The sequence below is a fragment of the Oenanthe melanoleuca genome, chromosome 3 (assembly GCF_029582105.1).
Source record: "Oenanthe melanoleuca isolate GR-GAL-2019-014 chromosome 3, OMel1.0, whole genome shotgun sequence".
NCBI classification, from domain to species: domain Eukaryota; kingdom Metazoa; phylum Chordata; class Aves; order Passeriformes; family Muscicapidae; genus Oenanthe; species Oenanthe melanoleuca.
Genome location: NC_079336.1, coordinates 108,292,149 through 108,364,237, shown reverse-complemented (window position 1 = coordinate 108,364,237; position 72,089 = coordinate 108,292,149). Strand labels below are relative to the sequence as shown.

The following is a 72,089-nucleotide window of genomic DNA, read 5'->3' as shown; positions in this document are numbered from 1 at the left end:
ATTGTGGGAAAGGCTTGTGTGCTTAGCTTTGTACTCCTCCTTCCCACCTCCTTGCCTGAATCAACCTGAGGCTGGCCACGCACAAAATAATCCCCTTTCCTGAAAGAGATTAGAGCCATAATGCCCCACTTCCATTTCCTAGATAAATGTTTTATCTACCTCATGTGTGTGCCTACCTGGAAGCAGGGTAGCATCTTGCTCTTGCTCTGTCATAAGGCTGCAGGATCACTCACAATCTGCACTGCACTGCCATAATCCCCCATTTCATTCCTCTCAATACCAAGCCTTGATTTTCATCGCATGAGTCAAGATGTGCAAGAAAAGTTGGTCCAAGCCCTTCAAGGGACCCATATGGGACCTCTGCAACTTCATTTTTTTTCTTATTTCTCTTTTTTTTTTCCATAATTCAATAAGAAATATGACTTTCCTCCTCCACAGCAGTGCAATTAGCACTTTGAATACAGTTACATATTTAAACCCCTTTGCATCTTTTCCCAGAATTTCTTAAACTTATTTGTTCATCTAAATATATGAACAAAGCTTTTCCTCCCTTGCCTTGAATGGATGCAGACACTCCTTAAGTTAAAAGAAAAAATGACATTGGGGTGCTATCACTACTTGAGAGAAGCCAGAGGAATGAAATTAAAGCCATCACAATCATGTGTAAATTCACACATTAGTGGGAAGGAAAATTGAAGGTTCATGACTGAAAGATGGAGTTCTTCTCTTCTTAAAACATGCACCTGAGTAATTTGATGGATCACAAGGATCCTTGTCTCTGATACAAAGAAGTAAGAGATGCTCTTTTGCTGGTGATGTAAAATAGAAGACACAGCAAGCCTGTTGAGGATGCATCCTTTGTTAGCCATCTAAATAGTTGCACTTGCTTAAGTACAAATTCTGGCTAAACTGCTTCTCAACCAAAGAACTACAGGGACAGATAGTGCTTCCATTAGAACTTGAAAGGATTAAGAAAACCAGTCACACTTTAAAATGCCAGTGCCCATGTGAAAAACATAATTTAGGGTGTGGAATGTAGGTTTCTCTTTGTATATAAGTGGGCTCAACTACTCTTTATGTCTGTAGTTTTGTTCACTTGTACACACAGAGCCTGCAGATGATTTGTTTTGATAATGTATTCCCAGCTCTGTTCTCTTTCGCCTGCAAGAAGTTTCATCTGATGACAACTAGACTTCTAAAAAAATTCACCTTTTTAAAATCAAAAGAGAATAGAGAAGCATTTTATTAATAGGAAAATCTCGTTTTGACATCGGTAGAAGGAAGGGGAAAGTAGGTGTCATAAGCAGATCATGTATTTGCTTTCCTAAAGGTTCAACAGGTCTCAGTGGTCAGGCCTGAAAATTTGCGATGTGCCTCCAAAACCTGGTAGTACCCAGACATCAGCATGCACAAAAATCCACCCATCATGCCAACACATGCTTTCCTAGCTCAGAATAACCTCCTTCCCTGAAGGGCCATGTGCATAAAGTGCCAGTACATAACAGCTCTTGTAACTGAATTTTAAACTGAAAATAACATCTTAGATTGGAAGTGCTGACACAGGCTTAGTGACAGCAGTGCCAATTTAACAGTTGTATGCATTATAGAGTGTTCTTGCAACATTCCTCATCTGAAAGACAATCTGTGCATGGTATAGATTAGTCTGGTTGAAAAAAAAAAAAATTGTGGGGAGAGAAAACCCCAACCGTGGTCTTGGCTGGCAAACTCTGTCAACCAATGCAATCTGTGCTCCTGATGTTTACTGCTTGAAGCTAAATAGGATATTTAGCCAAATTTCAATTCATGCTACAAATAAAGCTCAATTTGTATATGTGCATATGTGTGTGTGAGAGAGATGATTGCTCATTTAAATGACGACTTTATATATGATAATTACAGTCATTAATGAAGACACAGTTACTTTACCATAGATTAAAAGGATAAAAGAAGATCGCCCAAGAATCATGTTCTGATAAAGAGTCAATAAGAAAATTAGTGCAAATGCTATCTGGAAAATTGTTCTTAAATAATGCCCTAAAGGTTAAAGGAACAATGGGTTTAAATTCACTGGAAGAAATTTGAAAAGCACACTAGAGGTCACTGTTGCTACTTGAGCAAGAGCTTTTTCTGCTACCTTTTCATTTAAGACATTAAAGCTCAAATATTTCAGCAGGGAACAGAAGTAGTTCTGTTTTTATATATTTCAAAGTATGTACATTTTGATATCCTAAAAAATAATCAATATATTGGTACAGAATGGATGGTTGAGCTATGATTGTGGAAACAGCATGTACTTTACTTATGAAGAACTTGGAGCCATAGGACAACACAGTTCTATTTTGTGCAGCATCTTTCATACAAATAGCATTCCCCAACACTTTATAGCTTGTAGCATTAAATAATATAGCTTTAAATTGCAGAGATAAATAATCAGTGGGAGAGAAGTTAAATGTTATGGGCAAGGGACAAAAGAAATGTTAGATATTTGAAAGCTGTGAGAAGGCATAAATTGCAAATTGGAGACAAAGATAAATGAGGAAGCCAAACAAATAAGTTTGTGATGCAGGAGAAAATACTTCAGTCTTCACAAATTATTCATGAGATGGGTATTAAAGGGGAAGCAATAGTTTTATATCATAAATATAATCCTATGCCTGGTTGTATTTATAAAGGAGAGTGTATGTGTGTGTGTGTGTGTGTGTGTGTGTGTGTGTGTTTGAGCAAATTGGGTGTCTGAGTGTGTATATATATATATATATATATGCAGAAGAAATCCATCTGAATACCCAAGGGTGTAGATACTCACTATAAATGCTGGACTAGACCATGGCATGTTGCATTTGTTACAGCCTTCAGCAATTAAAATGACTGGATTTAGCGTAACATTTTTGCCCATTGATATGGAGAATAAAATCATACACTTCATATAATAGGAATATTATCATAGACTTCAAAAGCAGAAGGTGAAATGCTCCTGCAAAATGCAGTTTTTTTCTCTGAGGTCTTGGTTGTCTCATGAATGCCATTAAATTTCAGGAGACAGTTTCTCTAAAAACTCAAGGAGTTAAACTTGATAGAAAAGAGTGCTAGTGAGTGAGAAGGCAGGTGCACTGAATATTTTCAGAGAACATTGTTCTGTGTTTGGTCTTCAAGCTCTAATTATCATCTCATCTTTCAGAGCTGCCACTGAATTGGATGTGGGTTTATGGGGTTGCCCAGTGATGGTTGCTGTTTCTTACAACTCCTTACCTGCTAACGTCATTGGGATCAGAATTTCCAGCTCCTGGGGAACACTGATACTTTTCCAGCTTTCCCTCAGTCTTTTTGAAACCATGTGGATTTTTCCTCTGAAGATCCATTGCCCTCTGTAAATAAGAAGCTCAAGGGTTATTATCCCATACCTGTCAATTTCACCATTTTTCGTGATAAAGCATTTCCTTTGCAGTTTATCCGTGGTCCCTTTTTTCTGTATGTCTGGGATTGACAGGAATCTGGCAGCTCACTCAGCTACTGCACTGGCTGGCTGCAGGCTGTCTGGACAGTTGGCCTCTGCCACAGACACACATATTGTTTCTGTAGCTCTTGCCTGTTGGTGGTCTGGCATTATTTGATTCCAGGGGTCTTCAAACATCAGCAGCTCAAGATTATCCCAAAATACAGTACTGAACTACAGAATTGGGAAAGTAGCAGAAAGATTTTATCTATATATATTCTGTATGTATACAATATCAATTTATGGATTTAATAAAAGTCAGGGCCATGTTAAAGCCTTAGGCTGTTCATTTTTTCCCCCCAGACTTGTAGTATTATTTTTTTTCTGAGCTACTTTCTTATAGAGTTAGGCACGGCCTAACATGTGACACTACCCACAGACCTGTAAGATGTTATATTTAAACATCCAAAGCTGTCCCTGATACCCAGGTAGCTTTATTAAAACGTGAAAGATTTTTAGGGTGAAGAATAGCAGTTGCTAAGGGATGATGGACCAATATGGTCAGTTTTCCACAATGATATTTGTGTGGCTATAATTTTCCTCTTGGCCCTCTTTGGACTGAGAAATTGTCTCCCTTCTAGACAAAGTAATACTAATGAGGGAAATGGGTGGAAAACTGGAGAAGTCACCCAAGCCTGTATGAAAGAGCTGAGATGTTCAAACTTGGATGCACAGTCCGAGTCAGCTTTGAGAAATCTTATTCTGAGAGAGTTGCACAACCATTTTGTGGAAACTCAGCTTCAGTAGCTTCTTGCAGCTGTGAGTTTAAACTGGATGTGGCCTGACAGCTCTGTTCAAGGAGAAGAGGGAATGAATAACTTTAAAAGACTGGCAGAAAAGTACAGTTGTCTCCCTCTGGTTTTCCTGTTTGAACTGTTTTAGCATTGGTCTTTGACGATATAACACCTGGCCTTGAGTCTTTTATTTGGTCTTCTCTTGAATGATGCTCTTCTTGTCAAAGTCAATAAAGAAAAGAGAATACTAAAGCAGAAAAAACCCCATGTTGCAAGAGAACTCCTTCCCAGTTTGGGGTAAGTGTGAGGGATTCTGTGGTGTAAGAAAGGCTCAGTGAATGGTTCTAATCTCTTTCTATGAGGGAAAATACTGCCCAAAGGAAGTTTTCTCATTGGCTTTCATACCAGTTCATCTTCTGTAAGTTTGTCAGCAAACCACTGTCCCTCATTCCTTTCACGCCCCCCATCCAATTCCATTCCTAACATAGTCTTCAGTGAGTATTATTACTAGAAATGGAAAATCCTATGTGTTCTTTTCCTTCTGGCATTCATCTTGCACCTCAATGTATTGTTGAAGATGTTTGTTGTGCAGACAAGTTACGCCGTATGGCCCAGCTTGGATTGGAAATCATAAGCGAGCTGGTGAATTCCCAGATTGCTACCAAGCTGGGGAGATAATTTCCTCTTTCTGTTTTCTCTCCCTTCTTATTTTTGTACTGTAATTCTTTAGAACAGGGAATATCTGTTACTATGTGAATGCACATAGGTCTATTCACAGGTGTAGTGTAATAGCTACTAGACATTACTGGAAAGAATATAATAAATATCTGGAAGATGATTTAGCAATTTTAAGGACTACTGTATTTATTTCCTTGCCAGCCTTTTTTTTAATAGTTATTTTCCTTTGTCTATTCAGTGATTGCTTTCTCTGAATAAAAGCAGAATCTTACTTTCTTTATGAAGCACACAATGAAAATGTGAAAACTCTAGGTACTGCCTCAATATTATTGAGAAACAATAAAAACACGTCCTACTATCTAGCAATCACTGCATGTGAGAAAGAGGCAGGAAATAAAAGAATCATGTTGCATGCCCTTACTGAACGAATATTAGCTCTTCGGGGTACTGTATTATCACAATGCACTTAAGAAATCCAAATTATTGTAACATTCTGAATCAAACTTGCTCAGTTCCTTCCCTGTCACACAGGCTGAGCTGCTGATGTTATTTTAATCAAAGATTTGATCAACAATATTAGGAAGAGAGATAGCAAGAAAACTAACACATATGCTTTTTGCTAGGGAAGGGATTATTATTTTTAAATCTGCATTTAGTTCCCCACTACCCAGAGTGATTTCTTTGGAGATAAGCACAGCAGCCGAAATACTGTGTGCTGCAACTCAGAGACAGTAGAAATAGCCACAGTGCCCAGAAATTTACCTCATGTTTTTGAGGCTTTTTGAGGTTTTTTGAAAGAAAACAATTCCTGTCAGTTTTAGTATGAGGTGAAGGAGCTTTCCACTTCACAGTTCCAAGTGGACACTTGAATAGATGTGGACACTGTTGGATGAAGGCTGTTTTTCTTGCATTTGGATTCATAGTATTAGCCTTTTAATTAAACCTGGGTGCTGGAAAATTAGATCAGCCCCTTTGGGGGAAAGAAATATTTTCTGCATTCCCTGATATCCTCTTGCAGCAAGTTAACTCAAGTGAATATTCCTGTTTCTCGTGAGTGTAAGGAAGACAAGAATTTCAGGACTGGGGGGGTTATGTGCAGAAGCTTGTCCAGGTAATGGCAGTAGCCCTTTTCCTTTTTGCCTGTCATTTCTCTTTTCCCAGCTGACTTGGGCAGACAGCACAGCAGGTGAAAAGTAGCTGCACATCCCTCTTGGAAAGAGCTTCCATTACCCTGTGCCACCGTCTATGGCCAAGTGAGCAGCCCTGGAGCAGGATATGGAATTTCAGTTCCTCTGAACAGCCAGGAGAAAAGCCTCAAAATCAGACAAGTGCATTCACATCCAAGAAGGTAGCGTGGTCCAGAATCCACATAACAGAGCTGAAACATGATGGTACAAGACATTTAACTGATGTCAAATTTAAATCCCTATTAAAAAGAAGTGTTCTCCAGTCTGCATCAGGCCATCCATTCTGGTAATCTCATTTCATATTTCTTTTTTTGTTGAAAGAAACATAGATTAATGACAGAATGAATCTCAGCAGAAGGAACGTGCTCCTTATAAGGCAGCCTTGGGGTAGAGATGGTGGAAATTGTAACATAAGATGACTTTCTTGGCAGAGAAAGTTGCATTTGTACCATTTATATTTGAAAATGCTTCACCCAGGGCAGCATAGTTCAGCCAAATTAACTCCATCTGTATAGATGGAGCTGAGGATTGCCTGTCAGAGAAGGACCTAGAATGACATATTGTAACTTAGGGAGACTTAAAAAAACTTCTTAGTGACTGTGGCAGATCATCCATTCAGACAAAAGGGATGGATGGGAGAGGTACAGTGGGGACTCCTCAAAGGGATGAAAAGGTCTGAACAATGCTTGTTTGTTCAGCCGTCTCTCCCTGCTAGTCCGCCCCAACTTGTTGGCTTTTAGAGAAATATGGCTGTGGCTCTTGATGGTCTTGAATTAATATACAATCTCACCAGACAAGTGAATGTTCGCTATTTGCTCTGCTGTCAACACATGATGTTTAGTGAGATTCCTGTGATGATTTCTAAAGCCTCGGGCTCTGTAATCACATGAATATAGACTCATCCCTAGCTTCTTGTAGAAAAAAAAAATCCAATACCAGCCATAAAATTGAACCTTGATCCTCATGAATGTAGAAGAAAAGGGGAAAAGTGTGTTGCCAATTTGCATGTTAAAAATAATGAATAGCAAATGAAAAAAAAAAAGAAAGTACTTTTAACAATGTCACAACCTTAAAACTTGCCTCACGATGGAGAGGAGAGGCTGGTGCGAAGGTTCAAAGCAGTGCAAAGCCATATCATGTTGTAGGGAGGCTTGGGTACCTAAGTATAAACTGGTCAGGTCACATGTGGGTATTTACATTCTGGCTAATGTGCAGGATCACAAATGTCCATACAACATGGCAGATCTCACAAAACAGGCATTCCCCTGCCAGGCATTGGCAAAGCTTGGGCTTGTTCAAGGCCACCCAAAACAAGAGCAGAGAAGGGAGTTAGCACTTTTCCTTTCCTATTACCTATTGCCAGGTAGAACAGTTCCCCCTCCCTCTCCTGTGATCCCAATGCCTTTCTGTCCTGTAACTGCCTTCATGGGAAGGTAAAGACACACTCTCACATCCAAGTCTGTGCTGTCAAAGCTGCTGGAGATGGAAGATTTTGCTAAATATTCATTGGTCTATGGAGAGAATCGATAAGGCCATAACCCAGAGTGGAGTTAGGGCATGTACTCCAGTTTATCTTCAGGTCTCAGGAGCAAACTCAAAAGTGCCTTTTGTAAGTAAAGACCTCTCTAATGCACTCCTCTTGGCTGTAGAAAACCAATGAGAGTGACTGTGAATAGACCAGATTTTCCAATAGTACCTGGTAGCCTGGTATTAAAGGCATTCCCAGGTCATTATATGCTAAGGTTTCTAAAGAAAGTGAGGTTTAAACTGCAGGGTATGTGTCGTCAGAGTGTGACATGGGCGAAAAACAGGAAGGGGAGGACATGATCATGTCCTTCTCCTTTTGTGTGCAGTGTGCACAATGTAGCTTTTTTTTTAATGCATTTTTTCTGCTTGTCCTTTTTTGACCCTTAATGGAGATATTTTTTATGTATTACTCCTATGGAAAAATGTTTTTGAGTTTTCATGGAGGAGAGGAGGAAGAAAAAAGTGTTCTATATCAACTGAAACATATTTTTCTATTTCAGCCATTGAAGTGGAAAAAAAAAAATCAATTATTAGTACAGCCCTAATCTGGGGATGTATATTTTAGAGATCACATTATGCTGAATATGTGCATTACAAATACAAAGTAAAAATCCATGCCATTATTGTGCCTGTTCAGCAGCCACTTTTCAAACTGAAATATCTCAGCCATCTAAATGACATTTTTATTTTTGCAAAAATGCTAAAACCAATTAGAGGGCAATATTGACTGTTCACTTGCCAAATTTCACTGTTCCAATGAAAGCTGCTTTTGAGTTACTGTGCACAAATGCAAAAAGCATCCCAGATAATTTTACATACATTACAAGTGAAACCAAAATGGAATCACAGTTTAAAAGAAAAGGAAAAGCTGTTTATAAAAGAAATGCTTGCTCCCAAGTTGAAACCATGTGTCAGCATAGAGCAATCTGTTAAACTTGAATTAGGAACCCCTGGGAAAAAATAGTTGTTTGCAATGCCATTGCTGAGAGTCATATCTCAAGCAGAGAGGTTTCATGTTGATGTTCTGCATAGGGAATGTTCACTATATGCCTTTGGTGGTAGAATTTTGTCTCTCCTCTGTCAGGAACATTTATTAATTATTTTAGTTGTTTCTTAAAAAGAAAACATTACAAAACTCTTGCATACACCCATATACAAATGAAGAGGACAGATTTTCTGTAATTTAAAAAATTAAAAAAAAAAAAAAATCAACTCATCTTTCCAGAATTCGAGGCTAATTCCAGTTCACTTGAAGGGCTATTAATTTCTCCACAGCATGAATTTATGCAGCAGGGTCATTCTTAAAGAGCTGAGTAAAGGCATAGGTAAGTCAACTCAAACTTTTTTGAGGAGCTCAAACAAAAGATGCTATTCATAGCCAGAGAAAATTATTAGGATGCTCTTGCAAAAATGCTTTTGATTGGACTGGTTTGTAAGTTAGCCAGGTTGATTTGGCAAGAAATTGTTATAGATACTGTTATCCCTTGGGGATTTTTTCTCCTCCCACACTTTGTCCACACAGTGTAAAAGTCAGATGCCTTTGAGGTCAAATTCTCAGGGTATATGGTTATGTTAAAATCAGTTGGGTTCCACTGTTGGGGTAAATCATAGCTCTACTTTTCTATCTGCCATTAATTTATCTGTGGGCTATGAGCCAACATCTGTTTTTCTGCCTCAAGGTTTGGTTCTCATTAATGCTTAGGCTTCTTTACACCTTCTTGGCAGAAAAAATGGCCCTGCAAAAGAATTTTATTTACGCCCATTCGGTGCCCCCTTTATAAACTTTTGACACACTTCTCTGCCTTTTCAATGTGTTGCCCTGAAGAACTCACAAGTGTTTTGCTCTTGGATCAGAGTTTTCATTACTGTGTTGTCTGCCCTCATGCATGGAAAACAGAGATTTTATCTGCCAGAAATGAATGAGTTTTAATTGTAATGGTCCAAGCAAATGTCATGATTTAGAGTGTAAGAGGATCAATGCCATAGATGAGTTGCACAATGAGCCTGTGTAAACAGAAGCTGGGATGTGAGAAGGCAGAATGGATTCCTTTCCTTTCAAGAAAAATGTTATCCTGGGAGAAAAATGGGTTCACATTTTATGAATTGGGAAAGTTGCCCTTTTTTTTCACAAGGCCAAGTGGTGTAAACACAAATTTCTCATCTCTCTTCCACACCCTGCCTCCTTTCACTCCCCTCACTCCTTAGGGAAACTGGACTACTTTCCTGGGGCATCCCAAATAGAGTTGATATATCCCTGGCATTTTCTATGTCTGGGAAAACAATTTTATCCTTCATTTCAAAATAACAATTGAGTTCCACACCATGCGCCTTTGAGATATGATACAGTGTAACCCTATGAAGAATTCAACCACAGCCTTGCAGAAAAGGAAAGGGGCTTATCTGAGTGGGGTGAAACAAGGGTGGTGATCAATAGGCTGCACTGAGCCATTGTTCATTGGAACATAGTCTTTATTTATAAATTATAAGTAAAGATCTGCTAACTGCCCAGCTGAGGATACTTGCTCATCTGAGCACTTCAGTTCAAGCGCAATAAATACAGATCAAATGCTCACCATCCACATAGTAACAAGGATCTGATCCAAAGTACATTTTTATTTCTACAGGGTTACCTTCAATCATGTTGTGTTTTGCTGTGTTATATGTGGATGCATCATTATCTAAGGGAAAATAAGAGATGGAGCTGAAAACAATTTTAATTGCCAGTTGGAACTCTTGGGATCCTCTCTGAAAAGTAGTGCTTTAGCCAATATCTATTTATACATTTTGTCTGTGCAATTTACAGTGCCATTTGTTTTACATAATTTCAGTTAGCACTGAAATTTTTGAAACAAATAAATTGGAAAATTAATAAAAAGATCACTGTCGGTGATTCAAAGTAATATCAAAAGTTTCTACTGACTGCAGTGGGAATTGCAGGTGCTCTTTGGCTTGGAAATGCAGCATTTGTATTTTTTATTTTGTTGGTTAATCACGAAAAAGTGTATTATGTTGGACTTAGTGCCATATTGCCCATGATGCTGCAGGAATGTCCTGCTTACAAAATGAAGAACTCAGGAATGAAAAACAGTGTGTTGAGTGTGGCAGGTCTAATCTCACACCTCTCCCTTCCATGGACAAATTTTGATTTGATCTTCTATTACCCAACTGTCTATCTCTTTTACACAACATCCATGCCTAATTGAGAGCACCAGAAGGAATACAGCCGTTTGTTGAGCAGAGCTTTAAATTATTATATATCATTCATCTCAGTGTAAAATAAGTTTTGGCCTTCCCCTTCCCTCTCCCTGTTGTGCCCATTTTTTAAAGGATCTGAGAGTATCAAAAATCACTGGAGGTTTTACCTTCAGTACTAGCCCTGGAAGGTATGCCCCAAATTCACATGCATGGATTTAGTCAATTTAAAGCACAAAAATTTCCTCTGCCTAGCATTTATTTGGTACAGGAAAGTTGATGCCTCTGGAGAAAAAGTCAAAGTAAACAATAATTAGGGGGGTAAGCTGGGTCCTTGGCATGTGCTGGTGGAAGCATCTGTGTCTCCCCTATTATCCCAGGATTGTAAGGGACATTTGAGGACAAGAATGAAACAAAGTCACAAAGAAACAAACCACCTAAAAGTCTGTTACAATATTTTCTCAGGGAATTAGCTAGGCTAGAGCAAATAAGATGTTCTTCCTCACTCATGTTCTGCAGATAATTGTATTCAGTGCAGGTGTGCTTGGATGCAGGTGTGCTCCAACTGCCCTCACTGCTGGTCTGCCTTGTCAAAGAATCATGGAACCATAAAATGTTAAGGTCTTGGAAGGTACCTTAAAGATCATGATCCTCTCACCTTCTACACCTTCTACTAAATCACCTTGCTCAAGGCTTTATCCAGCCTAGCTTTGAACACTGCCAGGACTGGGACATCCACAATATTCCTGAGCAGCGTGTTCCAGTGTCTCATCACTCTCACATTAAAGAGCTTCCTAATATCCAACCTAAATTTCCCCTCTTTCAATTTTTACCCATCCCTTCTTGTCCTGTCACTACAGTTCCTGATGACAAGTCCCTCTCTGGCTTTCTTGTAGGTCTCCTTCAGATACTGGAAGGTGCTGTGAGGCGTCCATACATAAATTCCTTCTCCAGGCTGACCAGTCCTGGCTTTCTCAGCCTGTTTTCAGGGAGGCAGGTACTCCAGTTCATAGGGGAAGTGCTCCATGTCCTGTTAAATGCAAAACTCCATCACAATACATCACTCCACCTACAAATCGAGCTCTTTTCTGCTGGACATACCTTTCTCTGACTTTACAAACCACACTGCAGCATTCTCAGACCAGATGAGGCAGAGATCCTTCAAACACTATCTAATTTATTAACACTCCTACTTCATATCTTTCCTGCCTGAAAACTGATAAAGCAGGATTTACAGAAGTTAAAAATAAAAAAATAAAAAAAAAAAACAAAAGAAAGATCTGTAGACTTGTAATATCTCCACTCCTCCACTCCTAGGACATGAGTAAGGTTTCTTTAGAAATTCTTGGTTTTGGATGGGATGTGTCACATGTCATTTTAGATGGCAGTGAAGTAGATTCCTGTGTCTAAACCAGTTGTGGAATATTCTTCTTCTAGACTTTGGGGTGTATCTGGCATATTTTTATGCCCCTGCTCAACAGAGCACCAGGGCACATATTTTACTTTAAAGTGCTGGTTCCATGCTTTGCTGTGGAGAGGTGGCTTTGACCACCTCCCTGAGTGCCAGGCTGAAGTAGCTTCTTAGTGTTCTTTTGATGGGATGTTTACAAAGAATAGCAAAAAATATTCCACTACCTCCAGCTTTATGCTAGATAGGAAAAATTTCAGTAGAGATCTATCAACTAAATCAGAATTACAGAAGCTGGAATAAAAAAGTTAGTTTTTTATATATTACAGAAATGTACCTCTTTCAGCTTTAGGGCAATTTCTTTGAAAACCTCTGTTCTGTCATCTGTTACTACCGGTGGTGGCCCATATAAGAGAAGGCTCACAGAAAGAAGCGTGGTGCTTTTTACATAATGAGGTGGCAAGGAAGGGTGCTGTCTTTAGCTAAACTGGACAATGTTTTTTCTGGAACAAAACTTCCATGTTTCATCTAGAAAGGCAGGGGAAAAGCCTTAGCTTTAGCTTCTGTATAAATATTTGCACAATGTTAATTCTTAAGTTTGTGTGTGATTGTCTTTAATTGCTTTAAATAATAATAATAAAAAAAGAACAACTGATTTTTTAAAATATAGACTGCATGCAATTATATGGGGAGGTTAAAGTAGTGGCCTAAATGTACACAGTTCAGTGAAATGTGGAAGGAATGGATTTGTCTCAGAAGGTCTAAGATGAAACAGAGCTATTTCAGGAAAGCCATTGCAGGTGTCAGCCTGGAAATTGGCAATCTCTGCACCTGCTAAAGATCTACATTAACATCAGCTTTCACTGCACCATCTTTTGGCTGTATGAGTAAGAACAGCACAAGTTTGGATTTCAGAAGACCTTACTAATGGCACAGTGGAAGAGGGTGAAGCTACAATGACTTCAAGAAGGAAGAAAAGGATACAACAGCTGGCAAAGGGTCTAATGTATGGTCAGAGGGTTTTGAAAGCTGTGCTGATGTTAAAATTAAGCTTGTGGATGGATGTGAAAATTAAGACTGTCTCCTTGAAGCTTCTGGCACATGCTTCTATGTTGCATCAACACAGAAAGGGACACACTTAATTACTTGGATGAGATATACCTGGGATTTGCTCTGCTTACTCTCCTTGCTTTGGACTATTTAAGGCTGTTTATTTGCATAGAATAGGCTTGGATTGTTTATTTTTTCCAAAGTAAAATCAGCACTTTCTACTCCTCCAGCCAAATACCAAAGGAGAAGTATCCAAACCTTAGCCCTTGATCTGAAGCGGGCTCTGAATTTTGGAAGTATCCCTAACACTAACAGTGAGCTGACTTGAAATCCTGTGTCTGACCAACTCCAGACTTTCTGGGATTTGAAAACTGAACTTCAGATTTGATATTTGGCCTAGCTTCTTAATGAAAATGGAAAATTGAATTTCCTCAGCCTTCCTGAAGAACAGCCCGTGAACCTGATGAACTTGAGATAAAAACACGGACTAGCAGGATGCAATATTCCATTTCAGACAGAGGTTAGCAGGAGTTTTGAACAATGTAGGACCAGCCCCTCTAGCTGGAAATGTCTTTATTTGCCCCTGAGCTCTGCAGCCACTGGGGTTTGAGATCTACACAGGTGTGTGGTGGTGAGTGAGCCATTTCTTTTGCTCATAAGAGGATATTTGTGATGAGCGAAACCATGGATTTTATGTGCTTACATATTTTTTTGATCCTTCTTAAGCAAAAAGAGAACATTTAGAATGTCAGAATCTTGTCTTAATATTTCACAGTGGTAAGTCTTTTATAAACGTGTGTTGTAAATGGCACTTTAAATTCTCCACTATGGAAAAATGCTATCTGGTTTTAAATGAGTCAGGATAAATAGAACTATAAAAGGTTACCTGGAGTAAACAGATAGGGTTTCCAAAATGTACCACATGAGATATATTGGAGCTCATAGTAATCTGTTTTCCATGCTTAACATATGATCAGCATCAGCTGAACCCTGTAACTGAGCTGCCATCTGTATCAATCCTGTTCCTAGATGTCTTGGCCCTGTTAATGAAATTTGGAAGTGGAATTGTAAATGGATTTAGTGAATGGTAGATGTCAGCCCATTGCGTGATGGGCAATCATCAATCATCCACTGTCAGTTATTTCTGTCTCAGTGAGTAAGCCTTTATTTAAAGCATAAAGTAAGAATGTTGCCAGACCACAGGAACAAGCCCTGAGCTGTTTGCAGGTGCTGCTATTCACAGCTGCCAATTAAACCCCTGACATTTCCACAATGGCCAAGAGGCAAACCATATGCACTTGATATAAACATTTTTGTAAAAATTAATCTCAGTTTATCAATACTTCACTTTTTTTTTTTTTTTTTTTTTTTTCCCAGAGCGACATACAACATCCTACTTTTGGCCTATTGTTTGTTTGCTGTAGAAATACAGAAATATGAGTTGGAAAGCAGCCAGGGCATTCATTTCCCCAGGATATACAGTAGATTCCAGTGGCTCATTTCAACCCTTAATTGGGGAGGGAAAGCACAGTAGTGAGGAATTCCACCTTCAGAAAATGGTGTGTGTGCCCCTTGCCCCCCAGCCATGTGCACATGCTCAACTCCAGCATTTCTCATCACATGCTGGCCCTTACCTTGGTAAAATGTAATGTTTGGTTTGGCAAATGCTGTTCCTGAAATTACCCAGCCCTTTGTGGTTTGTTGTTGCTATACCAAAATTTTACCTTATCTGGATTTTTATACAGATCTCTAGCCATACTTCTTCTCTCTGGTCCTTCTCATCACCCCTCCACTACCTAAAAAAAAAAAAAAACCAAAAAAAACATCCAGACCACCAAAACCTAAAGATGTGAGCACATTTTAATATGCTCATTATTTTCTTTTGGTGGGAGAAAAAAAAAAAAATTGTCATCTCAACTTACCAAAGACATTAATCAGAATTCCTGCAAATTTATATATGTTTCATAAAATTGTCAGTGATGAACTAGGGTGGTTTTTTTGTTTTTGGTTTTTTTGTTTTTGGTTTTTTTGTTTGTTTTATTTTGTTTTGTTTTTATGGGTTTTTTTTCTCTAGAGAAAATATTTTCATGGCAGAAAAATTTATGTATTTCTACAGAAAAATTAACTGCCCAGTATTGCCACCTGACTTGTATAGTTTGGAGGACATAAAACTTTTCAGAGGTCCTTTAATTTCTAGCTCTCAGTTGCTTATACATCTGATCTGTAAATAAGTACAGAAAAAGAAAGGACTGCATTCAAATTTTGGAGGAGATTTCATTACATGCTGATTGCTCTGCTACTTTCTTCTGCAAACACTAGACAAGGCAGAACACTGACATGGAAACTGGATAGCACTGGGGCATTTTAAACTTGCCTTCTTCATGGTACTGAGGAAGATCAGATAAGTCATCCAGAAATTCTAAGTGGATTCTCATGTTTTGTACTGTCTGGTTATAAAATGCTGCACTACTGGATGAAATTAATTTCTGAAACCTATAGAATTCTGTTAACATGGTATATTTAGAATTGTTGTTAGAGATCTTGCTGGCATGTGGGTTTTAAATGGGGTGTAATCTTTTTGCCCACCAGCTGTGCCAGTGTGCTTGTTGTCAGATGTAGAGGTACCAGTTTTATCAGCATAATTTATTTTACTTCACCTGACTGAAACAAGCCGTCCTGCCTTAAGCATTTCGTGTCAATGGAAGTAGATAAATATCCATACTGAGTAATTTCCTACCTATCAAGGATCTGAAATTTTAAGTATCAATTGAACTTTCCTCAATGTTCTGTTTCTTTTGTCCATGTAGGTGCCTTGCGAAGTTCCACACTGCTTTGCATTTCAGGCATAGATGTTACTTCAGGACTAGTTTTGAATTCAGCTAATTCAGCTTATTTTCTAACAAGTTTCTTAATTTTTAAAATTTTGTTTTTCATTCAAAACCTCTCAAAATGTTCGAGATCTGCAAAAACATTGTCTTTAGATATTAAATAAGAGTGCTAAAACCTGAGTAATGTTTTGATTAGAACTTTAGAACTTGAAGAACCAAACTGGCTGAGTTATCCATGGTAGATCAATTAATCCCACATATACTGCCATTTTATTTTAAAATAAAGAAAAAAGAAAGCACTAACTTAAAACTGACTGACTTTAAAAAGTCATAAATCAAAAAATCTCCCAAGTCTCAGCATCAAGTGTTTCTTTGTAGCATATTTTTGTGTAAGGTGATTTCTCATGTTCAGGATGACTCAGCATTCATTATCACCCAAGATAACCATCTACTTTGGGTACTTCCCATGTAAGCAGAAATCACTGAGGTTATGCTGCTGTGTTGTCCCCTCTGACTTGGTCCCCCTTCTCTGAGCTAAAAGGCAAAGGTAAAAGGTAACTATCCCTTGTTGGGCTCAGCTCTTGTGTTTTTGTAGTTGTTAAGGCAAACTAACAATATTGCTCTGAGTATGTGCATATGACAATGCAGAAATGCCCAAGCTGGCTGTAAATGAACCATTGTGGATACTGGACACAGTTAAGGTGAGACAGCAGACAGCACCAAGAGGACTAATTTACCTTGCTTTTTGGCAGTGGTAGCTCTATGTAGGAAAATTTATCCTGCCAGAAAGCAGGCTCATTTATGATTAGCTCATTTAAAGCTAGTGTCACTACTAGAATTTGCAATGTAGACATATGTTCTATTAAGGTGACAAGTGTGTCATTGTTTTAAATAAAAATATAGAGGTTGGGGTTTTGAAGGTAACTAAGGGCTTCCTTTGAAGGTGGTTTAAGAAGTAGCTATCTCCAGTGATCTCTTTTGCAACTTCTGCTGAAGATGGTATGCCCCATGAATCAGCACATGGGATCACATGCCCACCGACGAGCTTCATGTGTTTACAGCACAATATTTTAGCTTAAATCACTGAAGAGGATGCGCTTGCATTCAGAGTCTTATTCTACATGATGAACTGAATCAGAGTGATTATATCCCTCAGTGTGGCAAAAGCAGACACCTTGGTGATAATGCTCCATATCTCTCCTTTTAAGAAGCCCAAAGAGACCTGGGTGCCAGGGCCCATGGAAATGTCTTTCTGCTTTACAGTGCATTAGTGGTTGGGCACCTCATTCTCCTCATATCCTGTCAAAAATATGTCTTTTTAGGGTTGTGGCATTATCTAGTCTCCTACTGTAAAATTTGATACTGATAAAGGTGGCAAAGCACAAGCCCAGATTTCCAGCCTGACCAGTGAGATTTCTCTGGTGCTTAAGTCAAAACATATTTTAAAATCAAAATTAACTTATTTAAGTTATATTGCCTTTAACTTCAGGGAAGTTTATACATGTCAACACTCCTGGTACAAAGGGATACTGGCTTGTAGAGAAGGATTTGGCATTATGAAAGTAAACAAGTACCAGTAGCTATTCTTCCTTCTATTGCTGCACTCATGCATGATGAGCTCCAGGTTTGTCTTTGCTTCCCTGCTCCTGAGGCTGCCCGGCTATGATCTACTGTACTGACCTTACTAGCCAAGTAATGGCTTTCATGATACTGAATCCCATCAGGAACTTCATGTCTCTTGTGGTAGTCTTCATCCGTGGCTAACTTGTATTATCATTGGCACACTTAAAATTGTGATGTTATGTTTCAAATGTTTTTAAAGCTGAAACACAAAAGCTCTTTTATTTCTCTTCTGCCTTGTAGGATTATTTTAGCTCTACACATGCAAAACCTCATATTAGTCAAGAAATTAATCATATCAGGGTAAAGTAGCTACTGAAAAATTGCCAAGAACCATAAACATTGGTAAAAATGCAGGCCAACCATTTGCACAGCAAGTAATTGAAGCTAGAGGTTCACTGGAGCGGTGCGTAACTTTTCATTTTGAATTAGAAAGCTTTTCAAACATAAAATGATATCTGAGAAGACTGCACTACCTAAAAGGTTTCAGTAAACACTGGGAAAAAAAAAGTGCTAAAATATGCTGGAGAGATCAATCATGCTTTGTGTTACTTGCTCCATGTAGTTTCACACACATTCTCTGATAAACAATGTCCCACACACTCTGCCCAGACCCATTATTTTCTTCAGCACCAAAGCGTCAAGGGCCAGATCCTCATTTGGTTTAAGTCAGCAGAGCTCTGCTGAGGTTGACTGCTTGGCATTGATTTATGCCAGCTGAAGATCTGGCCTGAAGAGTGACAAAAATATAATTTTATGTTTTATTTATGGGTGTAAAACAATAGTCCTAAAGGGAGCAGATGTTCCATGTCAAGGGAGGAGGTTTATTAAATGCAATTCCAGACACAAAAGCTAATCTCTGTGGTCAGGGGAGGCATGAGGCCTGTTTTACATGATGAACTTTAATTGAAATCTTGCTCTTTTGTGTTCATTTATTTCTTCTATTTGGGAGCTGAAAAGCATAATTTTAAATTACTTAACAGCTGCCAGACACCTTAAAAAACAATAGATAGTTGTCTTAGACACCTGGAGAAGGTTAGACAGTCTTCATTTGTCTTCCCAATACCTGCTGAAATGGTATTAATTTGGTATCACATACTTTTAATTAAGTGGTCACTTCACTAAAGAAATTTCCATCTGTTTCAGATGGAGCTGTGGGGAGAAAATTGCTCAGTTTTATGGAGGGTTTTGCAATTGTAAAATGTGTTTTTTTTTTTTGGTTTTTTTTTTTTTTTTTTTTTTGTTTTTTGTTTTTTTTTGTTTTTTGTTTTTTTTTTTTTTTTTTTTTTTTTCCCAATTTGGATTTAAACCCAAAGGATTTTGAAATCCTCTCAAAAAGAGAAGGGAGTGTCTGCCTCTAATTCTCAGGCCCCAAACCTCTTATTGTCCCCAGCACCAAAAGTATTCTCTTTGTGGACAATCTTCCCTCTGCAGGTCCTAGAGCAGGAGTTCCTTGGCTGCCAAAAATTGAAGTTAGGGATCTGAAAGAAAATCAGTGGCAAGGGCCTGCTTGCAGCAATGTCACTGTTTCTGAAGCTCTCCCCATCATGTTTTCTTTCAATGAACTGACATTTTTGACTCCCATGCCACTGTACCACTCTAAAAACGAGACAACATTCAGTGAAGTGCCTTTTCCCTGGGTTTAAATGCCACAGAAATGCACCATGGTGAGACCTGAGCTCTTCAGAGGCACACAGCAATAGTCAGCTGAGCAGTGCTGATTCACATCAGATAAATTTTGGACGAAAATGTATAAGGATGAGATTTATTCCCTGACCTTCTGTGTTCCTTCCCAGACCCTCACAGTCAAGTACAGCACATGAATCACTAGAGAACAAGCTGTACTTATCAGAGGCCAGTGACATGTGAACTGAAGCTTCAAAAAAGACGATAAGTAGAAGAAAATTGAAGTGAATATTCCTGTATTCTTTTAAAAGAGAGGAACAAAAGTAAAGATTGAAGAAGGCTGTGTATGGAAAACAAAATGGAGAGGAAGCAGACTCCAGTGTGTCAGCTTGGGTGGAAATCCCACATTTAATGTGTGACTTTGCTTTGAATCAGGCTGAGCATAACAAGTTTGAAATTGTCTATTAACCAAAATTAGAAAAAAGAAACCTGACGCTAAGCTGACAATGGGATGCAGGGAATGCTGAAACATTTCATTCATGTTTGAGCATAGTTTTTTGTTAATTCATGTTAGAAGTCTGGTGCATCTTCATTGTAACACTTTTCAACACAAACAGCAGCAGCAACCACAACCTTCCATTCTATAAACATGAAAGGAGGAGCTTCCAAGGTTCTAAAAAAGCCTAATACTTGTCAGCCTCTCTGGATAAGAAGTTAATGGAATAAGTTTTTCACAACAGATTATTTTTTTGACATAACATTTGTTTCCTTTCAAGCCACTTTGAATAACATTTCCAGTTGCACATTTCCAAAGGCATGACTCACTTCATGGGATGGAATATGTCTACAGTAAATGTATTCTACAGCCTTTATAGACTTTATAGACTTGTTTGTAAGCCTACCAGTAGAGAAACAGAGTCTTTAGGACACTCACCTGTTTTAAACCTTTTCTTTAGGATGATGTAAATCAGAGCCTGGAACTGTCTTTTTTTCCCTTATTACCAAAAAGTAGTGTAGCGTGGCTAGGAATCAACCTAATCTCACCCAAATATTCTTGTCCATGGGGATAGTTGCTATAGTATGTTGTAGTAAAGAGTTCACATCTCCAGATATAATATGCAAGAGAGAAATATTTATGCATTGGAGGGAAGTCACAGAAGAATTATAAAATGCTCCAAAAATACAAAGAGCTTACTTAGAAAGAAGCGTGAAAATGCCTAAATGTACACAAATGCAAAGTGCAGGATGAATATGTTATATGCTGAATTATCAAATATGAAAACAAACTGAGGGACAGTAAAAATTAAGGCTTTCCAGGGAAAGAAAATAGATGATGTGGATTGTGATAAAAGGGAAAACAATTTTCTTATCAGATGATCTGTTTAGTCTGGGGACCAGTTTTCAGGAGAAGCAGAGCCCCAGAATCTGGGTAATTTCATCCTAGAGCTTGGAAATGCACAATAGAGATTACTCCTGTCTGGGGAGGGAATGAACAGAGGGTCTACTGATCTCATCCAGCCCTCACTTCATTCAGCAGGAATCTTTTCCACTGACTGAAGCAGGATTTGGATCAGACCCTTTTTTACCTACCATGTTGATGTCTGTCTGAAAAGACTTAGGAAAAGACATGAACTAGAGCCCAAGTATGACACTAAGAACGGCTTTTTTGGGCTGTGGTAAGGAAAAAGGCAAGTCGCAGAAAATTATGAAGGAGGAAGCTGGCAAATCAGAGGGACTGTTTTAAAGCTGCGAGCTGAGTCAGTCTCTGAAATGTCTTTATGGAATTAAATGACATTAAGCTTGGTGTCGGTAATTCCCTTAAAACTGTAAGCAAACACTTCTCGAGCATCAGATCTAAGGGCAGCGTCATTGCTTGGCAACTTTTGCTTTTGCCACAGCAGGACTTTGCTATCCAGCTTACTTTATTTTTACACACAATATTTGAAAGGGGTTTTGCTATGGTTAACAAAACATAGCTACATTTTATCTCTGATTCAAAAGAAAACAATAATAATAGAATTGGGGTAACATTTTTGTATATGCCTGACTGATTCCCTTTGCCTGTTTTGAACCTACCTAATGGCAAACCTCACTTCATTCTACACTGCTCTAATTAATTTGACAGGACTGGAAACTTGCTCTTCCTGTTCACACTTATTATTCATCTCTTCAGAATGCCCTGTAGGGAATATGAAGCACAATAAAGCAGTATTTACCAAATCCCTCAATGCTAAATACACCTTTTAAGCTGACTCTGCACAATGCCAGCAGTGAGAAGGTCTGACTAAAGGGCAGCCAAAGAAAAACAACATTTTCCAGAGCATCGTCTCTTTACAGATGGCTAGCAGGTCTTAGGCAAGGAAACTATGTCTTTTTACCCCACTTCAAATTCTATAGTAGGCTCTGGGGATCCCAGCTTAGTCCTACTGTATCTGAAAGCTTTGCCATAGCCAAAGCAAATGACAGAGTGATCATACTCAATAAGCTCTGATGTTAGTTCACAAGAGCCACTGAGTAATTTCATACAGGCATATCTTTTAACCTTTCATCACCCAAATTAGAAACATCATAACACAACATAAAACACATCTGAAAAATCCATCGGAGACAGGAACTCAGAAAAATACAAGTAGAAATAAGCATTTTGAGATTTAGGTGTTTTGAGAAAATACTGAAATTGAATGTTAGACTTCCTTTTTTAAAATTCTCCATGCAGAAAGGGACCTTTTACAAACACACAAGGTGATTAAGGAATTTAATAAGTGAAACATGCTTATTTGCACACACTGGGGAAGTAAATCAGACATTTCATATTTTAAAAGTGAAAGATCAATGGAAGAGAATTTCAGCAGCAAGTTACTAGTTGGATCCTCAAATCTAATCATAAGCTCCCTTTGCACCTTTATGCCACTGTAAATCTCACTTTACATGAAGCTAAAGGTTAAGTTTTCTGAGTACTTGAGAAAATTTCTACATGGCATAGGGCAGCACTGTGCACAAATATCCGCATCAGCCCTAAATGAACTAACTCAAATACCAAATGGGACAGAATCATTGTAGCAGAGCAGTTTTTCCAGCTTTCTGCTCTTAACCTCCAAATATTTCTTTGTGTGGCATCCACTGGAGTTAGATGCCACAGTATGCAAGTCACTGTTTTTAATGGGAACTTACTTTCAAAGAGGTGTGGAGAAGCAGATAGGCAATCAATGGGATTTTTCAAGACATATGTTAAAATGGAAACTAAAGTCACTGCATTTAGATGTTTCTGAAAATTAAACATTTTAAACTCCTGGAAAAAGATCAGAAAATTAAATTCCTGACTTGCTTCTGAAAAATTTATGTTGAGTCATTTTTCCTAGCTCCTGAAACTTCTTATTCATATTTCATGAAAAAGCATGGACACAATCACAGACCTCCTTCCTTATTTCCTCTAGTCTCTACTTTTCTTCATTTATCCACTTGTTTATCTACAGAAAATTTAAACATTATTCCTTTCACAGTCATAGAGTTCATACACTGATGTTACACTGTTCATCTTTGGGCAAAGCTTAATGAAGACAAACTGGAGACTCCCGTCAGCTCAGCTTGGTTTTGGATCAGATCCTAATAGAGAGGAGTTGGGCTCATTGAATTGTAGATAGAATAACAGCTCAACTCCTTCAGGCGTAACTCCTCTATGAATTGTTGTACAGGAAAACCCACTCTAAACAGATTGAATCTGGGAAAAAACCTTGGATAATTGGGAGTAGAATGGGTCCATTGACTTCAAGAGGAGCTACTGCATGAATAAAAGGTGGGCTGGCATTGGCTTCTGTGTTATATATGAAAGATGGTTCTTGAAACTAATTAATCCTTGAAAAGATCAGCTGACCCATCTCATTGTTAGCAATACATTTTTAATTATTCATTTTAGTCAAGCATCATTTGAACACAAGTCAATTTGCAATTTCATTAGAGTACAGAAAAGGCCTGGGGTCTACTCCCAGTAAAAAGGAAAAAAATCTCTGGCAAAATTTCATAAAAGATGTTAATCCTCTAATTAATTTTATGTATCAAGCAAGAATTAATGTGTCCTGCTATTTAAGCAGAAGTCATCTTGCCAAGAAATGCATTTTGTCATACCTTCCCCTCCAGGAAAACCTCTTTACAAGCATTGTGGCAAAACACCCTGGCAACTAATGACTAGCTTTGAAGCAACATTCACAGACCATTTGCTTTGATGACATTTGGAGTTTTTTTCTCCCGCCACTACTCATTCCAAAGTCTATTGTAAATGTAGTGCTCTCACTGCACTGCTTTTGAAAACTAATCAATAAAGTAAGATTTGTCAGGTTGCATCTGAGGAGCATCACATCTTTTAACTCCCTTATTGGTTGAGCTGCTGTACACATTTTTAAACTAAACCTTATGAACAGATTTGAGTATGTTATACATACTATATTCACAGGCACACAAGTGTGACGCCTTTCTTTTTCTCTCTTATATTAACTTCAAAAGCTTAAAACTCCTGCCAACTAATCTTCCGTAAAACTGACATTATATGGTCATCATACATAATCAAGTGATGGATTGCATGCCAAGAAGTCACAAAGAGCAAATGTTTACACTTGTTATAACTATTACAATTACAGTATTGCAAAAATGGGAAAAAAATTACTTCATTCCATGCTAAAAAACTCCAAAGAAAACATATCCATATTAGTAAATACTGAAACGAATTTTGAATACCTCACAAGCCTCAGCTTAAATCCTAGAGTGAGGCAATCTGTGCTCACAGAAATGAATTGAGATCAAACTATGGGCCACAGAGTTTCATCTTTATTCTAACTTTTCACTTTTCTTAAAAAATGCTAAAATATTTAGGTCTGATTTCTCATTTCAATGGCTTTGTGTTATGTGTCTCAACCACACCTCATCTAATTTAATATGATACAAGCTGAGGAAATACTTAAGTTACTTATCAAGGGTTTCAGATGACACATTATTATTGTAGTCAAAAGTCAATATTTGCTAATCATGTTAGTAGAGGAATTGATCCAGGGCTACAAATCTTGAATTGCTAGAGCATTTAAGATTAATTAAACTTGTCTTCTCCTCACTGCACATAAAGACACATAGCACGACACCCCCAACCCTCAGCCCTACTTCTCTTCTGAAATGGACAAGTCACTGTCTCTTAAAGGAAAACCCATCTAGTCTGCAGCATAGTATGAAAACCTCTTAATTTTCTCAGCTTTCTACCTCCACTGTCGGGATGGTCATTCAGAGCCTGACTTCAGGTACCAAGGTTCAGCATGTTGGGGTTGTGCCCTTTCTCTTTGACACTAGTATGACATGAAGCCAGGCTGCTGTATTCTACCTGTGATCAAGACTGCTGTTGAAATCAGGGGAGAGCTGCATGCTGAGCAAAAGCAGAGCCAACACGTCAGTGTGACACTGGGATTGTTTCATCCAAGAGTCACACACGTTTAAGGTACTGAAGTGCTGAGCAGGTCTTATTCCACATAGTGGCAGAAGAGCAGAGCGTTTACGCCATAATATTTATCCTGATTTTCATTTTATCATAATGTGAACAGTTAAAAACTGATCGATATCTTTCTCTCAAAGCTGTTGTTGAGTTTGGAGTGTGTAATATGAGAAGATTCAGCACATTTCCTAGGGATAGGTGCAGTGTTAGCAGGTAATGTGCAAGCTTCCACATGCAGACTTACCAGTGCATGGTCAGGCTGGATTTGCAACCCTTCTGCCACAACAGTCTCAGTCTTCTCTGAGAGTACCATCAGCTTCTCAGAGGCCATGTCAGTGTCTGGACATGTGCATTTGATCAGTAGTGTGGTGACTTCCTGATAGGATCATATATTTATTCAGAACCTGGCTTAGAAGGAGGTACAGATCTGCATCGAAGCAGGAATCTCTTAGCAGAGGAAATGTGGCTTATCTGTGACACAGCATATATTGCTGTAGTTTGTGTACTGTGGTTTTTTCTTGCTTGACTTTAAGCAATTATTATACTGGTCTAAACAGAGTGGATTAAATGTTTATATGAGAATAATAGAGAAGAGTGGAGATTTGCAATCAGACACATTAGGAGAGATTCTGATCTACATAAAACTTGAGCAAACTAGAAGGATTGGTCTATCTATACCAGATTAGCTCAGATTTACACTCATAAATGTGATAGCAGTGTTGGAAGCCACAGGTCTGATTCAGCAGAGTCACTTGTAAAATTGGTGTTTTGCAAAGACTTATAAAGTGGGAAGCATTCACTGTTATCAGGAGATTGAACTGATAATGTGTACTAAATTGTACTGTGACTGCATGGGGTTTGATAAAGACATGTAGAACATCAACATGCACATAAAAAAAGTAACTGTTTTGAGCACTGCGGTATCCAGCCTGCATACATTTCAGATCGGCACGTTACTCAGTATAGTACTCAGATGGATATTTGAAATCAAAACAGTGCATTCTGTTTAATAGTCCAACCAGTGTTAAACTCTTAATCTAAATGTGCTAACAGTGGCTAATACGTGCTAATAGTGGTAGTCATGTAAGTCAAGCATCTGAAAGCAAGTAATGCCCTATCCTCAGGTAATTTCTTTTTCATATTTATTCAGTAAAAAAATACAAGATAATTTACTCTTTAAATTCTCCCTTCGCCCTTTTAAAAATTAAATATTATTTTATGCATGTCTTCTAACTTACTAATTTATTAATTTAGACCTGCCACACACAGGTTGAGTTACTAATTTATTTTATTTATTTACTTGTCTTTAGATCAATCATGGTGTTATTTTTAGCATGCTTTCAACGTATTCAAATTCTCAGCTTTTTCTATGTGTGTATATTTTTGCCTCAGTAGACTGTAAGCGAATACCACAGTTACCTTTACTGGTCTATGCAAACTCAAATTGATAATCTTAGCTCATCTTCCAGTGGACCACATATCTGTGTCACAAACATAATCTTTGAAACTGGCACTAATTGGCATTCATGTTGGAATTCTCAATGGACTGTCCACAGACACAAGGTGAAAATTTGGCTCTGTTGAATTCAACAGGAGTTTTGTCATTGACTTTAATAGGGTCAGGACTTTTTCCAGAGACTGAACTGCCCTCTCATACAGATGTTCAGACTGAAATGGGAGATTCAAATCTTCTGTGTTCGGTCATGACTAATAAAATGTAATTTTCTGCTAACCTTTGTCCTCTCTCTGCCAGGATCTAGTCCTTTTTTTTAAAAGGAGAGAGTGAATAAGATAAGACCTCCAGCTCCCTCTTGCATTGTTTTCCTCAAATCCCAGTTCCCTTCCTTTTCTTTATACTTGATATAATATCTCTCCAGGCCAGGGCAAGTTTTCTGTCTTCTGTTGCCTCTTGATTCTTCAATTCTTATGTATTTTTAACCACTCTGTTTTCTTAGTGACTCTACCTTCAAAGATGCTCTTGCTCTTGAAAAAATGAAATTCCTGTAATTCAATCTTTCTAAAAACACACTGATTTCATGTCTGCCTCCACTTTCTCAGAAGCTGTTGTTTCTTGTAATTACTACGAAGTTTCTCAGTCTCTGGTAAGAAAATCTACTCCAAGATCTGTACTTCGCTTCATCTGAAGGCAATCTTTGTCCTTTTCTTTACTGATCCTTCCCTCCCTGGCTTCTGTAACCTGCTCTTATTTCAATTTGCTTTGGATATGCACCTTCACTGACAGCTCCTTTATTTTTTTGTGTGTCTCTTTGCCACTTGCTCTCCCCATTGCCTCACAGAGGTATCCATGTCAGAATCCATGATGCACGTGCCTTTCTATGACAGATATTCTCCTCTGCGCATCTGCACTTTCACAGTCACTTGCTTCTGTCCATCCTGCTGTCACTCACACAAAGGCTTGACTTCCTAAGGTTAGTTATTTACCACTTCTTCCTGATTTTCAGATCCTCATCTCCTCTATCAGTCCTGTTACACTTGCTGTTTCCTGAGTTGTTTCTTAAACCATCTTTTCTCTTATCTTGCTAGCCCTTCTGCCATTGATAGTCTTCTCTGTTGAGGTGGCGATAATGATTTTTTTTTCATCAACACAAGCTAAAAATGTTATGATCATCTCTGTTCTTGATGGATGATGTCAGGAAGATCTCCCCACTTCCTCTCCTTCCATCTGAAATACTGCTTTCCAGTACTGCCTTGTCTCCACCAACCAGTCCTTTCCTTGATTTTCTACTGCTTGCTAGAAGAAATGCAAACCATTTAAAAAATCAGTGAAATATACTGCTTGAGGTTCTACTGCCATTTATCTTCCACTCAATTTATGACTGCTTCTCCCATTCTTCTCTTTTACAGAGTTCCTCTGTCCCCTTTTTTTCTTTCTGTGCTTTCTGCTGTGTTGCTCCATAGAGAAGGAAGCATTTTTTGTTGCCATCCCTGAGCAATTTTTTCTTTTGTTTTCTGAAATCTTTCATTAAAACTCATCTCTCAACTTTGAACTGTGCCTTTCAGTCAAGCAGAGCCTTTAATGAAAAATGGAAGACAAAAACTGTGATACTGGCCAGAGGCCTGTTACTGTAATCTCATCTCATGCCCAGGCACACCTCAGTGAAGTCACTGTTCCCCATATTGCCTTGGGATGGTAGAGACCACACATTGGTACTCATGTTTGCAATGCAAGAACAGCCCTCAGTGTGCTACAGTACATCACTGTTAAGAATGTCGAATAGTCACTATACTAACACTTGAAATAATTGCATTCCTCATGTAGTGAAAAAAAAAATCAAATGTGAATACTTAAAGCCTAGAGCAAAGCTGAAAGCTGAAAGCTGCAACTGCTCTTATCTGGCATAGAAACACACTGGCTACTCTTTTAAAAGTTTTCCATTAAAAGTTAGGATTGGGGTTCTTGGTACACCCAATTACTTGTTGTGACTTAGAAAGCATTGCTACACAGAATTTTTACTGGGTGAGTTTTTACGTTTAAGGCTATGTAGGAGTTAGAAGGAGATTATCTCAGTTTTACAGAGTAGAGTGATTTTTTTGTATAGGTTTTTATTTTATTCTGCAAAGTTTCTCCGGCCAACCTCAAAGGAGTGCTGGAGGAGTGCAACAACTGAACTCCCTATAACAGAAATAAAAAACCACTGCAGTGTGGGGACCATTAAGTGAGATATCAGAAATATTCCCCCTGATACAGGACGAGAATGATGCTGCATAATACTACAAAACATTTAATTCTTTAGGGTCATGATCTAGAGGCTCTGTAGGCCTTGACTCAAGAGTCCAGATGCACTGTGGACAAGTGAGTAATTTTCCAGTTCATAGAGGGTTACCCTTGATACTATGAACTTCAGACCAATGTATTCTGTGTTCTGCAAATGGCTCTCTTTTTGTGTCAGGATTATGATACAGTTTGGACAAAGTCTACAGCTGAAGGTTTTAAGTGGTGAATTCTACAAAAATGAATGGAAGAATCCAGAATTCAGTCTCCATATCCACATGTCACAACCTTTATGATAATTAAAAGTCCTCCAGTACAGGAAATCAAATTAAATTAAATGCTTCAAGCCACTGCATGACCTCTCTATTCTGCCTTCCTGGTTGTGCAATCCATATATTATGCTGAACCATTTTTCTTTACAGTGTGATAGGAAAGGTTTTCCTTTGGTAACACTCCAGTTCTGAGCCAGTTTTGATCTCTGACTCACAGTTCAATGCTTCTCCACAGTCTAGAAAATCTGAAGGTGACCACCATTCCTTTGCTGAGACCCTGTGGCACAAAATCCTGTCTTCTCCACTCCTACACCTGTCTGTCCCTTGGCAGTCAGGCCTAGGCCTGCCCTCTCCATCACAAAACTGATTTGAATACATTTACATTATTTACATGATTCAGTTCAAGTGCCCAGGATTAGCTCAGTTAGAGTATGGTGTTAATAATGCCAAGGTTGTGGGTCTGATTCCTGTATGGGCCATTCATTTAAGAGTTGGACTTGATGATCCTTGTAGGTCCCTTTGAACTCAGAATATTCCGTGATTCTGTGAAGGTAATTACTGCAAATTCCTGGCCTCTGAGCCAATCAGGGCTAATCAAGCTTCATGACCCCTTCAGCACAGCACTGGATGACCATGCAGTATTCTGTTTACCTAGGAATAGTGAAAATCTGTGTGCGTTACCAAGTGCTGTAGGAGTTATCCCAGGAATAAAGAATACATCTTAGAAAAAGGAACTTAAAAAGGCACCTCTGTTACCAAAGGGACCATTGCAAACACCTGTCTTGACCAACAAAAGGTGAAGCACACTTGTGGGGCTGGAGTAAGAAACCACAAGTTTACAACTGAACTCAAAAGAAAGTTTGCATGTTTCTGTTGTAAAAGGACCTTTTATGTATCAAATATTTACACTTTCTGTGTACAAATCTTCTGGTTGTGTAAAGTGTCCCCAGCTCCACAGAGGAGCTGTGACAATTTACACTAGATGAGGTGCTGCTCAGCATTTTTGGTTATGGACCTTATTTACTCACGGCCAGTTAGAGCCCCTGTGGAGCTGCTAACAGCACTGTGTAGGTGTAAATCTTGCTTTAGATGACTTTGGAACAGTTAGGAGACAGCCTGCCTGTCTATAACATAGAAGCCTCCTCAAGCAGAAAAGTAAGGTAACAGTGAACAAGGAAACCATTACTGGCCTTTGTAAATCTCCCTGAGATCAGCAAGCACAAAGCCAGCAGTGAGTATGAGGAAAGAAAAGCTCGGTCTTGTGAATCCTTATCAGTTGTCACCTTCTTTGGGGAAGCTGATTCTGCAGAGCACAACATGACATTTCAATATGTTTTAAAGATGTCCTGTGTGAATTGCAAGGGATACAGAACTTGTGTATGAAAGATGTATTTCTAGGTAACACTAAGGGGGAAAAGTAGATCACCCAAAAAAAGATATTTCTGTAGAATTTTTTAGCTTTAATGATACCAAATTACAGCAAAACTTCCCAATACTGTTCTTGCAAGCCATTTATACCATAAAACATAAAATTACAGTAAGTCTCCTTTACTACTGTGGCTACTATTGTAATCAGTTTTGAAGGATGTGCTCTATCAGTGGAAATATTTTGATTTAAGTTCCTGCTGAGGAATAGTCTAAAACATATACTTTAAATTACACTTTAAAATAAGTCCCATGGTATGGACTTATGCATGGTATGGACTTAGACAAGACTACAATGTATATAGTACACTGGCTCAGTGTTTAAATTCTTCTCCAATGTTGTCATTCAGTTGCAGTAAATATAAAAGGTACCTTCATTTTAAAATAGGTTTACTTCTTTATTTTAGCTGGTAGATATTCTTGTACAAAAAATTAATTAAAATATGTATACCTATATAAAACAGGCAGGACTGGTGCTTTCAGCTGCTACTACCAAGCATCCTTAGCTTCAATCAGCAGTATTGCAGCTGGCTGACAACAACATGGAGGAAACAGTCACACAGAGGACTTCTCAGGGTGAGAATGAAAGGAATGACAGTCCCAGGCCTTCTCCCATCTTCTCAAATTTCTAGCACCAAATAAATTATTAATTAATTGAAAGATTTCCTGTGAATAACAAAAATCAGATCTGAAGGGTAGAAGTAACCATTTCTCATTTGTGGTCAGGCCATCATGGGCACAGCCATGAAATGAAAAGGATGGAGAAATTTCATGGAATAGACTGGGTGAGAAAAAAGTCAGCTCTTTAGAGTCTAAAAAATAACACTACTTTTTAGAAGTTTGATGAAAGTGAGTGAGATGATGGAGGAAAAAGTCTTAAAAAAAAATCCTTGAATCTGCCAAAGAACTCATGTAGGCAATCATTCTTACTAGAGAATCCATGGTGGATTCTCATGCTATGAGACCTGACCAGAAAAGGTTCAGTTTGAACTTATATCTTTAAGAAACTCCATTAATTAGTCTGTAGGAAATTAAGCTTAATTGCTTTCAGTGCTCACAAAACCACTCCTGTTTTTTTCTGGAACACAGGCAAATTGCTGAGATGACAAATAGATGTCTTCCAAGAAACTCTCTTTCCCTTTCATGAATGTCTGAATATTTTCATTTCCCAAATGTATACTTGTTTGACAGTTTTATACCTAACAGATGTTTTAGGTAGATTTGTTGGTGCCTCAGACTTTTCAATAAAATGAAAAGAGGTTCTGTCTTTACCTGTACTACACCAATCACCATTATCTTAAACCATTGTCAAACTTCTTTCCATTCACCTCCATAAGTATTTCCCAGGCTGTCCTCCAAGTTTTCTTCATATCTCTCTGGTTATCTATTACAGAACTGCCATTTGGTCAGACCCTTTTTAATGAGTTATATTATCAAGATTTGACACTCTGATGGAGTGTATTCAAAGTTTGTTTTGTTTTCTACAAATTTTTCATCCATGATGTGGAGCCTTTAAAAAATTTCAGGTCTACAGATTTCTGTATAGCATATATAAGCTTATTGTTCTGACTCCACTCATATCCTTTAGAAGCAGTCCAACTTTTCCTCCCCTCCACATCCAGAGATTACAGACTGCACAGTTTTAGCACATCAAACTTGGGATTCTCAAATGTCAGGAATAATTGACTTATGAAGTAGAAATATCTGAGATACATATCTAACTAAAAATTAACGTAAATTTGAAATAGTAGATTGCTCCAGTCTCCCCCAAAGGAGCAGGAGTCTGGTTGTTGGAAGCCTTAGCAGGACAAGATTCCTAGCTAGAACTAGACAGCACATCATATCATTGTGGCATTACAGTTACAAAAGACAAGAAAAGAGACCTGCGGAGTTTCAAAAAAGTCCATATGAGATATGGCTAGCAGGCTTCTGTGAAGAGCCTCTGTTGGCCTAGAGTGAAAATTGTACAGAAAATCTCACAGAAATGTCTGTGAGATTTCACTCCCAGCCAATAAACACAGTTTTCTTCTCCTTTCTTACTTTTGGTTGGCAACCTGTCATTGCAAAAAAGGAGAAAATCTTGAAATCTTTTGACGTTGTATGTTGGATACTGAGTTCTTTGTTGGTTTGACTGTCACTTCTGATATGTGATGTATATTGAAGTCACAAATACAAGTGAGCATGCTCCAATTTCAGCAAGATGGAAAATGGAGTAAAATACGGGTTCATTTATTCACTGCTAACACCTATTCAAGTTCAATGAAGAATGAGTATTGCAATTAGTGTTGTCTTCTTTTACAGCATTTAGTGTTTACAAAAACATCTATCCCTACTGTCCCTATCCATGCAGAGTATAGCCTAAAAGAAGCAACCAAAAAGTCAGGAATTCAAATTTGTGAATTTCTAAGCATATTTCAGGATTTTTCTGTAGAACACGATGGAGAACTTTTTCTAAAAATGATCATTTGAAAGTCATTATTGGTGAATGTCACGGTGTGACTTGGGTTTGCCAACCTTAATATATTTAATTTCTTTTAGAGACGGGACCCAGGAGTAGAGACAAGGCAGGCTTAAAACTTAGAAAGGTACAAGAAGAAATTTATTAATAACACAAAAAAAATATTCAGAATAAGATCCCTAGATTGTTCCCTCCTCCCCTTCATTCAACATTTATTACCAACAAACATACAGAGAGCACTTCAGTCAGTGATACATTCAAATAATCAGTTCAGTTTACTTAAGAGAGAAAAGTCCCTTTTTGGTTATGGCTTAGGGGGCGTCTTCACCTTCACAATCCACATCCGCCCGGAAAAATATTGCAGATTACGACTCTCCTCTCATTCTGTCACAGTCCTTCCAGAGCTGTGCAATGGGTTATGTTACACACACGGGGTATTACTTTTAAAGGCAGGCTGCTGAAAAACGAGATTCTCTTCATTTCCTTCACTATCAAATGTCTCTGTCCTTATTCCAGTCCCAGAACAGAGAGAGCTCCAAATCTCCAAGGCAAAAAAGCCTTCTTCTCAAGCACCCCAAACCTCCCCAAGTATATTTCACAGTTTAAAGGAATTTTATTGAAGTCACAATCCCCTTAGCCCACAAAAAAAGGTTTTCAGCTACTTATCAGTTTGTATCTTTTCAATCTCTTCCCACTAGGAACTTTATCTACATTGCGCTGACTTCTGTAGTCTCCAGGCTTTATTTCTTCTCATTCAGGAGAGCTTAGAAAAATTGAGGATCTTATTCAGGCATAAAGAAGTTACAATTGTATCCAGATCATGAAGAACAACATGGGCAGCTGGAGGCCTCTTCTCTCAGAACGAGGAGGGAAGGGGGAAGGGAGAGCCTTTGGTGGCTCCCCAATCCTCCCTGCTTGGCCATGCCACGTGGAGAGGGGAACTCCGGGCCGCGCGGGGCCATGCGGTCAGGGATGGGAGGGAGCCGAGACCATGCAGCCGGGCCAGGCCCTCCACTAAGCCAAGGCCGGGATCCCAAGCCGGGCCCCCAGCAGAGCCGGGGCACCAGGCCTGACTCCAGGACAGGCCCGGAGCCGGGCCACAGTCCCCCGGCCAGGGACCACCACCCCCGGAGACTGGAAGCCGAAAGAGAGAGAGCAAAGCTGATCCGCTGTGATTTGTGAAAGCAAAATAACTTTTCATTGGTTTTCCGAGCTGTCCATCACCAAATCAGCTCTCTGATTGGTGGCAGCAGCCCACAGGGGAAGCTCCCAGAGACGGGAGAGCCCCTCCCACTGCCTAGCCTCATGGAGCCTGCTCTGAGGTGAATCCACCCCTCCCCCCAAGCACGTGAAACCAACACATTGAAGGAAGCAGTTGTGCTGGTTTTGGGTGAGGCAGTTAACTTTCTTCACAGTGGCTGGTGTGAGGCTGTGTTTTGGATTTGTGCTGAACACATAGCTGGTAATACAGAGATGCTTTTGTTTATGCTAAGCACAGCTTGCACAGAGCCGAGACCTTTTCTGCTTCTTGTACTGCCATAATGATGAGGAAGTCAGGGGTGCATGAGAGGTTGTGAGGAGACACAGCCAGGACAGGTGACCCAAACTGACCAAATGGATATTCCAGACAATATTGATATCATGCTCAGTATATAAAGTGGGGGAAAGAAGGAGGAAGCGTGGAGTATTTGCAGTGCTCCATAACATAACATTTGTCTTTGCAAGTCACTGTAAGGTATAATAGGGGCCTGCTCTCCTGGAGATGGCTGAACACCTGCCTGCCCATGGGAAGAAGTGATTTAATTCCTTGATTTACTTTGCTTTCCCTATTAAACTGTCTATCTCATACCATGAGTTTTCCAGCTTTTCCCTTTCCAGTTCTCTTCCCAACCCTGCTGGTGAGGCAGTGAGTGAGTGGCTGCCTGGGGCCTGGCTGCTGGCTGGGGTGAAACCACAACAGAAGTGTTAACATTTCATTTCCTGTCCTGAACTCTTACTCAACCCTTGGAGAGCACATTTTTCTATCCCTCATTATGTCCATTTTCTTTGTTGTCACATTTCAGCTTTCTGAAGGCCTCTGACACTAAAGGTGCAGCTAAGTATCTACTGGGATATTCAAAACCAACTGTTCTTCGAGCTCTTTATCAAACCAGTCTGAACGACTAATGTGCCTCCCCATGAGTAACTTCCTAAGGTGCTTAAATATCATTTGACACTTGGCCCTAGAGCCATGAGTCTGCAAAATGTGCCTGATGTACACTCAGCTTTAGGCATATAAGAAATGCCCCCTGCTCAGCCAAGGAAAGGAGTAATACCTCAAACTTAACTTGCCATGATCAGTTAGAATATAATATTTTATTTGTATCTCTTTTGTTCATGGAGTGTGGCAGTGTATGCAAAGCTTCATTCCCATGTATACACAGATCCTAATTTTCCAGGGTTAAAACTGAAATCAAGCTTTTGCTTTAGTGAGTACAAGCTGCAAAGAACAGACAACTTTCATTAAAATAGAAATCTGTAAATCCTTTAGTCTTCACCTCTGATAACCATATGGTCTGAGGTGAAAGCTGTTAACTTTGGTCTTTAGAAGGTATGTGTAAATGCAACCTTTTCCCAAAAAACTTTGAAAATATGCACAATCAGTAATATTTTTGATAAATGTTAGTGCTAAAGACAAGAACTACTTAAAATAATAAAATGCACAGGCTTGATTCTTCGTTCACCTGAGTCACCCCCTTACCTCCACTGCTTTAAGGAATTCACTGCAAGAGCAGGATCAGGCCCTTAATTATCTGCCAGCTCCATACCGGCATTATATCCAGACAACTGTCACTGAAATTTGTATTTAGTTTTATAAGAACAGTACATTAGATATCATTAAGTGTTTTATGAGGCAGGACTTCTCTGACTATTCTGACAAAACCACCAGTACATGTAGAAACCAGAGCTGTGAAGAAATACTGCAGTTATGATTTACAGCACAATTGCCAGAGTCTTCCCAGCTTCATCTCTGATGGCTACTTACTCAGACTGTCATTTTTAGCTCCACAGATTATATCTGTCTTGGCCTCTTCCACAAACACTAGATTCACTGGAGTGTGTTGCAGACAATACAGCTCTCAAACAATGAAGCATTTGTGTTCATTTTCTTCTATTTTATCTTAGGAATTCTACTATTTAGGTCACTATCTGTTGCTTCCAGCTATTCTTTCTTGAAAAATTGTAGCTCTTTCTAGGCTTAGGAAGATAAAATCAATGAATTCATCTATGTTATTCCTCTGGGTATAAAGGTCTAGATGTAATAAGTGGTACACATGGTATAAGATTACATTGCTATTCCTGAACTGCAGCCCCAAGATTAATTGTGCCTTATAGGCCAAAATTTGAAGAACTGCTGGTACTGGCCTCTCTGAAAATCTGATACAACTAACACAATAAAACCACAGTATTACTAAATTTCTCAAATGCTTTAAATGTGATCCCTCCCTGGCATGAAGAAGGGTGTGAATATATGTCTGTATAGAATTTTAGATATAGATATGCAGAATAATGGTGAATGGATCCTCTACCTGATTGTATCTGCCTTTCCTAAAAGAAATGAAAAAATCCACTACAGGTTTTACTTGAAAAAGCTAATACTTGAATTTTAGCAAGCGACATCACTCATTATAAAATCCATCAATATCTGTGGAATAAAAATTATACTTAGATATGGGGACACACAGGAATTCCATTTTCATTACTTTTAAGTTCACTGATTGCTCTACTGACATGAAAAATTGGTATGCTCTGAATGGAGTGCTTAAGCAAAAAGTCATAAATTAATTTATAATGAAACCTGACAGTCATAATTTAATTTAGAATGTATTTAAGATTGTTGTTACTATTTGTACAGGACTTTTTTGCTTGGAGGAAAATGTGGCTTCATAATGAAATGTCAGCTATTGAAATACTAAACTTAAGTATACATATGTATTACTTAATTAAAATTATGTAGATACTTTCCTAATGAAGATCTGTTGTCTACTACAAGCAAAGACTCCATGACTGAGGTATAACAGTGCGTCACAAAGAGCTCATCAAGAAGCACGAAGGATACTGAACACAATCTGTAAAATCTGTGAGCTGATGAGGCCGCTGCTCAACTTTCTTTCTCAGACGTGAGGAGAGGAAGCAAGTCAAGTGACAAAAAGAAGTAATTCTACTCAGTTTGTTAACTAAGAGATGGTATAGTAGGGCATTTGGGGATAGTCAGGCCGTGACCAAACAGCCTTGGCAGTTTGTCTCACCGTTAAGTGAGAAGTGTTCCTAAGATATTGTGAATTCTATTTGGAAAGCAATGTTTAATAAAAACAAAATTACAGGCCTTTGAAGTCTAATAAATGCTAAAAATAGGTACTTATGAAGAGTAAAATAAGTAACAAAGTCTCTCTGTCATGATTAGTTTAAAAGCAGAGGGAAATGGACTGCATTTGCCTCACTATCAAAATTCATATATATCACACTGATCGGCAGATTCTATAAATATGGTTTAAATAAGAAGCACATAGGAAGTACTTGAGTAAGGAGTGATAGTAATTGGTTAAAATGGAGTGTCTTCATTGCATTGGAAAGTTTTCAAGGGGCACTTTCCACACCCCTCATAGAAAGAGCATTCCCCTTGTCATACGGTGAACTCTTATTTAACAGCACTGATCGTCATGATAAAGGGCGAGCCAGTATATTCTGGCCAGTATACTCAAGGACAGAGCAGTGGTGGCATTTTAGATGGGCAGCTCCAGTGCCTTTCTATTGTGGATGCTGAGAAAATCAGTAGTCAGCTGGTTTTAAACTTTCTGAGCATGCTCAAGGACACACAGTGACAGCATTCAGAGTGTATCATTTCCATGCAGAGCCTGGAGAGCTATAATGTGGTTAGCCAGTATTATTTATCTCTATTTATCCCAGTTTCAAACCTGATTAAAAGTTAGTCCTTTCACATCAAGACTGAAACCTTAAGAAAAGTACTCAACATCTACAGTAGCTCCTTCATCTTTTCATATAATAATTTACTAAATTTCCCGGAAAACCAAAATTATCCTGGCTTCTTTATAGAACTGTATCTAGGGAAACATACTGGGAAGGATTGCTAAGCTGAATACTGTCCTAGAAAAGCCTCTCTTTTATCACCAATAGTGTTTAACACACTTGTGCATCACTACCTTAGAAGTCAGTTTTATAACTCTTGTATTTAATACTGATAGTAGTAGTCTTTACTCATTGCCTTTTTCTTGGCATCTGGCACATTACCTGATTGTGGTGTTCTAGGTGAATCCAAACTAAGACAAGCATACCTCAGATACACAGAAGCAAATTATATTCTCTGGATAAATCGAATTTCTCCAATAGCTGCTGTTTGCGATTTACACTTATTTGTTATATGGACATGCAAATCATCTGTCTTTTAAACTGAAAACTGCCAGCAGAGGCTTGACAATACAACAAAATCTTGCTATTTTGTGGAGACCCAGAAGGGTGTTCCCAGCTAGGGAATGAAACCACTGTTCTGTTCCCTGGGTCAATCCCATGCCCTCTCCCTGTCGGTCAGCCTTTCAGTTACTCCCACTCTGTTCCCCTGTTAGCCTTTTCACCCTAACCCCACCCTTGAACACCCTCTGTCCCTTGGCAATTAGTCCCTAAGGATTTCCCCGCCTGTTCATCCCATGTACTTAAACCTGGACCTCCACAAGTCCCTTTGCCTTTGTTCCCCAACGCTGGACAACGCACGTGTGGCTGAAGTAAACATCTTTGTAAAACCCCTGCAAAGGCCTTTCCCGCTCCTTTACTCGCCTTTCACCCCAAGTAACATCTAGATGCAACACTATTTCATGGTATGTTAACTGTTGAGGGCATTGTTATGATGAACTTCTTTGAAAAGCTGAAAATATTTTTCTGGAGTAATTTTCAGTCAGATCAGTAAGCTAATCCAACTCATCCTATATTGCACAACAGGAGCTAGGCAGGGAGCTGCAGCCACAGACTATTATACTCACTGGGCACCTGCATGGTCACTGGTGGCCTGGGGATTCTGAGTCCCTAATCACCTGACACTGATCCCACGGTGGTTAATGCAAGGAAAAAGACCCCAGTTAAATATTTTAGATTGCACCGCAGTTGGTTGTGTGTTGAAACAGTTTGTCCATCAAGGCTTGTTAGTTTAAATGGATCAAAGGAAACATTTTGTCACCACTATGGGTAAAAAAATTGAGGCATAGAGTAATTAGGAAATTACCAAGTGAGGGCATCAGGTAAAGTCCATTTGGAATCCCCATTTTACTCCTTTTTACCATTTTCTGTAGTATAGTATTTTCAAAAACAGACTAGAAAAATGTGGAAAAAAGTTTAATGATGACTTACAAATATACAATACTTACATTTTTAAGAATTACAAAAACAAAAAAAGCTCCCTCCGACCTTTAGAGGAACATTTTCAAGTTATTTATTTACAAAGAAAAATTACAGTCACTTTCCAGTGTCACATGTTTACATATAAGCATTTCTCAGCTGAAAAATATCTTGCAGCTTACCCAGAGGCAGCTTTTGCAATCTGAGCTCTAAACCCATCTATCAGATTGAAATTTCTATCAGCCCATTAAGCTGACATGACACGGCATTTTTATAATTTAACAGCCTTTAGATTCAAAATATGTACAACCCATATAGCTAAACTGATGCATAGTTGTAGTGATTCCACATGGTGTATTATATATTGCTCATGGTTTTGTAAAAAGGCATAGGCTACACTTTTCAATTAGCTTAGTGATGTGCATTTAAAAAAGGTGGTCCAAATTCCATAGAGTATTTCCAGTTCTTCTTGAAAGGAATTTAAAAGAATATAACATCCCCTCTGCACGATACTTTTTTGCACAATGAAACTTTTATATTAAATTCTTACTTCTTTATTTACAGTTCTTACCTCAGGTAACAGAGTCTGTTCATTTCCATTAGTTTTCCAATGTCGGATGTTTCCTAGATTGTACTTTATTTAACTCAAAATTTTAAAACTTTATTCTACCTGAGAGCAAACATTAGTATTTCTTAGTCTGTGTGTACTTGAGAGTCTTCTTATAGATCAGAATACTTGCAATAATACAGCCAAAACACATCTAGTCTGTTTTTAACACCTTCATTATGCATGTATACCAATACTTTAACCATTTTCAGGCCATATCATTTCAACATGTGAATTCAACAGAATCTTCATCCAGCTGAATGTAGTTTGGGACTACACATTTATAACTGCTTATAATAAATAAAACTAAGTACCTACAGAGTATTAGTTATGGTTCAGGTCCAGATCATTTTATATTGGAAAATATAAAAAACTAGCCATCAATAGCTGCGAACAGAGTTAAAAAGTGTCTTCTAGCATTACAGTATTTCCCTACCAAAAACTTACTCCACAGTCAAAATACACTCCAAGTTCAAGCATCTTTAAAGAATGCCTGTGTTCGGGATTTTCTTCGTGCAAGAGCTTCTTGTTTTTTTCTTTCAATCTCTTCTTGAGAACATTTTCTATTTTTTTGCTCTACCACAGACGCTGTAAATAAAAAACATGTATTAGGAGCTTCAGGTTTGTTCAATATGTATTTTAACTTAGCCATTTTCAGTGTTTGAAGACCTATGGCAGAAGCACGCTATTCTGATATACCGGGCACCCACGTTAAAAACGGCTCATCTAGCCTGTCCCCAAGGCAGGAAGGGGGCAAGATGTATGACCTTTGCAGTGCTACTGATTACTACCTCTGAATGAAAACACTGGGATGCACACATTTGCTTCAAAGGAAATTTTACTCGGGTGCCCTTCAACTGAACCTTATGACATCAGAGTCAACATAGGAGATGGTGATGGTTTAAGAAAATTAAGGCTATTAGAGTGAAAAGGACTCTACAATTTAGTGAGTTAGGCAGAGATATGGACATGGAGATGGTATAGACACAGGGGTCAGTTACAGTACAGGTGTCACACAAATAAAACAAGATAGGTTGAAAAAAGGTCAAAAGTAGCAATAAAAATTGGCAAAGGAGACAAGAACATAATAGCTAAGCATAGCATTTTATATCGTGTTACAGAACTATAAATTCCCATACTACAAAATCCTGATCTCACTGGAACCAACGAGAACACTCCTTGCATATAGCCAGTAATTTTACTATTTTATACACCAATTTCCAATTAATATATTTCTAATAAGTATTCAAAGTGAATAAATAGAACAAAGAGTATATTCTCCTCTCACAGAAAAGTGTCCATGAAAAATTAAATAGCAATTTTTGAAAGGACCACTTAATATCCATTTTCTGGTTAAAGTCCTTTCCCTGAAAATTTAAGATGAAGAAAGTTATGGTATATCTGAATAGAAAATCTATGTCATTTTCCTTCATTCCTTTACTCTCTTAAACATTCCAAAGAATAACTAATTATCAATTATTCCCCCGTATAATCCAAAATTGCTACTTTCCATTTATATGCTTCTTTTCTGGGAAAGAAACAGATAAAATACTCATTCTTCAATAATTAAATTGTTTTGCTGCTTTTGCAACAGTGCTTCTTGAAAATGGAGGTTAATATATGACACTCTTAAAGGCATGTTTTATCAGAATGAATATTGATTAAAACTTTGCCAAGCTGTGAGATCAAGTAGAAATAGGACTGACAGGCACATGACTGGTTCCACATTTCCCCAGTAAGTAACACTGAGCATGGAATATTACTGACAGTTGTGTGGTAATAAAGAAGTGACTGACATCTCCTCCAGATGAAAGGGGATCTTAAGTGTTTAGACTGATAACACAAGAATATTTCACTGGCAATTTCAGCCACAGAGCAAACAACAATACAGGCTGAGCTCTGAACAAAGTGTCAAGCAAGCTGAGGTTCCAAATTCCAGGTGTACAGTAATATAAAGAAACTGGCATTTCGTATCACCTAGTGTCTTCTTCCCCTGTCCCATCATTAACTAGAGTTTTCCTACGCATCAAAATAACAGTATTTTTAAGTAACACTTCAAGAAAATATTATGTTCAATGCTGCACCAGCCTATACTTGATCCAAGGGAACCTAAGTGTCTATGGAGAGAGGGTGTGAGGTATTTAGAAAAGTGGAATGGAAACAGGTGTCCCGAACTATAGAAATTCAAGATATGCATCAAGACAATTTTATTTTTGAGAAAATAACCTCCAGATTCCCCTTAGAACATCTGCTAACATCTTAACTAAATGGATGAATATTGAAGTCTATTTTAATATTGCAATATAGTACAAATTTCTCTGGTATTTTTACTATAGTAAGGAAACAAACAGTAACAGTCTAACAATGATACAATAAAGATAAATACCTGATGTAGTCTGTGCAAAAGACTCTGAAAGGTGCCTCTTGAAAGGTGATTTCTTATTGTCAAGCTTGCTGTGCAAAGTCACATTCACCTGATTCTTGCTTCCTTCCAAATCCTGCTGTGTAATTCCAATGCCAGAATGATTCCCTGGATTTTCAGACCCTACACGAAGAGAACTCTCAGAATTGTTAATCTTTCGGAACTTGAACTTTGAAGGCACAAGTGAAGTTTTAATACCAGAGCTGCTACTTGGAATCTTTCCCACATTATGCAAGAAATGTGAACTGTCAAGTGCTTTTCTACTAAAAACATTTACTGCATTTACAGGACTTCCTTCTGAACCTGTCTCTCCTGCTGGCACAGAATTTGACCTGTACCATTTCCCTGAAACAGTCTTTGCAGTATCTTCAGAAGCATCTTGATGACAGTTTTTAGGCAGTGTGTATTTACACTCCACAGAAGGACCTGAGATCACAGTCTGAGGATTTGAGGTATTCTTACAGCTCACTACATGACCTGTTGTGGCCAGCCCATGCACTATATTTGATGAATTCCTACAGGAATCATTTAGTGAGGGAGCATCCTGCTGTTTTGCATTTGTTTTTTGCACCAAGAGGAGATCAGGTAGTCCTTGTTTAGATGCTAGGAAGACGCTATCAGTATTTGATCTGAAATTAACACTGGCTCCTTGAATAGTTTTAGTTTTTTCATTTCCTTGTTTAACATCCTGGCTCTGAGTCTGCTTTTCTATATCATCACACACCTGATATAACAATTCATCGTCCTCATAGTTTGCATCCCAAAGACTATCAGATCTGCAAAACATACCCAATACATCATCGGAGAATTTTGCTTCATTCCATTCATCAAATGACAGAGGACATTTCTTTGGTATTTCAACTTGATTTGAGTGACCTGTATTAGCCTGGTTAACCACTTTGATTAGATCATTAGGTTTCATGTTGGTAGAAACACTGGATGACTGACAGGAAATAGTATGAGTGTTATTCCCAGATTTTACTCCTGATTGTCTCTGATGATTATACCTTGAAGGGAAAAGAGGAAGAGCTTCACTTTTAGGCTTAGTAGATTCATTTCCATTCTTCATTTCTGATTGCACTGAAACAGGAACATGGTTCAAATCACTGTTTTGGGCACTCTTCCAAACAGATTTAATTTTATCTGGCTTAACATCACATTTGCCATGCAAGACATGAGTCTCTGAGTTTTTTGTCTTACATGGCTTTTGTAAAGACAGCGATTTTACAACATTTTGTGAGTTTTTACTAGAATGTTTCAAAGGTGAATACTGCAAACTGTTAGATTTGTTTACAGTCCCCGAAAGAGCTGCTGAATTGCCACTACTTCTTTGCTTTGTTCTGCTAGCATCACTGAAATCATGCACAAGTGGATTTGCAGGAATTTGTGGTGATTCTTCAGTACTTATCAATTCAGGATTTTGGGTTATTTGCATCACAAAAGAGTCATCTGCCAAAAGATCTGTATCCCAGTCATCAAAGTCATCATTAACTACTCCAGCAAGCTTAGCAGAGGCCACCAACTGTGTCTTCAAATGAGGATTTTTTGTCAGGGTGTCAGTATCAGGTTTTGGTACAGTCTGGTCCACACTTCCCACAGCAAACATAGTATCTTTTTGCACGACCTCAACTTTCTCAGGAAGGTTCTCCTCCTCCAAGGTACTTTTAATTTTATGAAAACTATTATTTAAAGAAATATCTGACAGCCCTTGGCTCAAATGTCCACTGCACTTCTGGGTAGAGGAGTCAAAAAGAGCATGAAGGGCTACTTCAGCCTCAAGGTCTACAGACTTCTGACTGCTGGATTGACAGGGCTCTGCCACAGGGATGCCAGTGCTCTGTCCAACTGGTTTCATGGACACAGCAGTATCTGTTTCAGAACCCTCAGCAAGGAGTGATTTCTGGTTCTTCATATTTATTTCATCTTTAGAATTACTTGAAAGCTCTGAGGTGTTCTGGATGAAGTTGTGACCAAGCTTCTTCTGTTCCTGAACAGCATCTAACTCTACTAGATTTTTATCAAACTCCTTAGCCAATTTCATTAGTTCCTCTTCAGGATTTTTTATTTTAAGGTCTCTGGATTAAAAAGAAAATACAGAAAATAAAGTCAGAGCTACTGAAGAAGTTTAGCCAAGTTCAGTTATGTGACCCTATGAGCTGTTCATTCTACAGTTTAACAACTACAAAGGTATGACTAAATCCTACCACTTCCAATATGGAGTCCACTGCCACCCCTTCAAGAAGACATACCAAGCCCACAGTTAAAAACATAGTCTTTTTCATGAATGTCCAGCTATGATGGGCAAGAAAAGACTGTAGCTTACCTTGTGCAATTTAACTTTGTCCTAGCTCGCCCTTTTACTACTACAGGTGTACAGGGAATAGCATCCTCACCAATCCATGTTCCTAAAAGGGAGTCTTCATTACAGGCTGCTTTTTCATCCTGAATAATTAGATTTATAGTACTTAGAAATTTGATTTCAGATAACAACTGGACACACATCTTACATGAGTTAAAAGTTGCTAAACTAAATAAACTGGATGAAACCTGTTGAAAGCCATAGACAAGAGCAAAAACAAGTGAGATTACTGCAATATTGTCCACTGATAGTTGTATCACTTTAATTATATCAATTTAAAGAACGAACTTCAATTAAAATAACTGAATTATACTTTGGCATGCAAATCTAGTAGTCTACTTCAGTCTACTTCATTCATGTTAAAAGCTGTGATCTAGTTTACTTAAGTACACTACTAAGGAGCTGTCTGAGGGGCCAGCAGCAGAAACAGATTAGAGATCTTAAAATAAATTACACTCTGTATGCTTACAAAAACTGACTCCTTCCATTACAGCTTCTCCCACTCTTTAATTTATAAAAAGAGCCTTTAAACACTATTAGGTGACATATAGAAACTAAATAAAATAGTTTCAGAGCTTCAAAGTTCTGGCTTGAATTTGAATTCTGAAATGGAAGCGAACAATACTGTGACGAATTTTTCAGAGGTGCATGCAAGCCAGCAAAGTAATCTGAACTTTACTAACTACTATGGTAGTTTTAAATAGGTTTTATTATTCTTTGTAAATTTAAGGATTTTTAAAATTTATTTTTCTTTAAAGTAAAACGAAAACATAAACAGCAGACTACATTTATGGCAGAACTGTAACTACTTAAAATGTAGGCAGTAGCATCCCTTATCAATTATTTTCTTACTCTTTTAGTATAATTTCTCACTAATATAGTAAATAATAAATACATTTTAAACAGCCCCATCAAAAAAGCAGGCATGTTTTGCAAGCTAAATACTACAGATTTATTTTAGGAATTAAATGTTTTCTTCTTGCACTTAAAAAGCAACAGCACTTTTGTTTCGACTTTCTGGGCTATGGACATCAGTTTCACAGCAAGAGGGAAAGAGCAGTAACATTGGGTTAAAGAGGAAAATTATTTAGAGTATTGAACCCAGGTTACTATGTTTATATAATTGCATAATATCTCTCATCTGGATCTTGTTCTTGTAAACCAGCAGTCAATCGAGACTGTTCAAAATGCTTAAAAACAACTGTCAAGTAAATCCATTATGTGAAGAAACTCTTACCTTTTAAGAGATTAGTAATTAAGGATAAATAAACAGTATTCCCAAGACCAAGAGCAATAACACGTAAACCTTTCTAAAACTGAACTGCTGCAAGTTTCTTCATGAGTCCTTTTTTACAGAATCTGTGACTCACACCACAATCAGTCTATGCTATGCTTACTATATTAATTCAATCCAGTTCTATAAACCAATTTTCTACATGCCCAACTCTTACTGTGATGCTACTGTAACTAAAACCAAGGCTAAGGGTGAAGCACTATTTTCCTTGATTACTGCTTACGCAGAACATTGTCTTAGAAAGTTACAATTACCTGAGGAGCAATACGATTAACAATTTCCGAAATTTCTACTGCGCATGTACTGGTAGACTGCTTGGTTTTTCCACTGCCTATGAAAACAAACAAACTTCTTAAAATTTTGAAATCTATTCAGTTTATGAAGTGCAGTAATAATTCAAAGTGCAAATAATTCAAATAAATCTGTAAACACTGGAGCTGGATCCACTGCTGTATTGAAAAATTTATGGGTTTTTAATGAAAGGAAAATCAACCAACCATTTTAAGAGAAAGGAACCTTTTTCCAAGAAGTCCTTTAAAACTTTTACTACACGCCCACTGCATGCCTCAAATAGGTGTCCTGAAGTCTGGATTTTGGTATTACCTAGTCTGTGCGCAACTGGTGAATGAGAATCCCAAAAGATTTCTTGCTGTGTCTCAGTGTCATTAATAGGAGAGCTGAAAGTAGGTATTCGGGATTTCCTACTCAATGATCTCTTTGGTGTCTTATGCAAACATGGTTCTGTGTAAAAAAGAAAGAGGATCTTTATTAAAAAACAACAAACAAAAGGGAAAAATTATTTACAACACAGAACAGGTCAAAGCAAAAGAAGATGCTTTAGGAACATCAAGAATAAAAATCAAGTTCACACTCACTACAATTCCTTTACTCAAAACAGGAATACTGTTCATAACTAGATGTTAAATACAGAACAGGATACTTAGCTTTGCCAGTTATATCACCTCAGAGATAAGAGAACATTACGTAATCCTGATACCTTTATGCCCAGCATCTGATCATAAGGATGTCAATTCTCACACCTGAGAGAATATTAACTTCATCTTATATTAAGAGAAAAATTATGCATGCCTCTATGAAAAAATATCTGTATTCTTGCTTGCTTTGTGTCTTTCATCCAGACTCTGAGCTGAACTACTATTTTAATGGGCCTCCAAACTACTCTGGGTCATAACCTACATTCATCTATATCTCCTTCCCTGGGCCTTTCCAGCTAAGAGTATTAAAAGCAGGAATATAGCTATTCAAAACTTGCTTACAGCTGCCTTTAATCAGTAAGTGAACTAAACACCCTATGTGATGTGAAATGCTGCAGATGGAAAGCCTACAGAAATAATTTTAAATATGTTCTTACTATGGAACATCTTAGAAGATGTTTTGCCCTGATAAAAGCTAGCATAGCCAGGTTTTATCCTCTCCTCAGTTAGTTCTCAGTATTTGCTGTGGGAATCACAGAATAGGTCAGGTTGGAAGGGACTGCATTGGGTCACCTTGCCAACCTCCCTGCTCAAGCAGGGTCATCCCAAAAGCACATCCCAGAGCACAGGACTGTGCCCAGATGGATCCGGAATATCTCCACTAAGGGAAACTCTGCACTCTCTCTGGGCAGCCCATTCCAGTGCACAGTCACTGCACAGTAAAAAAGTTCTTCCTCGTGCTCAGGTGGAAATTCCCGCGAATTAGTTTTTACTGGTTTCTTGTGCTACTGCTCTGCATCACTGAGCAGAGCCTGGTCTGCGCTCTTTGCATCCTCCCTTTATTTATACACATTGATGATGTGGCTCCTTTTTCGCTTCTCAAGGCTAAACAGGCCCAACTCCCTCAGCCTTTCCTCGTAAAAGACGTTCTCCAAACCACTAACCAACTTTGCAGCTCTCTGATAGACCACTTCCAGGAGCTCCATGTCTCTCTTGTTCTGAGGAGCTCAGAACTGGTCACGGTATTCCAAATATGGCCTCGCCAGGGCTGAACTGAGGGACAGGCACACGCGCCTTGATCTGCTGGCAATGATCTTCTTAACTCACGCCAGGGTACCATAGGCCTGCTCGGCCGTGGCACGCTGGCTCGACACGCTCTTGACAATAGCAGCCTCTTCCCAGGGCACGCGACCCGGGCGAGCGGAGATTTACATCGCACCAACCCCTCTTTACGGCTCGGCCGCGCCTCCCCCGGAGTTCGAGAGGTGGCGGGCAGGGCCCGGGCCCCCAGAGGCCGCTCCCGCCGTACCTGCAGCGGGGGGCGAGCACGCCGCCTCCCCGGCGGGCAGGCCTCGGCCCGCGCCGCCTTCCACCGCCCCCTCCTCCGCGGGGAGCTCCGCCCGCAGCCGGGTGAACTGCTCCTCGCCGCCGCTGCGCCTCCTCAGGGCGGCGGGCCTGAGGGACAGCCCCCTCCGCCGGCTACCGGGCATAGCGGCCGCTGCGGCGGCACCGTGGCCGCCCCGCCACGGGCAGCGCCGCAATTTCGGCGGGCATCTCGCGAGGCCGCCGCCAATTGGCCGCGGCCGCGCCGCCTCGAGCGGCCATTGGCCCCGCGCTGCGTGGGCGGGCGGGCATGCGGACGCGGCGGAGAACTGCGGCCCCGCCCCGCCCCGCCCCGCCGGCCGTGGCTCCGGGAGGTGGCTCCGGGTCCTGCTGCCCGGCGCTGCCGCCGCCGGTGGGGCGGGGAAACCCTGCAGCCCCCGCCGCTGGGGGAAGGAAAAGCTCAGCCGTGGGTAGAGAGGCAGGATGTGCCTGCCCTCCTGCGGACCGTTACCGTCGGCTTGGCCTGAGGTGGCTCGAATCTACCATTAGTAAATTCTGGGATGACACCTAGGTGGGTGGGAATGTTGTTCTGCTGGAGGGTGGGAAGGCGCTACAGAGGGATCTCAGACAGACTGGACTGATGGGCCGAGACCGAGAGTATGAGGTTCGGCAAGGGAGTTCTACACTTTGGCCAGAACAGACCCGTTCGTGATGAAAGGTGGAGGATGAGTGGCCGGAAATTGGCTCTATCAGAAGGACTGGGGGTGGTAGTCACCAGCAGCTGAACATGTGCCAGCATGTGCCCAGGGGGCCAAGACGGCCTCTGGTATCAGGAATAGTGTGGCCAGGAGGACCAGGGAAGTAATTCTCCCTTCCCCTGTACTTGGCACTGATGAAGCTGCACCTCGACTGCTGTGCCCAGTTCTGGGCCCCAGTTGAGGAAGGACATGGAGGTGCTGGAGTGAGTCCAGAGCAGGGCAGTGAAACTGGTGAAGGGTCTAGGAAACAATTCTTGCAAGGAGCAGCTGATGGAGCTAGGGCTGTTCCTCCTGGAGAAGAGGATTCTCAGAGGTGACCTTCTACAACTCCCTGAAAGTAGACTGTAGCCAAATGGGGGTCAATCTCTTCTTCCAGCCAAACAGCGACAAGATGAGAGGAAATTGCATGAAGCTGCTCCAGAGGAGGTTTAGGTTGGACATCAGGAGGACTTTCTTCACAGGAAAAGTGGTTCTACATTAGAATGGGCTGCCCAGGGAGTCACAGTCCCTATAGATGTTTAAGGAAAGTCTGCTTGTGGCACTTAGTGCTGGGGTCTAGTTGACATGTTCATCATAGGTTGGACTTAATGATCTCAGAGGAGTTTTACAATCTAATTGAGTCTGTGATTCTGTGAAACCCAGCAGACATAAGCCATTTCATCAGTGAGGTAGCTGGTGCTGGTGAAGATAGGCTTACAGAAGCTAAATTACGCAGATAAGAAGTTAACATGGGGTTCCTGAGGAACTGTGATATTACATCATTATTTTAAGCAATATAAATGCAAACATGTATATGTTATATACATATATACGTTACATACCAATGTGGGCATTTCCTCCCTGAGCATCTAAAAATAAATGTACAAACATATCTATTGAGCATATAGGGTGAAGGAGCGAACTACTCTTCTTGTCTTTTGCCTGGCTTTTGTTTAATTGATTTAGAGTACTTTGGAATCATACTTAATTTGTAACATGTAAGCAGTGGGTTTCAGGCTTGGATCAGGAGTAAGAAGTTTTGAAGTCACTAAAGATTGATTCTCTGAGCCATGAAACCTTTTCTTTTCACTGGAGGCCTCAGGCGAACAATATGTTTTTTCACTTCTTCATTCTCATGTGTGTAATTAAAGCCAATAGAGGACTTTTCAACAAGGAAAAAAAATTAGGTACTATGTATTAAACAGAAAAACTGTATTATATAGTTGGCAAATTTATAGCAAGCACATAAAGTTGTGGCATTTGAGTACTTAACTTATTTATGCCTGGCCTGTAAAATACAAAGTGAACTTTAAAATATAAAGAGGACTGAAAAATTGGGTCAAGAATTAGGCTTCAAAATCCATCATAGACATTGCTACTGCCTTGTAATCATACCAATGTGTGTAGATCTCTGCATCAGCACCAAGTGTGGCAATGCTGTGCATGATATTTTTGATTGCTGGTTTGCAATATAGTAATTAAAAAATGGCTTCTGTGGACTCCATGCAATAGGCACTGTGCTTATTTACAGTTGAAATAGATAATGAGAAGAAACTTTTTACAGTAGCAGTAGATACATCATGGGGGAATGCAAAACACTGAAATTGACACACTTACTAGAAAGTATTCCTAAACCTTAATGTCTCCTATCACTTTCCAGCGACCTCTTAGCAGCTGGGTATTGTACAGTGGTCTGTCTACCTTTGTATTTCTTTCTGTTAACAGGCATAATCTGAAATACTGTCATCGGTAATTAAAATTAAGTAACATCTGTCATATTCACTGAGTGTTACAAATTTTGCAGTGCCTTCTTTGATTTCTTTCTTTCTCTGAGCTTATTGTTCACTAATCCTATTCATAAAATGTGAATATTTGCCATAGGTCTTTCACACATTTGTGAGGTTTTACTCATGCAGTAAAAGCATTTTGAGGAAAAAATAGGAGTATGTTTAACATGTATTTCGTTCTGCATGGAAGATCTTGTTGCATTAATTTCAGCCTATGTGAAGTTGTGTTAGCAAGAGCTGGCAAAAAACTAAATAAAATATGCATGCACAGATAAGCTGAACAGGTTCATAATGGGAAAGAAATCCCACTTTCCTAACGAATAAAAGTGTGTGTATGTCACTGCAGGTTAAGAATTCAACTCTGAGCTGATACTGTTTATTAAGTTAAGGAATGTAGTGTTAGAAGCCCGTGATGTTGCAGGGTTTCTCTGTGGAGCTGTAGCCTCAAGGAGGAGGGAGTTTGCATTCCCTTGGTGTGGTATGAGCAGCTGGATCAATGGCTAATTATGGTGAGGCTGTGTTCCAGGGACTTGCAGCAAAGTCCTAGTGCTGCAGTTGTGAGTCCTACTTTCAAATCAAAAGGGATAAATAATGGAGGAGATTGAATGAATAATAAAGTTAGTTCAGTTTTTAATAGTAGTACAAACTGCCTGAGAACTTTTCACTTTATTTTATGAAACAAAATCAAAAATGAAATTAAGTAAATGTGGCAGATCTGAGAAGTTTCCTAAGAATTTCCCACTGGTATAATGAATTCATTGAAAATAAGGCTGAAAAAGGCTCATTTTTAAAGTTCTTTGAACACAGAGCTTTAAAGTGAGGATTTTATCTTGGACAGAGTATGTCTCATTAGTGAGTTTTTCAGAATATTGAATGTGTCGCATCCATATAACAAAGAAAGGGAACTGACTATGTTATAGTTCATCTTTCATTCTTGTTACGGCTGGGGAAAAGTTTTTCATTTTCAATGAAAATATCAAGATTTATGAGACCATGGAAATTATTATAAATAATGAAATTAATTTGGAAAATGCTGCTTTTTTTTCTAGTCGGTTTTTAAATGCTGTGTGATATTTTCAAAGTGAGCTGTCTTGGGCTTTTTTGTTCCCAAAGTACATTTTCATTTTGAAATTAATTTCTTTTTAACCACTGAAAATGAAGGAAGCAAACCACACACACACACGCTCATAATTTATCTCCAATGAAAACACGTATCTATGCATTTTGGTCACACGAGAGCAGGTGAAGAAGCAAATTCTCCAAGCCATATTTTTATTGGTTAATTTGTTTTAAAAATGGTATGGGTACAAACTCTAAACCTCAGTACAGTTATGTGGTACTTTAAAGCACATTTTCTCCTAAGGAAGGAGCAGTTAATTAATGTGTATGTAGCTATATGTCTCATGTATGTCTGCAGAGGGAGGCTCAGCAATGCTCGGAAATTGCATATGGACACTGAGGGATGTAACTCAGGGAACCTGATATCTTCTAGCCAGCTTTGCCCCTTCAGAGCCAGCTTGGGAGTATCTCTGCTGCACTGCCTCACCTGGTATGTCTGGTTTCATAGGAGATAATAGTACTTACTGCAGCCTGGATTGTCCTGGGGAAAACTTTGGAGTCATTTGGTACAGCACTGAGGGAAACTATATAAAGCAGAGGAGAGAATTTCGATTCTTAATATAAGCTGTGTTTTTAAATGCATCTTGAGCCCTGTGGGCCTAAACAAAAATAAACTAAGACACCTTTATAAAATTTAACTATGCAAGTACAATACTTTTCACCTTTTCTCATCCCAGTAATCCTGCTTATCCACATAGAGTCTTAAAAAGCCTTGGAATGTTTACTAAAATAGAGCACTGTGTGATAGCAGAATATATGAGTTAACAAGAAGAGATTTGTGGTTTGTTGCTGGTTTTGGGACCTTAGGAAAAACTGAGAGAATATCTGAAATGTTAACTTAATGGACAATAATTTTTTCCATCCATAGGGGAACACAGGCATCGTGTGTGTATTTTTGCTTTTATTAATAGCATTTTGATGGTACAGTTATAAAGCTTGTCCTTGGCTTGCCTTGAAATATCATACTGACTTCACTTATTACAGAATGTTACTTTAATTTTCCAAGGTGAAGTGCTCGCAGAGCAGAAATCGCTGAGGAGAAAAATATGGCCAAAACAGTTACATACACCTTTAATTTTAAAGTGCTGTCCAGAAAGGTTTGCAGAAATTTTTGCAGATGCATAAATTGACCTAGACAGTAAATGATACATGACCTTAAAAATATCTGAAGTAGCCTTGCTTGGGAATTTTTAGTAGAGAGTTATTAAATGTCAGAGTAATTTACAAAAGACTAGTTTATACTTCTGCATTCTCTTTTCCTCTTTCTCTCTGCCATGCCATACAAGAACCATAGAGATATATTTTACATATATCTCTTTCTTTTTTTCCCCCTCTTCTTATCATAGAGCTTCATCTTAATTTATTTATCATACTCAGAAAATCTCATCAAACGTGGGACTAAAATGTAGCTCACAAAGACCTGATCCAGCAGACCACTTAAGTACCTGCATAACTTCATTGCAATGACATTTTCCATTGCTCATTAACTGGAATTTAAAAAAAATTTCCATTGCTTGGTGTCTGGGCATTTAGAGGAAATTGTCAGCCAAAATGGCTGAGCCATTTAGAAGAATTAAGTCAGGCAATGAACAGACTACAAGTTGCGGAGGTCTTAGGAAGCCCTAGAGGTTCAGACCCCTGGGGATAGCCACTGGGAGGGCCTTCCAAGTATTTATTATAGTGTAGGCTTAATTCCACAGCTATTGTCCAGTGATCAGAGTGAAATGCATTCAGGAGAGGAGTCAGGGTTGTGCAAGACAGCCAGGACTTATGCCTTAGCTGGGCCAGTCAGCTTCAGTGTACTGCTGTCTGTAGACAGCTCAACAGCTTCTTCTGGAACAGGTATGATCACCTGGGCTCATCAGTGTTTTGCTGGCTCACACCAGGGAGGCTTGCACTGAGGAATGACCAGGAAGAGTCTTGATCTTCAGGCAATCATCACCCATCCACTCAGTTATTTGCTGTGTCTCTCCTTGTGCCAAGGAGCTTTCAGAGCTTCTCACTGTTTTTCACCCATGTCCATACTATTATTGTTTGCTGTGGCATGGAGGATGTGCTCTCCCAGCTGACATGCACCCTCTGCTATCTTATTGTTAATATATGAAAAGAAGATATAAACAAGTATCAAAAACTGTTCATAGAAATTACGGCAGCAAGATTTCCCTTACCCTTTCACTTTCCCTAAATCTGTTGATCCTGCTGTATTATACCTCCAGGCTATATAAAGTGAGAAACAGGTTTTCTGTTCTGTTCTCTTAGTTTCTGGTTTTTTTTTATCCCTTATATGAAAACAAGTTAGAGAGTTCTTTAAAGAACAGGAAAGAATAGTTTTCTGGCTTGTTTGGAAAACCTGACAAATATTGGTCTGCTATATACCTGTAGATTTTTTTTATCAGTGACAAAAACTGAGCTGTATCTCAGACCTCAACTTGCTAAAACTCTCCCATGCTACAGTTTAAATTACTGAAGTATTTTGTCAGCTACTAAACATAAAGCAGTGGATGATCAGAGGGGAGAGGTTTTTGATCACAAATTCTGGAGAAGAAAATATGCACTGCTTATTTATTTAAAGCAAGTTTAGCTTTTGATGATACAACTGTTCCAGGAGAATGTTTAGCCTAAATAGTTTACTAAAAAATCAGTGATCAAACTAGTATGAAATTCTCTAAACACAGTCATTCTCTGTGTTTCTCCAATATACTCAGCAATTTTTAGATAGACTATTTTAGTGTCAAGGTTCATAGCTTGTGATTGAGAAAACAATTTCTGTTACCAAAGTGCCTTTTTTGAGGCTTTCATTTTATAGACTCTATGCATTATCCTTTGAGCCTGTAATCCATTAATTACAAGCCACAGTTTACATGGAAATGCTTAACAGTGAAGTCTCCCTATTCCATGTGTGTGTTTGTGTCTCTTATTATACAACATAAACTGCTGCTGGCTTTAATGTTGAAATGATTAGAAGTTACCCTCTCCCAAGAGCAATTTTGTAATCACTGTAAAATGTTTCGAAGTCTATGACTGGTTCCTCATGATCCCACAGATGCCCTGACTGCCATTATTAGTTGTTTTGGTGACAAGACCAAGCTTGGACTGGATATGGAGGTTTGACTTGGAATTTTAGAGCCCTGGTTTCAGGAATGAGGCCATAGAAAAATTTATGCTTCTGATGTCTCACTTGTTTTTTGGTGGAAGAATTTCTTTCTCTGGAATAATTGATTCCTCAAGCATTCCTTGAGGAATGGCACCTTCCTTAAAGCAGGATTGAGTTCTGGGCCCAGTGTCCCTTCCAGCTTTATATGCCATGGTTTGGTGGTCTGAATTCGTAGAGAGAGCAAACCAGTGCCCAGATAAGAATTAGACACCCTTTTGATTATTAATTTTTTCATTTATTTTCAGATGGCTTTTCCTTTTGTCGTGTTGTTCACACATAATGCCTCTGACTCTTCCTATGTCACACTACATCTTTTGCAATAATTCTCTGTGCTGTTCTGTCCCTCTGGATTTTACAGCCATGGATCAGAAAGGAAGTGCAAGCTCTAGCAGAAATAATAAATCCACTGCAGGTCTTGAAGGTACTAATTTCTGCAAAACAAAATACTGCCTCAATTTTGTTACGGGCTAGAAGAGGTGATCAAAGTGAAATACAGTCATTGTGGAATTGGTTTGCAAAGCCTGCTTCTAAACCATTACACACTTTTTCTAGATTTTTTTTGCAGTTTATGCTGCCTAGCCTGTAACACTGCACCCCATGCAGCTCTTGCGCAGTTCAAGGATTGTTCCCGAATGTGGCCTGTCTCATGAGAAGGACAGAGAAGCTGTGTTTGCTTGGCAAAGGGGTCACTGGGTATTACGAATCTGGATAATATGTTATGGATCTGTGAAGGGCTGCACTTTGTGGGTGATGCAGAGAGCCATCCACACAGTTGATGCACCGGGGTGCTGGGAATCATGGTCATCTCTCAGTTGCCAAGTTGCCTAGTGTGCCCAGAAGTCTGGGGTATATGTCCTGTGACTCCAACCGGAAGGTTGAGGTGGCTGGTCTTTGCTGGAGTAATATGATATTTTAAAAAACATGTTAGGAACTGTCCTATAATAGCAGGTATTTTTAATCTGTGCAATCTATCTAATTAGGTTCAACCATACCCCATTCCTTGTCTGATTGCCTGAGCATTTCCGCTTTACCAGTGAGGTTTATTCAATAAGGTGTCCTATAATGCTATTTCCTTCCTTGAGAGTATATGTTATAATCACCAACACAGACTTAAGGATCCCTCTATTTTTTTTTTTTTCTTATTTTGACATCCTCTGTCTCCATAGTAAAGCCCTGTGCTTTATTAGGAGTAACCTTGCTAAGGAGAAACCTAGGTGAGACTTTGGATCGCATGAGTTTTATTTTTAAGTACCTAGAATATTCCTAAGAGACACAGCAAGTATAGAGCAAGCTCAATATAGATATAATCTCTATAAATTTAATACAAGCTGGTTAAATTGTGGATTCAAATAGTTAACAAGATTAGAAATAATAAGAAATTAATACGGTTGCACAGGCAGCTGACTTGCTGCTACTGTCATTTCCTTTTGGCTTTGGTCATGGGGATAACAAGGTAAGAAATAACTGTTTCCTTTTATTGATTGGTTTGATATTTGAAATAAAGATGATTTTTTTTTGCCTGAGAAAGTATTTTATAACTTAATATTCTGTTAATTAGAATGAATGTCTTCCTGAGCCTTATTTTCTTGTTCATTTAATCTAATTAGCTGATTAATTTTTAATTGCCTACTGAGACATCTACCATATTGTGATTTGTGTTTTACGTTTGCATTTGGGAAACAATGATATGCCTAAAATTACTCAAAAATGTTGTACTGAGGTATTTCTGCAAGGGATAATTGCAAATTATGATTTCATCCAGCTTCCCAATTTTAGCACAATTAATTTTGAGTTAGTACTCATTAATCAAAAAGGTTTTCACAGTGTGAAGTAGTAAGAAGGTGTTTCAGTTAGGGAAGCTTCATGGTAGAGGGTCTGTGATTTGGTCGTCAAATGGAAAATAAATCTCTTGGCTGTTCATGGACTGCAGTGAGCGCTTCCCAACTTAAAACATTTATTCTTTTTCTCCTCAGTATTGTTCTGAGATTCTTAGAATGACTGTATTAATAAGCTTAGAAGTATGAAGTTCTAATAAGGCCAAGTGCTGATTAAAACTTATTTTCTGGTGACAGAAAATAAATCATAGTTATTGGCAAGTTATTTCAAGTTATTCCCTAAATGTTTAAAATTTGCCCCTTATTTTTAGACTGAATTTGTCTTGCTATAACTTCTAGCCCTTTGATCTTGTTTTTTCTTTGCCTGCTAGATTGAAAAGCCCTCTATTATCAATTTTTGGTTCCTTGTGGGAAGCACTTGTAGCCTGTGATCAAATAATTCTTTAACTTTTGCTTTGATAAGTTAATTGATTGAGTGCCTTGAGTCTCTTGTAGTAAGACATGTTTCCTAATACCGTGATTGTTCCCCTGGCTTCCTCATAATTTATGGAATTTTTCATAGTCTTTCTTAAAACGACACCAGGAACACAGTGAAATTACTAGTCATTTCACTGATGCAAAATAAGATAACAAAACCTTCCTACTCCTATTTATTATTGTTCATACATCTGATGAGTATAGTAGCTTTTTGTTACTCTAAAAATTCAGTCCTCTTTGTAGTACTCTAAAAATTCATAGTAATCTGGTTACTTGTCATGCCTTGTGTTCCCAAAACCTTGCCTCCTCTTTGGGATCTCTTTTTTCCAGAGTCAAGTCTTCCCTCATTAAATATGTCTCATTCCTTGATCCATGGCCTTCCTGTTAGCTATACTGAGGTACATAATGTCTGGTTATGCTCACCTAATCCAACTGTCTTCTCCATTATTTTCCATTTTCTAATCATCTTCCCATATTGTGAAAATATGATTTTTTTAAACAAAAGTGAAAAATAGTCTCGGAAGCAAGAGCCAGTTCCAATACCAGTGCCTTGTTCCCCTGGGTTACAGATATCCGCCACATAGATTTTAAATAGTTTAGGATACCATTCTGATTCACTGTTTCTCATTTTAGCCATCCAAAACTTAGTTTCTAATGATTGCTAGTTTTCTAAGCTCTTACTAGTCAACCGAGAGAGGTGGAGACCTTCACAGAAAGATGTAGTGGACTTACATCAAAAACCATAAGTCACTTTTTGACAGTGTCTTTTTCTTTTCATAGACTATAATTGGAACACAGAGAAGTTAAGACAAGCTGCCAAACTTTTAGACAGCTATAATTACTGTGGATGAATCCCATCTCTTATGCTGTTTAGCTTTTCAGTCAAACTCTAGTGTGGTGCAAAGCCAGTTCTCCTACAGGCATCTATCAAGATGGTTTCCTTTAGCAGTCCCATTTGTAATCACATCAGAAAATGGTATCAATTTAGCTTGACAAAATCTGCTTTCCAGAAACCCATGTGGATCAGCTTTGATTTGATTATTGCTTTTAGTTCTCTATCAGGTTAGTTATCATTTATATGCCTCTTTTGCTTTTTTTATCAGATCCTTTTATCAAATCCCTACTTTTTTTTGCTTTAATATTGACACACATCCAAACTGTGAAAAATCTGGGGCTCTGAGGTCTTAGTTTTTTTTATTTGCTTCCACCCCATCTACATCAGATGGACTTTTCTCTGAGGTACTCCTTCAATCCTTGATCAGACACCAGGAGGTCTCTGGATGACAGAGCCATTTCCGATAAGGTGTCCTTTCCATACAGCTTGTCCATATGGTTAAGTCCTGCAACCTGCACAATGGAGGTAATGGTTTTTGGTTTATTTTAGTTATTTTTTGTTTTGATTTGGTTTTTTATTTTGGTTTGTTTTTAGTTTTGCTTTTTCTCTTTTTTAGGGCTTAAAGTGAAACATTTCACTAATATATTAGATTGTGTGTTTCTCTTTCCAAATATGCATTTTTTTGATTTTTCTTCATCTTCCTTATTTATTTTTCTTTGTAGAATAGAGATGTCTGGAATAAAACAGACAGACCAAGGTGGTCTGTTGCCCTCTGACTGCAAAAAGGCTTACTAGGCTGAAGGGAAAGCTGCAATCTTGTACTTTTTGCATGGTAAGAGATGAAAACCAACCAATCTTTTTTTTATTTAATATTGTTGCATAAGCAGAATGCTCTGGAATAAGGAGTTTTGCCTTCAAATTAAAAGCATGCTTGCAGAGCAAAAGCAATAGGAGAAAATGTACATAGTGGTGTTTTCCTGATATGGAGACTCCCTGAAACTCAAAACTGCCTGACAGACAAGAGATACTCTTGCAAGAGTGTTCACTCAAGTCAGTGTTGTCTTGGAAACTAATGGTGGCAATTGAAATACTAAAATGTTAATCTACGTGGTACCAGAGTGATGAGCTGTGAAGGCAAGTCATTGCTATCCTGTTCAGCCATATCCCTCTGAGTAGCTCCTCAAAGGACAGAGGGTCTTATATTTCATTCCAGTCACTCCTGTTCATCTCTTGGAGAGATGTTGCCATGTGTAGAAGTGGATCCTTTCACAGGATGCGTCAGGATATCTTGTACTTAACAGGTGGTGGACTGCAATGTCAACAATTAGAGGAATAATTTATTTTCTGTAAAGATGGATTAGAAAAATAGTTCAATTATATGTCCTTCTTTCTGGGTATCCAAGGACAGGTTTTGATGAGAGGACAATGTTGTGTTACCTGGTAATGATATTTCACACTGCCTAATTCTGAGCCTTCTGATAAGTGTCAGGGATCCACTTAATGTCTAGTGAAACCACCCACTGTTGGAAGTTAATTCACCTCAGTTGGAAGTGTCTGGAATTTTCTTTCTTCTCTTTCCTTAGTCTTATCACATCCTTCTTTTTTTTGCTATTGTCCGCTATTTCTTCCTCTGCATCAGAAGCAAACATAATAGTTTTGCAGGGGAAAGACTACCAAATGGGCCAGTTGGAGAGTTTCAGTTCATTAAGAGTCTGAGGATGTTGGTGTTTTTAAATTCCTACTTTACCAGACTAGTGTCATGTAGGACGTTTTGAGAGAATATTTTCCAAAATGCAGTTTTGTAGTCCAGAACTAATATCTTGCAACACTGCAAGTGCTTCACAGCACTGAATAGTTACTGCTCCAACATCTCCTACATCATCTTGAAAGAATATTGCACTGAAGCCATTTCAGATCTTTGGGACAAATCACACTTAGGCTCATTATAGGAGTTACCTAACCAGCACTGAGTTGTATTTCATCGTGAAGGTATTTACATGATTACTTCTTGGGAGGTGTTCATCCAAATGTAAATTACTCTGCCTCAGAACAGATTTTAGCTGGTGCTGACAGCTTGGATGACTGGCACATTGTCATTTTCATAACACACCTTAAAGGAAGGTGCCAAAAGAACCTAAGTGGCATTGGTGCAGAGTAAAAATTTCCAGTAAAACTTTGTCTCAGGGTATATTGGTTGGTTTCAGTTAATATCTGGGATAAAACAGATTAAAAACTATACTTTTTCTTTCACACTATTCATGTGAAAGCAGTATATGCTGCCATGGTAGCACAAAACTATGTGGTTTATGCTTCTTCTAATGCATACTCATCCTCTTTTCAGGTGTGCCTGAACTACTCCAGCTGTGTTAATGTCATGAAAACAGTTTATTTTCTCTCCTAGCTATTTTGTTAGAGGTTTTGTGGGGTGAAACTTCTGTACTCTTGTGGATATTTTGCCCAAATTTCCCAAAGAATATAAGGGATACACAGTCACTCCATGTGCCAAACAGTCAGTTGTATTCCTCTCTCTGTTGACCAGTTGCAACAAAATTCAGTGTAAATAAAAATATTTCTGAAATTAAATTCCTACTAGTATTAGGAAAAGTGATGGTTCAAAAGAGCAGACAGATCCAATTTACTACTACCATTCCTCTGGACAAGAGAATTGCTGCACTAGAGTGATGCTACATGAGCTCCAGAGTTAACACATTACTAAGCACATCTCAAATGCACTTTATTAGACAGAATATAATCCAGACATTATCAAAGTGAATGATACTTTGTGAGTTTACAGCTCAGGAAATGGAGAGAAGCTGCTTTCCTTCTGCTCACAAGAGAAATCCTTTTGAAAAGAATGCTGGTTCCAACCTCTGCTCTGGATGTGTGCTGCATGTGATTTCATCCCATTAGCTGTGATGGTCACCATTCGGTCCTGTAAGTGATGACATGATGTAATGGGGGAAAAGGTTGTTTCCAGTGCTATCAGTATAAATCTTTCTGTGAACACTTGACCAAGAACACACATTTTGCAATTATGTCAGTCTAAAGAAACCAGCTATTTCCCCACAGTACTGTAGAATGGTTTTGTTTATTTTTTTTTTCTGGCAAGAGATGTGAAGAATTTGCCATCTCTATATGTTATAATGATTTTTAGTGCTGGAATGGTTCATATCCAGGTTTTTAAAACAGGAGGCATGTAGCCCAAAGTTTTGTTTGTTTCATTTATTTAGCATAGCATGGTTAGGTCCTGGAACTAGCTTATATGAGGTCATTACCCATTGATTAAATAGTGTGATGAAAAGAGCATGATAATACACTGCTGGGAGATTATTGCCAGATACTTTGCAAACAAAGCTGCTGAAAGGGGAGCAGTTGTGAGACCTTCAGTGTGGTGTGTAATTAGCAAACGAGTAGGAATTAAAATAAAGGATACATGACATGATATAGTGATTATGTGCAGATAAGTAATGTTTTGAATACTCCCTTTTGGTATCTCTAATGAGAATATGTCTTAGTACAGGAAATGTCTGCTGGGACTACACTATCCAGAACCTTAAACAAGCTGTGCAGTAAGTTGTCCCCAACAGTGATAAAAAAGCATTGATGGAATGCTGTGGATCTGCCTCTTGAAAATTTTGTCTCTTTTCTTTGAAAAACAACCTACTGGTATAACAAGTGTTAGAAAAAAGACAGTACATCAATGCTTTTTCTTTGGGATGGAGCACCATTCCTTTAAAAAACTCCAGACCATCTTTTGGGGGACAACAACTGGATTTGAACAAGATAGCTTTTGAGTGGGAAACATCAGCCACTACAACATGAAAGGGTTGTCTAAACCTGGGATGTACAGGCAGTACCAAACTTGTTATTCTTGCACTCAGCCTAACCTCCCCTCTGTCCCTTTGAGGAGCACAAATACTTACATGTTCCTGAGTTAAATCAGGGTGTCTGATTTATTCTGTGTGTTTCACCTCAGCAACCCTTTCAGGCCTACAAATCCCAACAGATCACATGCTTTTCAGTCAGCATCTCAGTTGCCTAAAGGGGAATTAAATGGAAATTTTCAGAATAAGGCACAGACCAACTTTAGGGAGAGAGAGATGGATAAAGCTTGGCAGACATATTTCTGGCCATTTCTTTGCCCAGTTTCAAAATCCTTTCAGTCATGAAATTCATCACAAGAGAAAGAAAATTTCCAAAATAATATTAGTACAATTCTTCAGAGCTATGGTGTTACCCATGGTATTATAGATATGGGAGGGATAGTTCCTGTCTCAGTGTCTATCAAAAAATCTTAAGCTGCACATTAAATAGACAAGTTAAATAGCCACAGCAGCAGCAACAGTGGGAGAGAAGAGGACACCAGGGAATAAAAATGGAGGGGAGAGGGAGAGGGAGAGGGAGAGGGAGAGGGAGAGGGAGAGGGAGAGGAGAGGAGGGCTTTTGTGGGGGAACGCATCCACTCAAGGCAGAAGGGTTGAAGCTGCCATGGTGAGAGCAAAGTAAATGGGGAATACTCTGTCTGGCTCTATTAACCTTAATTTTAATTCCTCTTTTCCATTTTTCAGCTTAAGTAAGCAAGCATATAGCCATGTTTATATAATAGCTGGAGTAATGAAGATGGAATATACCAATTTGGGGCTAATTCTTGCCCTCAGGAGAGCATAGGCACTGCAGCTGTGGCCAGCCCCTACCAAAAAGGAGTGGTGAGGAGAACAGCTCCTTGTATCTGACTTCCCATTACATCCTCACCAGGGACCACCATAGTCTAGCCTTTAGAATAAATAGATTAGGTTAATTTTCCATCTGTAGAGTTGGTTTAGGAGCTCTCAGCAGTGGTTCAGTTGTGCTCCCACTGAAGCTAATGAAGTGATTTCCTTGAGAACAGCTGGATCCAAAAAGCACATTTATAACCTTTCTCAGATATTGGAGTTTGTGTGTTGGGACTATCTTTTGTTCTCTTCTTATTTGGTATCTTCACCTTCCAGATCATAACAGGCAAGGGTTTCCGCAACCTTATCACAGTGCTGTTACATACTTACAGCCATACTATCCCTTGATTTGGGGGCGTGGGAGAAACATGCAGCATGCCACATTTGACCACATCCTCTGAAACTGAGGTTGTGGTTGAGCTAATTATTTTCATGTCTGGAAGAGAACAGGCAATGGTGCCTAAAGAGTGGGAAGATACGTGTCTGTGTGAGCCTGTGTTTGTGTGGTTATACCATCTGGGAAGAGCAGAGCCACATATACTTCCCCTTGGCTTTTATTTATGTGCAAATCCTCAGTAAACATGCAAATGGTGAAGTCTCATTTCTCTGCTCAAGTCCTGCATTTGTCTAAGAGTTGGAGTGCTGGGGACTGCATCTCGCTGCAGAAACCCTGCCCTCTGGAATTCCTGTTCTTCGTTCCTCAACAGACGCTTTTTGCTTCTGTGGGCAGGGGGGAAGTTGCCCTTCCTCTGCATTTCTTGTTTTTGTTACACAAGCAGTATGAGGTACCCTTTATTTATAATCTGAACGTTAGGGATGTTGGGCCAATCTGGTGCTTCCAGCTGGCTGAACGCTTCCTAGAGCTTTGGATGCCAGATATAACGTAATTTATTGTGGAAAACAGCAGGGGAAATACACTTCTCGCTATCAAAGGTTAATGTAGAATATCAGCAGCTCTTCAGCAAGGGTACATGTACTGTTGGATAGTTTGTGATTATGTGTCTTTTATTAAAATAGAAAAACAAATTGCTTTCCTTTTCGATGCTGCTGTGTAGCCCCTTCTCTTTTCCCTCCTTTCCCTCAGTTATTTTAACTCCTTCATTGTATTTTGCAGCTTTCACAAGTTCCTCAGGGAGAAAAAAATCAATTGTAGTTTGTTTGTTTGGCATGAAACTGAGCAAAAAAAGGGGGATTTTTTTCTTTTGGCTTTGTATTAACTAAAACACTTGTTTCTGTGCCAAGGCAGAGCAAAACTGCTGAGTTAACCAAGGCTATAAATTGAACTGATCTTTTTACCACTAGAAAATATTAAAGCATCCTTCTGCTACTGATCTGGCACTCGTTGCTGGATCAAGTGCTACTATTAACGGGAAATCAGGAAAGTATATTATCACTCTAGCGCTGTCATTAACAGAGGGTTTCACTGAACTGTAGAGTCAGAAAAGTGATACTGGGAGGACCAGAGAAAAATGGCACACTTCAAGTAAGAGAAGGGAAGCTTCAGACAAAAATCTTGGAGACACATTAAGAGCAAAGGTACCCAGCATGGAGGCAAGTGACTGCTTTTAAAGGGGATGTATTAGGTAAAGTGTCCCATTAGTCTTCAAGTTTAGAGATAAACTGCTGCAGACTTTTCTAATGGGCTCATTTAATCAAATCTAGAAGATCTGAAACCTGCCAAGGCAAGATTGAGTCAGCCTAGAATCTAATGAGTTCATTCTGCACCAAGGAAAACCCCAAAGAGAGATTTTATTGGCAACTTTTTTACTTCCCACTAGAGTAAGTCCCCTGTCCAGGATTCTTTTGCTTAAGAGAGGTTTTTTTAATCATCAGAAATACACAGTAAACTGCAGTGATAGTTCAGTTAAAACAATATAATGAAAACACATAGAATAATAAGTTAGTAAATATTGTGGTTATTTAAGACAAATTTATTACTTACTCTGAGTGTTGCCAGGTCAGTAGGTGAGGGAGCTGCTTTCTTCCTGCAAAGCCATGCTGCATTCATCAGTTCTTTTGCCATTAGAGCCATATGGAACATTCTGTTATAGTTCACAGTCTGGGCTGCATCTGACTTCCATTTTAGGGGATAAAAAAAATGACAAACAATATATAAATTCAGTTTGGTTTGCTTGTCCCTTTCAAAGTTCTCCAGAGACCCGAAATAATCTTTCAGACACCCGTGCAAGGTAAGTGTAGCTATCGAGTTTTATAGATGTGGAAACTGAGGCACAGAGAGGTTAAATAGTGTCATTTGAAAATAAAATGAAGCAACTTGAGTCCACGATCCAAACAGCAGAAGCTCCGAGCTCCTGATTTCCCTAGAAAACAAGGATGCTGAGAATATCCATGCAGCAGGCCCTGAATGCATGTGCTTAAATCTGCTGCAAAGCAAGTGTCCCCAAAGTATGGTTCCCCAGCTTGTGGTCATACCACTAGACCGGAGCACTCATGAGTGATTGTCAAGACCTGCATGCAGTTCCTAGCCATGTTCAGGATTAGAGAATCTGACTTTTTTTACTGTTATTTGCTCCCAACTAATCTGCTCTTAGTCAAGTCTCTTAATTCTATACCTGCATTTTTTGGGGGAGTGAGAAGTCTCCTTAATAATCATGATCAATTTCACAAAAAAACCTCTTTAGCAATATAAAGTATATTTTTGTTTTTGTTTCTTGGGATAGGCTTCCCTCTGAGAATTACTCACCAAGCCACATATTTGCTTTGCTCAGCAATATTCTAGTAGAAATATTTCTTTTTTATTTAGTCTTATGCACAAGTCTGACATTCCCTTGTTGCTACAACACATTTGAGTAAGAGATTGAAGCACCCAGGGAATTCAAGATTATGGCCAGAAAGCAAACAAACAAGCACTGATTTTAACTGTGTTTTTTGGGGAGCTCTGGGTTGGAGTATCAGCACATTCAAGTTTTCAGCATGTCCTGAGCCCTGACTCTGTAAAGCTGGGATTGTTCTGGTGTCTGAAGGCAGCAGCTCCTGTAGGTCACAACAAACATTTCCAACCTGGGGCTCCCAAGAAGCAGGTGTACCTTTGAAACATTGGCTATTTTCACTGAGCACTTATTAGTTTGACTAATACAATTTCTGTCAATTCATAGTCTCAATAAATTAAACAATATTGAGCTACTATTTCACAATTCTTCGAAAGTCATCTATTCCCTAAGCTACAGCAGAAAAGAATATTTCCGCATCTCTCCCCCTAAGTTGTTTTCAAAGAGATTTCAAAAATCATTCATATAATGCGACTTTAGTGCTGTGCAATTTTATCAAAGGACGCTCTTTCCCTGGACTCAGATATGAACATATTTTGCCAATCAGATAAAACTTTTCAAGCTTTTTTTCTAGCAGTATGAGTGGTTAACTTGATCATATTGCACTGTAAATGATTTTCTGCTACAAATCATTTTTTCATAGAATCTCTGTTATGTTGGGTGAACTCTGGAAAGATTATTTGTAAGATTATTTTCAGGAACTTTACAACACAGTGTAGTCCTCAATGAAATGAAAATTACTTAAAAAGGTTTTTCTTTAGTTTAATAAAGAGAATATAAAATGGAAAGGATTGATAGGGAAATATTTAGGTATAGTAATAATTACAGTGTAGTAATAATTTCTTCTGCTATAGTAATATAGCTGAAGAAATACTCTTTAAGCAGAATAATGTCTGTGTACCAGCCCCCTCTCCATTTTAAATTGTATATATTATTTTAGCTGTTAGGAATCTGTCCTTCCACCTTGTGAAAGCTGACAATTTTTACTTACAGCCTGAAGCTAAATACTGCAGTGCCTCAAAATGGAAGATGAAACAGGCCAACAGGTTTTCCTTGTCTTTTGAAAAAAAATGGAGTGTCATTTCTTCTCCCTCCCCCTCATATGTTCCTCCACGTCCCCCGCCCCGCTCCCGCTACATCCTAGTGGTATTAGCAGCTTTTCCTTCAAAAAAGCACTAGATGGTGCCCCTTTTCTTTGAGAGTGACAGAGCTGGATTCCCAAGGGACGTGGTGCCCTGCCGGGAAAAGCGTCGGACACAAAAACTTGGAGTGTCTCCTTGTCCCTTAATATAATTATGAGTCCAATGTAAGTCTCTTTTATGTCTTTCAAGCCTTCAAACCTGAACTAGATCCATCTTTAGAAGACTCTCTTGTTCCTGTTGGAAAATGAGTCATGACTTCAAAGATTCATGGGCAGTAAAATAATTTTTTTAAAAATTATTTTAAATCAAAAAGGAGAAAGAACAGGGTATGTACCTTCCTCCCTGTTTTCCATAGCCCAGCACTGAGACATCAAAGAACATTTGCATTCTTTGCTGAAAACTTTTCAAGTCAATGATCTTTTATTAGATGCTAGCTGGTCAGTCTGACTGATACTAATTTGTTAATTTTTTTATGAACCTTAGCCTTAAACTGACTGAGCACCTGTTTGTAACAAAATAGATACTACCTTTCAATAATTCTTTCAAATAAAGTGCCAAACAGGGAATCTGGCCAAGCCTTTTATTCTGTGTGTTCTGTCAATTTACTCTATATCTTTATCAAAAAAGTTAGTCGTTCCGTGCATCAGATTGTTACCTAGCCTTTGAAATTGGAATGAATAATTGGCTAAAAGGATATTACCTACCTGCATCTGTGTTTCTTTCTGCAAAATAACTGTTTACCTCGTACATGTTATCTTCATATTTTAGGCAGTCATTATATTCTAGAACCTTAACAGAAGAAATGGATAATATGACATTGAAACAAATTCAAAATCAACGACAAATGAGATGTTTGCTTATTAGGAAGGAAAGTTGAGGCAGATTTCTAACCTCTCGTTTGAAAACTCTAAAAATTAACTGAAAAAAGCCGCTTACTTTAATCAGTTTATTTCTTCATTTGAAATGGCATAAAAATAATCATTCTTTGAAGTGACCCAAGATAAATTAGTCCAGGTTTGTAATTTCTTACTATTTTTGTAAATGGTCCTTAGAAAATGAGGTCCATTGGCATCTGGGAACAAAAATTCAACTGGGAAAAGAAGCTCTAATATGAAACAGAAAGAATTATTCCCATGCTCTGGCTGCCCTGTCATATGTCATGACATGTGGCAGGTTGACTGCTCATTAATTCTATTTATATCAGTATGATAATACACCCCACTGAGTACACATGTGTTAAAATATTCATAAATTATGTTTAGTGCAAGTAGATATACATTACATGCCAAAAGAAGACTATTATTTAACGACAAAACTGGTAAACAGTCAAACATGGAAAAGTCTTTTTAATGTTAGTCCAGTACGCTGTGTATCATCAAACTCACACTTAATTGCCTTTACTTGCAGACTCTGTGTCCAGCAATGCAATATCCAATGCACCTTTATTTTTTTTAACAGCTTGCAAAAGAAGCGGCTTTTACTGAAAGTAATTGGAATTTCAGCAATTACTGTAAATGTCATATTATCTTCAAGTAGTAGCTGTAACAATTTGAAATATTTAAAATGAAGCTTTACTTTGACCTGCACATATTTCAAGGTACTTTTACATAGCTTAAAGCTCTTCTCTAAATATTAAAAAATTCAAATGTGAATTATTTTTGAAGGGAAATGCAGTTTAGCCCAAAAATAGTTGGTAGTAAATTTTAGGCAAAAATTAGCCAAAAATAGTTAATCATCCTTGCTCAGGATATTTTATGTTACATATCTCTCTAGCTCTATCAACATTTACATCTATATCTATATATGTTAAACTATTAAAAGGCGTGTTAAAACTTTAAAATAAAAAGTATATTTTACAGGTAGCTAATTTTGCATAGCATGTGAAAATAATCTCAGGATATTAAACCAGATATGTCTGTCTTAAAATCAGTTTGTTCAGCATCAAAATACTCTTTTATGTGCAATCAGTTTTGAATTTCTTCTAGCATTGGATCAGAATTATTAGAATATTTAGACATTCTTTTTTTCTGGCAAGAAATAGTTATGTATTATGTTGAATTCCTTTATTTAAAAATACCTTTTAAATGATGTTTTAAATTTAAAAATGCATTTCAGAACTTCAGAAATTATCACAAATTATCGTGGACTAATGGCACAGATGTTAAAATCCCTGCAAGTTTGAAAATTATTAACAGAAAGTATGAAATAGTACACATTTATTTGCAGTTATTGTGATAACAGTTGTCCTACTAAGTAAGCACAAACCAAGCTGATTTTGATATCCTGTTAGTGCTTCACATTTGGAAAGCAATTTCAAAACTGTTAAAAATAACAAGTGTAATGGGGGCAGAGAGGAGGGAGAAAGGGGTTACTTCATGGTGAAATTTTGAGAAGTTATACAATGAGATTTGGAATTTATATATATTGCAAAAGGCAAATAATTACCCTGTTTCTACTCAGTTTTAAGAGACCTGAACAGGGGCAGGATGACGTGACTGACTCTGAAGCATACATAACTATTCTAATCACAAAACCATGCTAATGCTTCTAGCAGCAGTGAAGCATAGTGACTTCTGATAAAGGATGAAGAGGGGGCACAGGAGCATTATGTTACAAAGTCATCTCTTCCGCAGATTTGATGGAAAAGATGGTTTGCCCAGGTGCTTGTGGGCAAAAATGTCACCCCTTGATTTTGGCTGCTTTGCCAAACTCACCAGCCCAGCTGATGTGGGCTATACAAGTGGTTCACTTTTAACCATCAGTGAAATGGTAAGAAGGAGTTGGGAATTTTCTCTTTCTTCAATAAAAAAGGCTGGCTTGAGGAAACTGAAACTTTTTTTTTTTTTTTGCAGGCAGGTATCAATTTCAAAGAAACTTTCATCAGAAGAGATTTGTCAGCCATCGGATGGAATTTCTGGTCGAGACCAGAAGGAGATGGCAGAGTTGAGGTATCAGGTAGCGCTGAGATCGGTCAGGGCACTCACCTGGAATGTGGAAAATCAAGGTTCAGGCCTGGGGACTTGAACGTGAGATTTACAGAGTGCCCTGAACGCGGCTTTTGAGTTGGTTGCTTGCTGTGCATTTAACTCTTTATGTAAACTGGAGCCCTCCTAGAGCAGGAGATCTTGAGACCTGATGTGTCTCTGATGTGTCGGTCTAGACTAAGACCTGAGGCAGTCTGTGGAAAATGGGAGAGTAGCAAAGCAGGCACCACTGCGTACTTTACTTATCCACCTTTTAAATACTGTCTGTTCATCTCTCATTCTTGTGTATAAAATTCAAAAAGTCTTGGTCCTGGGGAGGAATGGGAGCATTTCTGAAATCTCATAATAGCTTAGCAAAATGTGAAACCTGCTTCTGCCATCCCACCTCTATCCTCTTTGCCATAGAAACAAATTGCAAAAATCCACTGAATTCCTGGGAGCAAACTGTGACTCATGTAAAATGATTTGTCAATTGCTAGAGAATTTACTGGATTTAAGTTTCATTGTAAGTATAAAAATTGCAGTCTCCTAATAGGACAGCTTTTAAAAATAAAACACTTTCTGAATTTTAAGAAACTTTGTAATAATATAAGCAAGGCTTTTAATCTTGGTAGTGTTAGTAGCAAATTATATACAACATCTAATCCTATCAGACGATAACAGTTGTAGTTTTTATCTTCAAAAACAGGTTGTGAGTGCTTGAGGGGAATAACTCTTCTTAGCAAAAGCTAAGTTAATTTTGTGTTGTCTTATGTTGCTGGCAGGGAAGCCTTTCTTTATTTAGTTCATATCTTTTTTCTGTTTTTTTTTTTTCTCTAAAAAAAGAAGTAATTTCACACAGCAGTTTATTTAAATACAGAAAAAAAAAAATCGCATTAGAAAGATCTCTCATTATTAGCTTTCTGAAAGTTTGCTATGCACTTTCATGTAAAACTTGGCCTCAGTACAGAACTGCTGTACAATCATTTTCATCTGAGATTTGAACATATTGGATGAACTAGAGCAGTTCTTTCTTCTATCCTGTCATTTTTTTCCCTTGGAAATGATGAGCATATGGCAACCACCCTTACTGGATTCTCAAACAACAGGAGGGACCTTATTTCGATTCCTACATCCTGTCATCAGTGAATCCCATGATATTTTGTTCTTGCAAGGCTAAAGATGTGATTCGCATTTGCCATAAGGACAGAGCTTAATGTGATGCCATTTTACCACAGGAGCCCTCAATCAGTTAATTAAACATGATATAAATCACTGCATGTATTTGTAAAGTAAGATTAATATGGCAAAGTCAGAGTAATAAGGAATCCTCACCATTGTCTGAGTGTGAATCACTGCTACTAAGACTACCCTTTTTGAAATGGGATATCTTTGAGTGGGTTTTGTTGGCTTAATCCCTCAGACTGCTTTGTGCAACTTGAAACCCAGACCTGTCATCTTTAGCCAAAATTTCAGCCATAACTTCCTCCGCTTTCACCCAATCATTTAAATCAGCATTCATAATACTTAGAAAGATCAAGCCTTTCAGCATACCACAAGGTTTCTTCGTACCACCTGGGACATTGGCAACATCTTTAATAAATATTTAATTTCATTTCATCATGGAGATTCTTCTTTTGGGGTTTTTTTTCAGGGTACCCATAGCAGCCCATTATATCACTATGGTCACTTAGGTTTACAGGCCAAATAAAAGTTTTTTTTTTTCTTTTTTTGAAATGCTATGGAACTTTGCTAAACTACAGCAGTTGCAAAGACACAAAGATAGGTGTTCTAGAAAGATCAAAGCTTCCTAAAGTCAGCTCTCGAGGGTTCTGGAGCTCTATTTGAAAAGCACTCAGTTTACAAAGTAGAGATTTATAAACCCACAAAACCCACACTTTGAAAATCAAGTAATGTGTGTTCAAGTAATGCTAAAGGTCTGGTATTATTTAATATGGAATCCACTTTAGCCACTCCCTTTTGACATCAGACTTTGAACCACTCTGAAGGAAGTCTCCTGATAGATGGGCATGCCATGGCACTATGTGCATCCTGTGGCATGGTGTCTTTCATGGAACTATTCTTTTGTTACAGAGCACCAGGCCTATATTTTGCTGTTTTTAAACATTAGACAGATCCTGCATGTAGCAGGCAGCCTTGAACCTTAGTATTTCAGTTAGGAATATGTAGGAGAGGAAAGAAAAAGGGAAGAAAGGATGCTGTCCTTGTTCTTGGACTGAATTCTTGTGTTCATCAGGGCAGTGAAGACAGGGGTCAGGGTAGAGGCAGATCCAATGAGAGGAAAAGGTGCCTCCTCAAACAGAACCCTATGCTGGAGGTCTTACAGTGTCTGAAGAGAGTCTCAGAAGCATTATGCTATTAAAGGAGCTGGCAAAAGGATAAGATACAGTCAGAATTCTTAAGTGCTTTCCAGAGAGACAGATCTTGATAGCCTCACTGAATGAACAGCACAAATAGTACACGTTTAAAACATTGGAGGGTGTCCCAGCTGGGATT

The 72,089-nt window shown here is 38.6% G+C and overlaps 1 protein-coding gene and 1 long non-coding RNA gene across 4 annotated transcripts; one reads left to right on the top strand and one right to left on the bottom strand.

Moving 5' to 3' along the window:
* Window positions 1-39,066: 39,066 nt before the first annotated feature.
* Window positions 39,067-48,269, bottom strand: ETAA1 (ETAA1 activator of ATR kinase). 2 transcript variants are annotated; one of them, XM_056487902.1, is made up of 7 exons: window positions 48,009-48,269; window positions 46,368-46,505; window positions 46,019-46,095; window positions 44,435-44,553; window positions 42,901-44,186; window positions 42,076-42,234; window positions 39,067-40,277 (listed from the first exon to the last, which is right to left on the bottom strand). In XM_056487902.1, exons 1-7 carry the CDS (start codon window positions 48,187-48,189, stop codon window positions 40,162-40,164), a joined length of 2,076 nt encoding a protein of 691 aa, XP_056343877.1. In that variant the 5' UTR covers window positions 48,190-48,269; the 3' UTR covers window positions 39,067-40,161. The 2 variants fall into 2 exon arrangements, with proteins under 2 accessions (XP_056343877.1, XP_056343876.1); XM_056487901.1 differs by having other exon boundaries at window positions 42,076-44,186.
* A 124-nt stretch (window positions 48,270-48,393) lies between these two features.
* Window positions 48,394-70,063, top strand: LOC130251350 (uncharacterized). 2 transcript variants are annotated; one of them, XR_008840131.1, is made up of 5 exons: window positions 48,402-48,593; window positions 51,964-52,095; window positions 58,689-58,798; window positions 60,761-60,900; window positions 69,462-70,063. It is a non-coding gene; the product is annotated as an uncharacterized LOC130251350 (long non-coding RNA). The 2 variants fall into 2 exon arrangements; XR_008840132.1 differs by lacking the exon at window positions 51,964-52,095 and having other exon boundaries at window positions 48,394-48,593.
* The last annotated feature ends 2,026 nt before the right edge of the window (window positions 70,064-72,089 follow it).

What these genes read in the sequence shown, in the direction of transcription:
- ETAA1 (XM_056487901.1), bottom strand. Translation starts at nt 48,189, where the DNA reads ATGCCCGGTAGCCGGCGGAGGGGGCTGTCCCTCAGGCCCGCCGCCCTG. An exon ending in GTGCTCGCCCCCCGCTGCAG is followed by an intron (nt 46,506 to 48,008) that starts GTACGGCGGGAG and finishes TTTTTTACACAG; the next exon opens with AACCATGTTTGCATAAGACA. An exon ending in ACCAGTTGCGCACAGACTAG is followed by an intron (nt 46,096 to 46,367) that starts GTAATACCAAAA and finishes TTGTTTTCATAG; the next exon opens with GCAGTGGAAAAACCAAGCAG.